This window comes from Gymnogyps californianus, chromosome 1, assembly GCF_018139145.2.
Source record: "Gymnogyps californianus isolate 813 chromosome 1, ASM1813914v2, whole genome shotgun sequence".
In the NCBI taxonomy this organism is placed as follows: domain Eukaryota; kingdom Metazoa; phylum Chordata; class Aves; order Accipitriformes; family Cathartidae; genus Gymnogyps; species Gymnogyps californianus.
Genome location: NC_059471.1, coordinates 93,929,930 through 93,984,348, shown reverse-complemented (window position 1 = coordinate 93,984,348; position 54,419 = coordinate 93,929,930). Strand labels below are relative to the sequence as shown.

The 54,419-nt window shown below is 43.1% G+C and overlaps 1 protein-coding gene across 1 annotated transcript; it reads left to right on the top strand.

Moving 5' to 3' along the window:
• The first annotated feature begins 4,330 nt into the window (after positions 1-4,330).
• On the top strand, positions 4,331-53,718 carry SRPX (sushi repeat containing protein X-linked). The gene is made up of 11 exons (XM_050905377.1): positions 4,331-4,411; position 5,116; positions 28,308-28,367; positions 34,859-35,050; positions 35,659-35,835; positions 41,910-42,036; positions 44,031-44,152; positions 48,512-48,691; positions 49,154-49,287; positions 50,656-50,777; positions 53,182-53,718. Exons 1-11 carry the CDS (start codon positions 4,331-4,333, stop codon positions 53,360-53,362), a joined length of 1,377 nt encoding a protein of 458 aa, XP_050761334.1. The 3' UTR covers positions 53,363-53,718.
• The last annotated feature ends 701 nt before the right edge of the window (positions 53,719-54,419 follow it).

The following is a 54,419-nucleotide window of genomic DNA, read 5'->3' as shown; positions in this document are numbered from 1 at the left end:
CTCATGATTTCTGAACATTTAAAGCTGGCCATCTGCAAATTGCTGAGCAACCAGAGCAGTTCATCTTGAAAAGTACAGTCCGTTTCCCTGCACAGCTGCCCGCAAAACTCTCCAGGCCTGCGCCGGCAGCCACTGCCACCCGGGATGGGATGCGAGCCGTGGGTGGCGCGCTTTCCCTGCGTGGTCCTACGTTGCCAGAGAAGGGACCGGAGCGAGCACAGCTCTTCCTCCCCATCACGCCCTCGGGAGTCCCAAGGCTGGCAGAGGCGAGAGGGCGCGGCCGGGGCTGGCTCCCTCCCAGCCTTGGAGGGGACACGGTGCCGGGCAGCTCGGTGCCCTGCTTGAGGTCGGGACGGCGCAGCAGGTCAGGGCACACACCAGGGCGAGGGAGCCCAGGCCACACACCTCTCGCCGGGCCCGGGCGCTACCGGGCGATTCCCGGAGGCCACGTCGGAGGGAAGCTGTGCCGCCGCCCGCGGGCGGGAGGCGGGAGGGAGGGAAGCAGGAGCCCCTCGGGGGGCAACCGCGGGGCAAACCGGCGCCGGAGCCCCGGGCATGGCGGGGGGACAGCACAGCCCTCCCAAGCGGCCGAGCTCCTTCCCACCCGCGGGAGAAGCCGCGGCCGCCGCCGGTCCCGGCGGGAGGCGAGGCGGGGCGGGCGGCCTGCCCCGGCGGCGGCGGGAGGAGGAGGAGGAGTCTCCGGCGGCGCCCGGGAGCCCGCTCGGAGAATGTCTCCGTCCCACTCCTCCTCCTCCGCCTGCCCCTTTGCCGCGCAGCCCTCAGCCGGGAAGGGCCGCCGCCGCGCAGCATGGGGAGCTGCTGGCTGCGCCTCGCCGCGCTGCTCGCCCTGGCCGCCTGCCCCAGCCTGGAGTACGAGGGTAGGGAAGGCAAGGGAAGGGAAGGAAGGGGGCGGTGGGGGCCGGGGAGCCCCCCGCGGCGGGGCAGCCGGCGGGGGGGAGCGGGGAGCGCGGCGGCGGAACCGTCTCCTCTCGCCGGGCAGGGGGGGCCCCCGGCGGCGGCCGCGCCTCGGCCCGGGGTGGCGGGGGAGCGCCGCGGTGGCTCCGGCGGCCCGGAGGGGCGGCCGCCCGGGGGGCCCTAGGGCCGGGGGGCCCTTGCTGCTCGCTCCCCGCCCGGAGCGCTTTGTCTCGTCCTCCGTCTTGTCCTTCCCTTGGCTCGTCCCGGGACGGCTTCGGCTCAAATGAAGCCTCATCCTCGGTTTAGAGTCCCGGGTTATTAGGCGCGATTAAAAATGTTATCTGTTTTGGGTTTAAACATGCGGAGTGCAGGCTGGTGGTAGCCCATCGCATTTTCACACGGGGCATCGCGTTTGCATCTCCGTGCCCTTATCCTGGCAGACTTACAGAGCACTGAGAAAGGAGAAGACACCCACTCAAAGTCGCTTAAGTAGGAGAGAGACTCTGTGTTGTCCTTAATTGTAAAGGGGGGGCGAGTATATGTCTGATCTGCGAGCCCTGACTCCAGGACCTTGGCACTTACAAGTCTTTGACCAGTTTTTGTTGCCTGTGTGTGACTGCGCACGCAGAAGGCTAATCTCAATTTTCATGTGTGAAAAATGAAAGGGTGAATCTGGCTGGGTTCTTAAGCTTCTAGTAATTAAAAAAAAGTATGCTTATGCTATTTCACTTCTAATTATTTGCATTTGCTTTAGCAAAATTTGAAATAAGCTCAAATTTAGGTCCAGTTCCATGGCAAAAGGAAATTGGCATGGAGGTCTGCCTGTTCTTTTAAAGCAGCTGCATCTTGTCACATTAAACATTGCTGACTTGGCGGACATTGCAAGCAAAGCCAGTGTAAACTGGCATGCAGTGGTGGTTTAACAGGTGTAGTCAATGAAAATTTGTGGTCAGAACACAGCCTTCAAAGTGAGAGGGTATTGCCTCAAATTGAGGTGCGTTACTGTGGGTTGACAGTGAAGGGAGGCAATGAACAGGTGAGAAAGGCGTCTAATACAATTCATAGTTGTGCATGTAGAGAAACTCTGTTTGTTGGTGATACCTATTTTTTGTATCCAGGAGCTATCCCTACTTAAGACATAGTTCTGCCCATGGAGGGGCATAAAATGGCATAATGATGGTATTTGTGAGTTGAAGTTAGCTTTATTATTTTTGTTGGCGTGCTTCAAATGGCTTCTTTCCAACATGAAAGATGCTGGAACACACGTTGATGCTTTTTCTTTACAAAATACTAAGGTATTGGACGCATCAGTTGCTAAATCAACAAAGACAACAGAAGTTTCTGTTCTGGCATTTCTCTGAGGACTATTGTACTGCCAAACTCTTTATTTTCTTAGGATGATGACTGAATGCTTTACTTTGCGGTTCATGTAAATGTTAGTCTTCAATTAGTTTGCAGAGGATGCTAATATCCTGTCCTTCTCTTTCTTCCTAAAAGGCCAAATGTAACTTTTCCAATCTCAAAAATCTAATTTTTGCATGTAATCTTCAAGCTGGCTGCACAATAGCCTGCTTGTTTCAGCTTTCACTCATTTGAAAGTCCAATTTTCCTCTTATGCTTAGTGTCAAAGGCTCCAAAGAGCTTGAATCATCAGCAGCTGTGTTTGTAAACCCTAATATAAAGTTAAGGTTTCACGTTCCATTTCTTTTGTTTGTTTGGTTTTTAATAGAGAAAATGTGATATTCTTTCAAGTCTTTATTCTCAATGTGAAATCTAGTGAAACTATAAATAGGTATTTTCTTTAATGGTACTGTGTTGGTATGTAACTGTGCACATTAGGTACAGAATGCCATTAAGTAAACTAAAATAGACCTCTTCAAAAAATCTCCATAGGATGCGTGTCTATGTGGCCCTCTTGAATACAGATTATACATGCACGTCCTTTAGTGAACTGTTACCAGGAAGTTGACACTTGACTATTTTGTAGACAAAGCCAAACAGTCTATTTTGGATTCATACAAAATGCTTATTTTCAGTAGTAGGTTGTTATCTAAACATCAGAAATAGTCTAATCAGCTCTTGAATTTGTAATTTGGTGACACTGAAGTTTTTAGTGTAGAACACTTGTGCTCCATAACCCAAAGACTATGGTGAACACCACACTAAATAGAAATAATATACATACCGTAAACAGAGTTCTGTGATCAATATTTGATGGTAGGCAGTAAAAATCAAGGCAGTATTCTGCCTGTGAATATGTCATTGAATTAACTATCTCCTTGGCATAAGGAAGGCAACTGAAAAATATCTGAATACTTAGAATTCTTACAATACTTAAAAGCATTTGAAGCAGCTGCTGTATTACCTGTAACTGTAGTTTCAGATCTTGAAAGGATGCCCGTGGTCTTTTTACATTGTTGCATTCAAAGCCCGCGATGCACTGACGAAATCTCTCTGATGGCACCACTCAGAGAAAAGTGGGTTTGATCTGCAAGAATGTTTGAGAGGTGCACGTTTTGGAAGTTAAAACAAGCTTAAAAAACAAGCTGAAAACCTTTTTCCTAAGGACTAAAGAGGGAGGTAGGATCTTTGAGCTCTTCAGTGACTCTTTCTCATCAGATTCTTCTGCTCTTCCCCAGAGCTCCTCCCATCTCTTCTGGTTTTCCAAGCTGTGAAAAACCAGTGTAGATCCTTACCCTGTTGGGCTCGGGCAGAGCACTGCTGACCGTCCAGTAGTGCTGGGTGAGGGTACAGCTGTACATACATACGTATATACGTATGGAAATCACTTGTTCAGCATTTTGGGTACATGGAGATGAAATCAAGTGGCACTGCACAGTGTAAGACTGTTGCACTCGTGTCTTTACACTTTTAGTAGACAGATGAAAGGAAGAGCTAATCTATGATAAAATTGATGGGACGTTGTTATACTGCACTAAAAAAGAAACTGTGCATTGGACAGGATATTGGTGTGAAGGGACCGTGAACCTCGAGAGGGATGCCATTAAAATCACCTGAAGACCATGTAATATTATGGAACTGTTTTCAGAAGCTGTATGAGATTTAATTCAATGAAAAACAATATATATGGGTGGTATGCTTGTAACGTTTATATTTGGATTGAATGTGAGTAGATGGAAGTCTGGTTGTGGAAAGGGTAGCTCTTGTCAAAGTTGCATTGTAGAGCAAGGGGTGCATCTGTGGGTGAGAATTCCAAGTGCTGCAGCCGTTCAGAGAGAGGCAGTCGTTGCCCAATTGAGTTTATACTGTAAATAAACAAAGGATAGGAGGACAAAACTGAAGGAAGTAAATATTTGAGATTGCTTCGAGTCATACGGCAGGCTTAAAAAAAATCTGGCATAATTAATAACTTGATTCCCACTTGTAGCTCCTGTCCATCAGACCAAGCTGCAAAATGGTCAAGAAACAGTCTCCAGGCCCCGAAGCAGCTGGTGTTCTGCATTGCCAAGGGTGGGGCCCGTTGTGTCAGCTGAGGGTTTGTTTTCTTTTGTTTTGTTTTTTAAATACAGCTTGCTGACTGCCTGTTAATCTTAGGTGACAATTTGTGTAGAAGTACATGCAGGATCCACTTGTGTGCTTAGTTCTGTGCGCGCTGGTCCCCTGAAGCTGAGGGCACTGATAGTGAGCTCGTGGTGGACACAGACCTAGGTGTTGTGCATGCCGGCTAAGCACAGAACAGAAAGGCAGTGGCTGCCCTCGAATCGCTTGCAGTCCAAGTACGAGAAAAAAAACAGCACATGAATACAAGCAGATAAGTATGCTCTAAGGCACAGCTTTATCCAAAGACTTCTGCTTTGGACAGGTTGGCTCCCTCTAAGTAAGCTCCAGTTAGCTGAGTGGTTGCGTATGCACGAGTAAGACTTCCAGCAGCAGAGAAGCCTAATAGATATGACATTCACAAGTGACCTCAAATGCAACAGATATGTCATGTTTATATCAATAATGTTAACTCATCCCCTGACGCTCCTTTCATATTTTCTCCTGTGAAGTAGGCCATCTTCATGAGCTGTAGTAATTCCCTGCTGAAACCTCCTGATGGCTTTAAGCGTTATCAAAGCACTACATTTCTTTCTGAGTGGTCCTTAAGTAATCAGGTCATCGCATCCTCCGTGCTAGGCCTGCTCAGACTGCTTACTCTTCAGCAACACCTGGGGGCTTCGGTGCAACTGAAATCTCCAGGGTGAGATCACGTAAACAAAGAGTGAAATTAAGAAAATTTTCTGAGAGGTGCTTTTGATGAGTTACTCAGCTGTCCTCCTTCTCACAGTGAGATACACCTTGCGAAAGAGCACAGGCAAGCTAACTGCATATAACGGCTTGGGTAGTTCAGTCTAGGCAAGCATTGGAGGTGGTACAGGAGGTGCAATAGAACAATCAGTGGCAGTTATTCTTCATGTCTGCAAGCTGGTGTATCTCTTTTATTGTTGGTCCACTGCAGTAGTAAATGCTAGCAGACATGACAGGCTTTGCGAACATCTGGAGTGTATAAACGCAGCGTTTATAAAAACTTGCAGTTGAGATTGCCATCAGTACAGGTGAGGTTCTTGTCTGTGAAAAGTATGAATAAGCTTATAACTTGGATTATCAAAAACATTGGTTCTAAAAACAATTTGGAAATGTTGATGTTGAGGTGTATTTTGCTGTAGTCTCCTCATCTCTCAGACAGTTGAAACCAGTAGTCGTAACTTGACATTACTGAAATACATTTTTTTTTTTTCTCTTAGTTTAGAGATGTGAATGGGATGTGTATCAATTGGGTCAAATTTGTGGCTGATGAAGGTGCAGGGAACAAGATTTGGCATGCTGTTGTGTTGGTGTTCAGTTGAATAAGCCACTGGGTTGAAAATTCAGACTCCTTACATATTTGATATATAACCTTAGGTAAGTTGCTTAGACTTACTTGCTCTTCCTTGCTTTTCCCCGTTGGAGATGCCTGTGTAAAAAGTCTACTACTTAGACACTGCTGCGTACTGATTTACAGGAAGAATCGAGTTTGGAGATGGGCATGGAGTTCAGCCCACACTGTCAGATGTCTTCATGCACAGTTGATAAACCGTAATTGACTGAAGGCCAGAGAGTGTGTGAGGAGCACCATTTGCATGGATGTGCTGTAAAGACACAAATGATGAATCATGTATGAAAATATACTGATGTGTAAAAATATACTTAAATTTTTAGGTACTAATGCAATAGTCTTAACTCTTGAGCCCTGTACTGTGCTGCCATACATGAGATTAGCTAGTGTAAGTGTCCCAGGAGCATCTTCGTTGGGAGAGACTATTTCTGAGGGATGGCTCCGCAGCCCACTAGTGTGATTGTTTGGAGTGGAGAGCAATGAAGAGGCAAACACCAACACTCCCATCCCTCCCTACCTCCACCCCAATCACACTACTAATTTTTTGTCCAAAAAGCCTATCAGTAATCTAATACTTCATGAAAATGTAATGTATACTGTATTGTAATATCGACTATAATTTAATATTGTCAGTCTTTGTGTCTTTCATGGTACTTCTTTGAAACTTCTGAAAGCACACGTTTTTTCCCCAACTGGGGCAACAAATTACATGTTCCTCTAAATAGTTGGCTAATTTTTCTGCTTCTGAAGTGACTGTGTTTGTTGTTTGTTTTTTTTAATTTGCTGTTTCAAGTTATGTTATATGTTGAAAATTACAGTGTACTGGGGATCGTCCGTTTCACAAGGCATTCACTTAAATTTTTTTAGCGTGGTAAATGAACAGCTCAGCATACAGGACATGGCTGGCTGGCACTTCTCTGCCACTGTTTCTAACTATTGATTGTATTTAAAGGGCACCGTTAAGGTTGTTCAAACTGAAAATTTATGCTGCAGTACCTTGAAAGTGGCTCCAAATTATAGGTTTTAACTTCAACGATTCTGATCTTTCCTGTAACTTGAAATAGCCACTTAAGAGCTCTGCCAGAGTTTGAAACCACTTCAACTTGTCATTTAGCATATCTTTACATGAAGAGAGAAAGGATTTTTATGTTTCTTGAGAGACCCATGGAAATAAATTAAATTTCCCCAAGTTAATACATACAGGAAGCTCAGCTTTGCCAATATCTTCCTTTGGTTTGCCTGAACAGTCTTGACAAGGTTTTGTTGTGCATGAGGAAATAAATGGTGTCCTTGCTGTGTACATAACACACAGAAATGTGGAAGGAGTAGTTATGTGGAGAGTAAAGCTCTGTCAAGTGCAACATCAGGATGGTAAGAAATCCTTCCCCCACCCACCATTATCTCTAACTAGTGTTTCTTGGCAGCTGCAGGGATTTTCCCTGAGAGAAGTGTCTAAAATTACATCCCCCTCTTCAGTTCTGTGAAGATGGAAGGAGAATGCGTTTAGCATGGGAGCATGTTAAGAGCCTGCTACCAGCATGCTGAAGTAAGTCTGTCAAAATACCTTGGTGCTGGACTACTGTTAAAATGAAGCTTTTCTGCTGAAAGGCTTATTTGAGGAGAAAGCATTGCTCATGGGTTTTTGCTTGTTTCCTAAACAGAAGTTACTGGACTGGCTGTGCTGCAGTTCCCCAGTTTGGCTGGCTGGCCTTCATCACCAACTCCTGATTTTTATTTTTAGTGCTATTTTTGTGCTTTCTTCTCTGGCACTTAGCAGATGCTACCTTGCAAAAGCACCTACTTCGTGTTCCTTCATATCCTTCTCAACAGCATCTCTTTTTTTTGTTACTTTTGGGAGTTGTGCTTTCCCTCCAGGAAACATTAGACAACTGTGGCCTGTTTTTGCCAGTCAGGGTGGACTCCTTGTTCTCTCCCTGGCTGTGCTGGGCTTCCTCCTACCCATCCCTGCTGCCTGACTCCTGGCGTGCAAGACCTTGGGCAGGATCTTTCGCCTCGACCCCTGTTTGTTCAGGTGCTAATGCAGTAGGGCCCAGGTCTGGGCCCTGGCCGGGGCTCCCGGGCATGTCTGCAGTATAGGAGAGACTTCCAAAATGGCTTTCTCCCAAACCTGCTCTTGTTCCTGTCTTGCACTGCTGGAAATGTCCCCTCTTCTCTCACCCAGGTGGCAGTTTTCAACTCTGTTCTACTCTCCTGCTTGCGTTTTTTAACTTACATCTTGACTTTGAGGCGGGCTGCCCAGCTTTCTCAGCTGCCCCCAGGTGTGAGTAACGTGGTGGCTTCACATGTGGTCTCTGCAGCGAATTGCTGCAAGCCTCCAGGGAGAGGGAAGCCCGCTGGTGAGGCCAAATCGGGACGTGGCTCACATAAATTTATCCAGGATGTCTTCCTTTACCCTCTCATGCTATTTGGTGCGAAATAAGCAACGAGAGTGGGACCCATTTTATTGCTTTGGATGGTGCTGTCTCTTTCGGCTGGCCTTCTGTGGGTCTTTACTGCCCTGGTTTCAGCTGTCGAATGTTAGCTCAGTAGTTGGGAGAGCTGCTGTCCCCTCCCGGCAGTGTTCAGGGCAAATTACAGGCTGGAAGAGGGAAACATCCCCAGCCGTGCCGGCGTGCTGAGCCTCTGCCAGCCTGTGCAACTCAAGCTGGGGGCGGTCAGGCGTGTTTGGCAAAGGTTTTTGCCATTTGAGCAGATACAGTTTGTATAACTTCACGCTCTTTGCTTACTCAATGAAACTGTGTCTTCATCTGAGAACAGATGGCATCAGTAGGGTTTAGGTTAGCTGCTCTGAGAGACCAAGTTTTGCTCAGTGCATAGAGCTCAAAAAGAAATGAGAATGCTTGAAATGATGCATGTTGTGGGTTGCTTTTGTGAGACGGGTCATTATGAGCTATTTTCAAGGGGGAACCCCCCCCCCCCAACCAAAACGTGCAAGGCGCGTGTCATAAAGATTGTTGATTGCATTGATTTGTTTGAAACTGAGTAAATATCTACATATGTGTATATATGTCTTTGAATTGTGACATGCAGCTGTGTCCTTCAGGGAGGCACAGAAGAAACTTCTGCAGCTTTGCAGGAAAATATATAACATTAAATTTTATGTTACTGCTATCATTTGCTCCAGATCTTGCAATGGATAAAAATATACAAGTGTGAGAATACTCCACATATGCAATTTGGATGCTTTAGAAGTTTGTGTTATAAGGAAAGTTTGTTTCAAAGATTCTGAAATTACTGTGGTGTTGTTACAGAAGGAAACCCTTTTTTTCCAGTCATGTAAAATTTAAAATTTGTCACAACTCTGAATAGACAGGTTTTCTTACAATTTGAGCAGTGTGATTGAAGAAATCTGATTTTATTCTTCCCTACTTCTCGCCCTCTTCTTGTTCTTTTCAGGAAATGCCATTGCTGTTTAGGGTACTGGATTTAGATGTGTTGTACATATATCCACTAAGAATAGCATTGCAGTTTGAAAGTAGTTGTGTATTCAGGCTTCTCCAGCAGTGCCTTGTCATGCTGCGTGATTTACCCGAAGCCTACGCTTAACCAATGTGGGCTGGCAACATGAGTCACTTAGCAAAGTCTGTCTCCTTTTAGGCTGTACCGTGAGAGTGTTTTAACCTGCTAGGGTCTGTGGTCCATCCTGGTGTCCCTCAGAGGTCTTTTGTCAGGCTTCCTGTCACCGACTGGCCAGATGGACGGAGATGCTGCTTCCAACTCCTGCCCCAGAGTTAAGTTATGAGCCTATGCCAATTACACTTTTCTTTAGAGTTGTCAACTTTAGGGCAATGCACTTAAAAATAATTACCTGATTCGAATCTGCCTGTCTTGAGTCCATCCATTGTGGCTCTCTAGTTATACTGTGTCACTCGTAAGTAAAACAGGCCAAAATTAACATGCCTCTATCCAGCTATTCTTGAAGATTAAAAACATGTTGGTTCGCAGACGTTCACTGTTCTAAGCTGCCCAGAGGCAGATACCAGAAACAATATGTCTGGCGCTGAGTTACAGTGGCAGTGAAATGTTTAAATAAAAAACCCAACCCGACAAATAATAAAAAGGTCTTCCCCATGCTTTGCTTTTCTGGGAAAGGAATGGATGCGAGTGTCCTGTGCTGAAAGGGAGTACCTTTCTTATTACTGTAGTAAGGAAAAAAGGAATGACTTGCTGAAGGTGTTTTTTGTGAAGGCATCTGACTGGTAGTTTGCTTCAGCTTTGTACCACTGATTTCTTTTTGTGACATTAAGGCAGCTGGTTAGCCTGTGTCTGCATCCCCTTTGTAATATGGTTTGTCTGGAGAGCTTTAACTGAAAACATTCATATAAGGAGCAAGTACTATTATTGCTATTGCATGCGCAGTGCATCATATTAAGTAAAACAGTGTGGGTGTGTTTAGTTATGGAACTGCTACAGGTTGCTCTTGGGTCTCTTTAAAGCTGAAAAGGGGTGACCTGTGCCTGGTTGTGGTTCTGGGCATACCTGTGTGCTCTTCTGGCTAGTCTTTCCATTGCCCTCGTTACTGCTTCAGTTATAGCTTCTGGCTGTGTTTTCATTTCGGTAGGTATCAGGAACCACATTTTGAGTTTCTCATTGGTACTTGGCATTTATCATAATGAGATAGGAAATAAGTGTCTGGGAGAAACGGGAGATAACCGTAACTGTAAACTTGCTTTGACTTTGAGTTTAAGGAAATTTCCAGTTAAATGCATCAAATGCTGAGTAGTTCTGTAGTAAGGGAAGGCAACTTTTGTATAAATGCCAGCCGTGCTGTTGGTATCACCAATACCTTTTTGTCCTTTCCACCAGCACACTAGAAGCTTGCAGTGGTTAATTGGCTGACAACTTGGCATCTTTTCAGAACATACGAACACCTGAATTGTTTTTTGGCTCTGTTTTTAAGAGAAGTGCTTCCGATTGGGGATTCTGTGCCTCTCTCCAACTGAATGTCAAAACCAAGAATATTAAACTGTATCTTTAGATGGCTCCAAGGCATTTCAGACCTCCTAGATACCAGTAACAGCGCAGAACGTGCACTGCAGCCCTGGAAGTTCTTTTGTTTTATTCTTGTCCAAAATCATCCTTTTGCAATATTTTTGTCTGCTGGTTTGTAGGGAGATCTTTAATATGTGGCATACTTATAGCTAAAATGTCTGACTCATTTTATAACATACATTAAAAACACATATATTGTGTGTGCAATAAAAGACTGTGTAACTCATCAGAAAGATAATATGATTGATTTATAGCTGATTTCCCTGTTGGAAGAGTAAACTGGTTTGCCAAAACAGATCAGTACAAAGGAATTGAAAATAAGTCCTCCATTTGAGTTATGAAATATTTCCATGTTTGTAAGCCCCTCACAATGAAAATGGGGTTTGATTTATTCGCAGTGGGTCATCTCTAAAGCACAACCGTGGTCTCTCTTTACTCTTCTGCCTTTAACAAAGCTATTCTTTATTGCACGAAGACCATGAGAAGGTGGGGCGGGGAACAGAAAAAAATCATATTGTAGTACGTGACACATGAGAGTAAATTCATGTATTATTAATGGTTTTTGTGGTGTAGAGCCTGATGGCTCTCAAGGTTCCAGTTCACAGGAAGCCGTGCCCTCCAAAATGTTCTCGGTCTTTCTTGGATGAAGACACTGTGGTAAGTGGGACTGACAGATGGCAACAGAAGTGTGCGAAGGGAAGACATAAATAAGACCTCATGGCTGCATAGATTAGTTATTGCACAATTTAAATAAACTTCAACTGGAAAGCCTCGCGCACCAGTACTGTTCAGCTAACTGCAGGCTCTTCTCCTCATCACCCTCCTCCTAAGCCCTTGTGAGAGCTGATGCAGCAATTTATGTTTTGGATTATGTTTGCTCAAACAGTTCTTTTAAAACTGTCCTATTTAATTCTTAGTCACTTAGTCACTTCTAGTTTCCACTGTGGAAGGAGCTATGAGGAATCCCTGCCATCGCAGTGAGATACTCTGTGTGTGTGTGTGTGTGTGTGTGTGTGTGTGTGAGCCGGGGAGGAGGAAGGCTTGGCAGGCTCCACGGCATACAGAAGCTTACAAGTTCGTACAGGATTGCATCTCTTCTGGGCTTTTAGTTGTCAGCCACCTGCAATGAGAGTGCTCCAGCCCTGTAACAAGCTCCTGAAAATTTCTGAAGGCTGGAGCAAGCTTTACATTAGGGAGCTGGCTGACGGACTGGTCCTGCTAACAGCTTCTTGCCGAGGCGGCGGGTTGTCAAGGGAGGGTTGAAATGACCTGTAATATAGCTGCTTTTTCCCAGAAAACGATTTCTGTTCTTAGTGAGCTGGGTGAGGGAGTTGGAATCAGGGAGCTTATTGTGAGGTCTTGGTGGAGGTTGCCCTTGGCCTGATTTCTTACTGGCAGATGTTGACTTGTCTCAGGCTGCTGTTGAACTGGTGCCTTTGCAAATAAGAGGTGCCGAAGAGCCTGACCGTTGCAGAGGGGCAGAGTGGTGAGAGGCAAATGACTGGATAGCTGCCGTGTACAGCTTGTGTAACCCCTTGCCTGCTGCTAGGAGTTTATGCTGAATGTAACAAACCCGGTACAGGACTATATATGAACAGTGGGGGAGTAATGCTGATTGTCTTTTGCACAGGAGACACACCGCACTGTGAAACTGACTGTACAGTATGTTTCCAATTTTGCATATCATAGTAAAATTTCCTAAGAAAGAAGGGAAACTTTAAATCATGAAAAGAAATCAACAAAACTCAAACGCACGTTTGTGGATAGGCAAGTATGTGGATCCTTTGGTTATTATTTGGTCTATCTGCAGTGGAAATCCATGTCAAATCTTTCACCGTTTTTAGTGACACAGGGTCAGATTTGCAAATGGAAGGTGAGAGCACTAAATCAAGGAACCTGAGCATTTAATTTTATGTTTGTGTCTGGGTGGTCCAAATCATTAAGGCTTTTCCCGAAAGCTATGCAGGCTCTCCAGCTGAAGAGATTATATTTTTTTTCTGTGAAACATCGTGCCTGGTTGAGATACCTAGAAAACTGTGGAACTGATATTTTTCGATTATTTAAAAAGAAGAAGGAGGGAGGGGGTCTTTCAGATTTCTCATTTCTGCGTAGAAGACTTCAGGGTTAGGGCTGTCCTGGTGCTGTGAGGGCTGGCAGCGGGACAGGGACCTCCCCCAGCAGCCCGGAGGCAGCGAGCAGAGCTGGGATGGGGACCAGCTCCCACTGCAGGGACAGGGTGGCTCCGAGGCCAAGCCAGGGGCCCCGACGGGCGAGGGGCTGGCAGGGTTGGAGCTGCTGTGAGCGTTACGAGGAGTGATATGTCTCACGTGTTTGACCTCCAGCTGGATTTTGGGTTAAATTCTGCATTATTTACAATGTATTAGTTCTTAGTAATGATTTAGGCAATGGTTTCATTTTTCTGTGAGAATTATTACTAGCTTAGTACTTTTTGTGTGGATTATTAATTTTTTTTTTTCTTCCCAGTGTGTTTGACATGCTCCCTTTTTATGTCCAAATCTTCAGTCTGTATGACAAACTTGCAGGTTGTCAGTCTGCCTTAAATGGCAAGCCCTGAAATCTCATGAGAATATGATGGCATCCCTATCCTGTCTTTACGAGACAAAACAACAGATCTTTGCCGCCTGTCCCCAGTTTCTTTGAATAGCATAATATTTTGACACTCAGAAGAAACTTGGTGTGACAAGAATACAAACAAATCCATAAATCTGTTATTTAAAAATGTCTGTTCTGCTATGAGTTTGGGTTGTTCTTTCTGAGAGCCTCTAGTTGCCATCTCCAGGACGTTTATGAAACGTGAGCAATTTTTCAGTACTAAACTGCCTTTGTGGACAACTAAAATTCATAGAACTGGCCATTAAAGGATTATATCCTAATTATGTTAAGTGAACCTTGACCTTGGTAATTTGAAGCTGTTTGCCAGCTTGCTTGCTCGAGCTGGTCATTCCTGCCAGATGTTCATCAATGCTAGGCGTCAGCCTCCCCTTAACAAAAGGGACCCAAAACGTGGCCATCCTTAGGTAACGTAGCTGCACCAAATACAGCACGACTTCCTATTTCCCTGCTTAGCCCTTCTGCTTCCCAGCATGCTCTGTCCTGATGCCAGCAGGCTGGGGCTGGACCTGCCGCTGCATTTCCAGGAGCTGAAGGAGACAGGGTATCATCCTTCTTGCTGAGGACCATGGTGGTGGCCACAGCCTCTCAGTATCTGCTCTTGGCCTCGCAGGATGGGAGGGATGGGGAGAAGGAAAGTGGTGCTGCTGGATATTTGGTAATGATGTGGTGCAGGTGGGAGGAGGAGAGAGGTAGATGCGTATGGTCACTGTCTCTGTTGCCCTGCACTAGCTGGGGATGCACTTCTGGTTTCTGCTTTCCCGGGTTGCTCGCTGCCTGGCTGAGTGGTGCGGAGGCTCTGCTGAAGCTGGGACTGGGTTACCAAGGGGGAAGGAGAAGCCCTGCAAGGACTAGGAAAAATCATGTTTCCATTCTGTCTTCATAGAATCATTTAGGTTGGAAAAGACCTTTAAGGTCATCGAGTCCAACCATTAACCTAACAAACACTGCCAAGTCCACCACTAAACCATGTCCCTAAGCACCACATCTGCACGTCTTTTGAATACCTCCAGGGATGTGACTCACCCACTTCCCTGGGCAGCTTCAAGCTCATACCTTTTGAAAAACCTACAGGTTGGCCATGTACACATTCTTCTCTCCAAAAAGGTTTCTTTTAGGGTCCCATTTTAGGTGCTCCAGTCACCTCTGCTGTTTCTGGTAGTGGCAGTGGATTTTCACTGCCCTTTTCCCTCTCCTGAAGGAGCAGGGTGTAATTCTGAAAATGTGACTTCAGTGTGTTGGGGTCATTAATTTTGTTTAAGTTACTATATTGGTATTGCCAAGTTTCTCTTTGCCTTAAACCAGCAGTTAGGGTTCCAATGACTGAGGAAATTTAATTTTATGTTGATTTCTTTTTATTTACTTTCTAGTTTGGGGCATTTGAAGTTTCTGAGCATTGTCTTTAGCAGTATGGCACACTCTCTATTTTTTTAATATAAAGCTAATGCTTCTCACGAATCATGTAATTTCAGCAGATATAATTTAAAAGAATCACCAAAAGATCAAAGTCTATTGTATCAAAAGCCATCAATACAGTGTATTTTTTTTTTTAATACTTCTGTGATATGCATGTATCATTAGTGAAACTGGAGCGTCTAAGCCAATATCCTTACAAATGACCTTGGTAACCACTCTTTCAGAAGGAAACTTGTTTACCCTCTTGTTTTCAATGCAAGTGAGAACTCGGAGAATATCCTTCCAATTGGGAGTTGCCACTGACGTGAATATTAATGAAAAATGCGCAAGAGTTTGGAGGGAGTATCTCAAATGTTCCTTTAAAATCTAATCAGCATTATTTTATGCTTGCTGTAGCAAAAGAACTTTTGAATCTACCTTAGGATACTATTAACATTTATTATTTTCAACAAAATGAGCAAGCCAATTCTCGTCAGTTGGTTTATACAACTTCTGTGCTTTTGGCTGTGAACTCCATATTAAATACTGTTTGTTTTGAGGCTGTTTTTAATACTAGTCTTCAGAAATAAATTAAATTCCTACCTCCTGAGTCTTGACAGCAGTTGTTTACGTCTTCCTTCAATTGATTAGTTTGCTATTAAATTTTAAGTTCCTCTGCACCTCTTTTTTTTTTTTTTTTTTTTTTAAGTTCCAGCTGTTTTTCTGTTGTCTTTGCTCAGTTTTTGACCTGCTAACTGCCCTACATGGCTCTGAGTTGGTCCTTCAGCTCTTCCTCCCTAGTGTTGTGCCTGCTTTTTCTCCTTCATGCTACCCTTGCAAAGCACTAGTAAAGCGTGAGTAGTCGTAGAGTCCTTAGAAGTCTCTATTTTTCTTCCAAGAAGGGCCTCCAGTATTAATACCAGCAGCCCTTAATGTTTTCATCTGATTTCAGGGTGTTTGCAGGTGTCATGGATAAAATAACAAATTTTCTGGAGCAGGGACTTTGTAAACCAATGTTTATGCTTCTGGTTTCTCTGAAAGGAAGCTGCTCACATGGAAGTGAGACATCAAGTATGCTGTGACAGACTTCCCCTGGACTGCAGTGATGTTTATGCATAAGAAGATAACTAGTGAGCAAATGCAGGCTGGCAAGTTGAAGCTAACTTGGAGAGAAGTCCTGCTTGAGCCAGTTGAGGATAATGAGCCACAACAGAAGATACTTTTTTTTTTTTTTTTTTTTAAGTGGTGACTTAAGCAGAGAAGGTAAAGAAAAGTTGCGCAGGGGAAAAGTCCACAGGGGAGAAATCCTCAGGGGAGCTCGCTGCCAGCATAGGGTTTACAGTTGTTCTGTTGCTTCTGACACTGTGTGACCCTGCTTACTAAAGAGCAAGAGGAGATCACAGTCACTAACTTCACATTTTTCCGCTCCCCTTCTGTTTTCTAGGAACTTGTTGGAGAGTTTCCTATGGATTACAGGCAGCTCCTGATGCTAGTTTTCAAGTGTTGGTGTCGTGTCTGATACTTAAAGCTGAGATTTTTTTCCTAGGGAGCCTTTCTTTTAGTCTTCTCATAAAATCTGAAAAATATTTTTTACATGGCAGAGCTTCAGAAATAACTCAAGGATAAAGAGAAGAGAGGAAAGCAGTGTATCTGGTGCTGTAGCATTAGAAGTTAGATACTGAGATGTGCCAGTTTCCAGTGTCAGCATTTAAAAAAAAAAAAAAGATTTCTTCCATCTGTCACTGATTCAGAATAGATCAGGATTAGTTTTCAGTCTCTTCCTTTGGAAAGTTATCCCAAAGTCCACTGGAACTTGTCATTAAGGAGACTTTCAGCTTAAGTGTTCTTTACTTAATTAAGCAGTTACTAGTGGTTCTACCTCTTTTTAGTTACCAGTATTAATACCTCTTTTCAGTCCCTTATTGGCCTTCTATAGGTGGCCTCCTGTTTTTCTGCCTTTTCAATCTGTTCGTAAAACGTAGGCCTACATTAAAGACCCTATAATATCTTAATATAGGGGGAAAAAAGCATATTGAAGTATGTTCACAGGAATTATTTCTCTGGATATTGAAAGGTAACAATCTTACCTATAAGTGGTAGCATTTGTTTGCCTCTTCAGAGTCTCAGTTTGCTTTTCCATCTTGCAGCCTTCTAGTGCATCTAATGGTGCGCCTGCCCACAATGTACCCTGTCCTCTCATCTTTTCCCCGTTGAAGAAGCCTCTGAAGCATCTTGTTTATGTAGGGCTTTATGTGTAATTCAGGCTTGATTTGTTATAAACTCAGTTTCATAAATTTCATGAGAAAAGTCTAAAAAAAAAAAAAAAAAACCCAATTGCTTCTGGTTAGCGTAGAAGGTAGCAATGGCCTGTGAGAGCCCTTTGTGCTAGAAGAGTTCGTGCCACAGGCGAGGGCTCGTCCTCAGATCTGCTGTCCTGATGGAGGTGTCCCCTGCCATCAGGGATGGAAACCACGGCGGCATCAAAGTGTGTTCATCTGAACAGGGTTTCATCCCAACAGCTGAGGTAGTCTTTCACCCTTTCAGGTAGCCTGGAGGCAGACTAGTCAGTGCAACTGTTGCGTGAGGGTGGCTGTTGACTTGACCGGTATGCAGCTTATCTGGTTTCCTGGAGGGCTCCAGCCATCCCAGCTCTTAGGAAACTCTGATGAGACCAGGTATGCATAGCTGAACGATGCTGTCAACAGACCTGTGTTGCTCGCTTCCAGTGAGGTGAAAGCTCTGAAGGTCCCTGCCAGCCCATCATTTCCTCATGACTCCAAATTAACACATCAGTTTGATTTTTAGGATGTGTAAGTAAGACCATTAGCAAAGCAGCTTTGGAAAGAGAGTGCCTCTGGGTGCTGGTCACACATTTCTCTAGAGGGTCACGCAGTCTCCAGAAGTCCTGGCAGAAGAGGAGGAGTTGCTAGCAGGATGCAGATGGGCAATTCTCAGCTCAGGCTGCTGAACAACTGTGGAGAAAAGGGCCAAACGTACATCAGCAGTAGAAGTGCTGGGAGAAGCTAGCCGAGAAAACAGAGGGCAGGCGGACACGTGCTGCAGGGTTATAAAATAGCTGGAATTTCTTTATTGCCTGGAACTTCGTGCTTAGGTAGATTAGGCTATTGTAGTCCATTTGACAGGTGACAAAGCTGTGAATAATTGAGATGAGCTGGTGTCTGACAGGATGGGACAAAGTCCGGTTTTAGCTGTAGACAAGTATTACTGGTGGACGATGCTGTGTGAGAGCAGCAAAGAAACCAGTAATGCCTAGAGATGTCCAGACCACGGGCAACGTGTGGACAGCCTTTGCAGAGCCTCTTGTAGTTTGTCAGACACAGAGTGCAAATTCTTTTATATCAAGAGCCGTCTATATTTTCCATGCACAGCCCCATAGCTGCTGTAAATAACGAAGGCTTTGTTTTCCTGATATGCTTAACCTCTGGCTTAGACCACATATGTGCTCAGAATAGCAAACATATTGTTATGCATTATGCAGCTATGGTAGCTCCATTTTATGTAGATGTAATGCAGTGTGTTTACTCTCCTTAAACCTGTTGATTAAAGAATGTACATTTTGTTCAGCTGAATTGATTTACATTTTAGTATTGATAATGCTTTTCGTCCTTTCTTTGGTAACAGTGTGTGGTACTGTGACTGTTCCGGATCATAAAGAGAGATACTGCCATTAGGTTTTTTAGCATTATTTATTGAAGAGTTCCTTAAGCAAAAACAAAACTTTCAGTTCCTCATGGCCTGAACAAATGAAACATTTTTCTCCAATGTCCTCCCTGTTGGTCTCCTGCTGACATAACTAGCTGCCATTCCAAATATTCAGGGACTTCTTTCATTTGCCTGTCTTTTGGGGGTTTTTATTTTGTTTTGCTGGATTTCAGTTTATTGCAAGATCCTTATCAGGTCAAGCACTTTAAAAGGGAGGGCGGATGCTCTTGGGCCTTCTCTTGAGAGCTTAAAAAATCACGGAGGCTAACTTCTTCCTCTTTCTCTGCACCTAGTTGTTTAAATGTTTGATTTGGCAATGAGTCCAAAAAAAAAAAAAAAAAAACCCCATCACTGGTCATGCTGAAAATCAGCATTTCACAAGAGCACTGTTCATGTACGTAATGTTCAGATTTTTCCCTTTGAGCCAAGCTCCCAGCTTGACCTCCACAGCCCATCTACTTGATATTTTACAACTCTGAAATTGCATTTTAAGCAAGACTTGATGAAATCCTCACTTTCCATTTGAAACACTCAAAATGTCACGTCACAAGAGCAATCCAGAGCAAACCAGAATTTCCAGAATTAGGATTCTGGAAATGCCTCACTTGTTTTCATTGAATATAAGGACACAATTTTCATGAAGGATTTTTTTTTTTTTTAATAGCTTCAGGTGAATAGTATTTAAAAAACAATTACCCAAGGCCTTTGGTCATTTTATGTGTGTAACCTTCAGGCAGTATTTGAATACAGTGCTCACCCTTACACTAAACACATGATTATAGTAAAAGCAAATGCATTTGCAATGGAGCAAGATACCTGGGATCAGCCTGCGACTGCATTAAGGTTCCTGGACCATACGCGTGTGTTGGCAAAGGTGTTTGTAGCCTCTCCTTAAGTCTGCCAGCTTTTCCCTTGACTGCTGCTGGGTTGCAGGACTTCTGCCTGGGTTGAGTCAGAGCCACCTGAACAACTTCCACTTCTATTGCCAGTCTGGAGAGGGAAAACTAAACCAAAATCAGTGGTGGAAAGTGTTTTGCTTTGGATTTGCTGTATCTAAGATATCTACATGTATACATAAAAGGCAGCAGAGCTGAATTGTACTTTACAGAGCTTTTCTGGACTAACACGAACTTCTGCGTCCATGCAGTTTCCATCCCACCACTGATTTTTGTGAGAGTAAACTGCATGGGCATGGCTGCCTACTGCTGGATAGGTGACTTCATTGAAATGAATGAGACACCTTATGCCAGCAGTAGTGTTTTCTTTGTCACACAGTATTTGCCAGCACATGAAATGAGTTTTATTTTGTTAGCTGACTTCTATGTAAAGCGATAGTTTTCTCAACATGTGTAATTAATCTGTTTTGAAACACCTTCATGGCTTGGTGTCAGCTGCAGAGTTTCTTCATGGTCACATTGGGTCACAGTGGCAAGGGAGGAGGGAAGAGATTATCTTTTGGGAAAAGTACCTGTGCCTGCATTTTCCTAATCAGATCCGTGATTTCTGTGTAATTGGACGTTTTTATTTCACAAAGCATAAGCTACTGCTGGCATGCAAACTTCAAACATCTCTGACCTCTTTTGAACTTGCTGACTCTGAAGGTTTCTGTTCTGCATTTCAGTTGTGCTTTGATTGTGACGACTTCCAAAGAATGTTCTTTGATGGAATCTTGTATGAGGCATCTCTCTTGAAGCAAGTTAAAACCTGTGCTTTAAAACATGGTGTTTGCATCTTAATCAATACTGAGACACAGTGAATTAATCTGTGTATAGCCCTGAGGGATCTTCTTGGTATGGGATTACTTTCTGTGCCTGAAAGACCTTACACCTGCAAGGAATAGAAGCACAACAGTGGCGTGGAGCTTGTGGGTGTGCATGGAAGCTCAAATCTGTGCTATCCACGTGTGTATTTCCATAAATACAGGCAGGGAAATTTCTAAACATCTCTGGAAGTTAATCATCTGGGCTACTAAACTGCACATAGGATTATTAACTTGGTCTGGATGAGTGAGCTGCATTTGGATTCAGGAACATACCATGACTGTCTCGATATCCTCTACTTCTCAGTTCAGCACAACTCTTGCTGAATACAAGATTGTCGGGTTTCTGTGCTTTAACTTGCTTTCCCATGCATTGCAAAGACAGTTGGGACTACCGATTGAGTCAAGCAGGGGACTGAAAAGTGGTGTGGCCAGTGGGAACATCCTTTGAGGAAAGAGGAGGGCAAATGATATCTTTTGAGTTACTCTGTGTGTTGAAGACCTGCTTAATATGAGCAGTTGCCATTAGATTCTCTACATTTAAACATGTTCATTAATATCAGTTGCATTTCTATATCAACCCACCTGTAGGAAGGTTCAAGGCAAATCACTATCTCTGGCTATTTATTAATTGATTTTGCTGACTCTTCCTCTGCTATTTGTTCTGCTTTGATTTCTGTAACAAAATAAATTTTATATATATATATTTTTTTTTTTTTTTTTTAAGCCTTACAGACCAGATGCAACGAAACACCTGAGTGTGCAGGCAGTTTTCAAACAAATACTGAAGTCCCACCGAAGCCAATGGCGTTTAAGCATGAGCTTTGCAGAACTGGGGTGTAATGTTCAACCAGTAAAGAATGAGATGAAAAACCTGGCTTTCCATTTTTACTACCATCGTAAAATGAGTGCAAGTATTTTTATACACAAAATAAAGTCCTCTAATGTGAAGGTCGTGACCATTTTTGGTGCTTCTTCTGCCTCCTCATGTACATCTTCCAGACTTCTGAGGTCTTAGTGTGACCTAGCCCTGCCATACTGCAAGAAGCTCTACAGTCTGCTGCACGTAAAGCAAAGTTTTTATATTCATGTTTTTGATACAGCTTCAGGTACTGTGGAACATCAAACTCTGAGGCAAAACATTGGAGGAACTAAATCCAGATGTTACAGACTTATTGGTGGAAACTGGTCATCCTCTTCTTACGCATGCTTAAACTGATTAGCTGTTTGAATATGGAAGGAATTCCCAAGCTCTCTCCTCTGTTTTGAAGGATAGATTGCATGTGGAATGAGCCTTTCATTTCCTCTCAGTATCAAGAGTAGCCAGTGCCTGCAGACCAGAGAAGATGCCATCTAAGCTCGTTTAACTCACGTTGTTTCTCTGCGCTCAACACAGAGTGTCATTACAATTGTTTTTTGGTTTTGTTCTTTTTTCCACTTTGTTTTCCTTTTGGTTATTCTCTAAAATTTGCCATGCAGCTGAAATTGGAGATTATCACTGTATTTTTAGGGTTGTTTTTTTCTGGTCTCCATTTCCCAGCAATGTCCAAAAAGTTGGAAATGCAGTGATCTTTTCTGAAATACATATTTAAGTAAAATCATAGAATCGTTTAGGTTGGAAAAGACCTTTAAGATCATCGAGTCCAACCGTTAACCTAGCACTGCCAAGTCCACCACTAAACCATGTCCCTAAGCGCCACATCTACCTGTCTTTTAAATACCTCCAGGGATGGTGACTCAACCACTTCTCGGGGCAGCCTGTTCCAATGCTTGACAACCCTTTCGGTGAAGAAATTTTTCCTAATATCCAATCTCAACCTCCCCTGGCACAACTTGAGGCCATTTCCTCTTGTCCTATTGCTTGTTATTTGGGAGAAGAGACGAACACCCACCTCGCTACAACCTCCTTTCAGGTAGTGGTAGAGAGCGATAAGGTCTCCCCTCAGCCTCCTTTTCTCCAGGCTGAACAACCCCAGTTCCCTCAGCTGCTCCTCATAAGACTTGTGCTCTAGACCCTTCCCCAGCTTCGTTGCCCTTCTTTGGACACACTGCAGCACCTCAATGTCTTTCTTGTAGTGAGGGGCCCAAAAGTGAATACAGTATTGAAATGTGACCTCACCAGTGCTGAGTACAGGGGGACGATCACTTCCCTAGTCCTGCTGGCCACACTATTTCTGATACAAGCCAGGATGCTGTTGGCCTTCTTGGCCACGTGGGCACACTGCCGGCTCACATTCAACCAGCTGTCGACCAAATTGGCGCTGTATTTGAGACTTCAAGCTTCAGTAGAGCATTAAACTGGAACATTGACTTGTGCTGCTGATTTTTACAGTATGTACCTCAATTTTAGGTAATCCTTATAAACCCTGAGCAAAAGAGCATGAGAAAGGAAAAAAAGGCTTAAGAAACTCAGTGGTGTAAATTGACAAAATAGTATCGCCTAAAAAATCTGAGCTTTTATTAATGTATTCTGCAGGACTGTCAGTACAGTAGATATGAAATTCTTCAGTCTGTCTGGTGCTAAACTAGGGAGGAGAGCACTGCTGTTCAGAAAAAAACCCTTATTGCAGGCTAAGTGCTGTAGCCTCTTGTACTTAAGTGCCTGAACTTGTCCTGTCTCAGGGCAGTAAACTGTAAAAAGTTTCTGATTGGTTTAATGAACTATACTGTTGTTGTCTATAGCTTATTTTCAGTTGATCCAACTCAAAAAGAGTTAAGAAATTCCCGTCAGTCCTGGGAAAAACAAGTTTGCATAGCTATTCTGCCTCTTATAGCCCACATTCCTTTTTCTCAATTATAAAGGATTTATAGCACAATAGCATGTTAAATATTTTTCATGTACACACCTGCGTATGCAGTGCCCACCTTGGCATTATGTTCTTGTGCCCTGATTCTGCCAGCAGACCTGCATGGGTGAACCTTTGCAATGGGGAGAAGAGTCCTGTGTGCATGACCCTCAATTTGCCCATGTACAATCACTCACATTACCAGGGGCATCAGACAGTGGAGCACCAGAGTCCTCATTCCCTTTGTCCATGCAGGTTATCCCAGCGACCCTGGTGAAGATCTTACAGTGAATAACTCTGCTAAGGTTTATATGTGGTTGCAGGCTTTAATGTTGTGTTTATCACTTATTGGTGCTTTGTTTTTCCTTTTAACTTGTTTTTTAAAGAAACCTTTAAGTCTTCTACTGGTATTGATTTTTCTTTTGTGCGTTTCTATTATTATTTTAAGCCTTGCCGTGCTGCTGCTTGTCAGAATTAAATGATCCAGTGAGAAAATGCCTGGTTTCAGGTTGGAGAATGTGCAAAGTTTTTTGTTGTTTGTAGGATCGAGATGGCTAAGCAATTATTGATAGTTCTTCCAGTTCTGGAGATCTTTGAGGTGGTAAGGCAGAATGGAAAGATTGTTTTCCAATTATAGGTTAATACCATGTAATATCTGAAAGGTTTTGTTGTGGAGGTTACCTACCCATTAGAGAGGTTTTGCCTGCCATGGCCTGAATTGGTGTGCCTGACAAGTGTGGTGAAGTTTGGGATCTTTTTGTCTGGAATAGTGTCTTTCTGTCTGCTCAGGGATCTGCGGTGCACAAAGGAGTAATGTAGTTAAGAAAGTCAGGTTTTGAGCAAAACTGAGGCACAGCAGAAGTCGTCTTAAAACTTCCTCTGCAATCTGATAGCATTTGTCTTCCTTCTCTGGCTCAGCAAACACCGACAAATTGATTGTTGCTCTTGTGTAGCAATGGAAGTACTCTCAAAGCTTTTGCAGACTTATTAACAGGCAAAGGGGAGGATGATCAGATCCTAGAAATATAGAAAGTATCTTGCTCAATGCCTGTTTGGCTGTGTCTGTTTAATTTATCTATCTTGTATTGTGTGCAAATGTGAACGTCATTGTAATCTGTGCTCATTCATGAATGCAGCTATATGCTCCGCTTCCTTCCCTTTCTTTTCAGCTGACCAAGGCCCCTGGCCAGGAGAGCAAATGGTGGGCTATAAGTGTGGAAATGGAGCTGTCACGAGAAACTGAGAATAGCAGCCTCCACTGGGTGTAGATTGTGGTAGTAAAGCAGCGGAGTACTTCATCAGATGCTTGATGTTGAACATAAACATCTGTAATCAATTTTGAGTGGGTTTAGGGTTAAACAGGTGGCCTCCTTGGGGCTGGTGAGTCCATTTCAGGAGATACTTAAGTGTTTTGCTGAATGAGAATTGGTTTGAAGGCTGGCATCGGGACACTTGGAGTGGATTTGGCAACCACAAAACACAGGCAAAACTGATCCCGAAATGGTCTGATTTAAGTTTTGCACAAATGGGTAACTGTTGTGTGTCTGAGTGTCCCATTAGCTTACCAGTTTGAACACTAAAAGTAAATGTGTTCTCTTAATAATGAATTCTTCTTGTACGAGGATTTTTCCTTCGTCAGAAGGCTTACCGGCTTACTGTTGTAGCTCCTCCTGCCCTGTCTGGCAGTCGTATCCCTGGATTTATTCATTCGGCACAGACTATTGGGTTCATGGTGATAGACACTGCTACATGTTTTCTACTATGTTGCATGTAGTTTCATTAAAACTCTATGCCCTAATAAAATGTATGTAAAAAGAAAGCTTTCCTATGCATCCCCCGGTTATAAAAACATAGTGGTTATTTTGTGAATGAAGAAATGTTTTTTCCTAACATAAACAGAATCGTCTAAGTCCATAGATTAATCTCATAATAGATTAATCTTAAAATGGAAGTGTTTTTTCGTGCATTTTGCTTGTCGTCTGCCAGAACAAAATCCATAGCTGGTTTTTGCAGGAACCTGCTATACCCTGAACCATGATGTGGGACATCTGTAAAGCAGCTTGTTATTCTTGTCATTCTTCCTCAAATACCCAGTTTTTATACTGTGATAATTTTAGCACTTCGAACACAGAACAATGCTTTGTCCTTACGTGGCTTGGTAGCTAATTTTGAACGTATGTGAAGCAGAAATACTTTGTTTTGTGGCTGAGAAAATGAAGATGAAATGGCGATTTGCTCAGGGTTGCTCATGGGGTGGCACCAGTGGGGAATGAGGCGCCAGGTCAGGCCTCATGGCTGCCGGGACAGAAGCCATCTGCTGAAGCGGGACAGCTTTGCTGGCGGGCTGCTGCCTAACATGGCCGTACGTGCCTGGTGCGGTAAGGACAGGTCTGTCAGAGCAATGCGGGTGGGTGAATATGGAGAGGGGTAGGGGAGAGTACCAGGTCCAGGCACGTGTGAAGAAGGGCATGTGGAGACAGGAGAACATCCAGCACCTCTGGGTGAGGTGGTGCTGCAGTGCCCGGGGCAGTGGCACGGTGCTGTAGATAACATCATCCCAGAGCTAGCCCAGCTCTTCAGGGACAAGCCCTCTGGATTAGGTTGGTTCTCCGTGGCGTGGCCGGGGCTGGTGGGTGATGCCCAAACTGCCCTTGGTGGCCCCAGCTTGCGGAGGCTCTGCCGGCCCCGCTGAGACCGGCGCCGGCCAGTGGGCTCTCTGTGAGAAGAGGCCACCGGAAAGTGGGAGCGAGACCCTCCCAGGGTAGCGTGAGGACGAACCCTCCCGTGGTTCCCCAAGCCAGGCCTGTTGTGGTTATTACCAGTAACAAAATGGTGCTTGTTAGGAAGGAAACCTGACTTGCTTCTCATTTCGAGCTAGAAAATGAGCTGGAAATGGGAGATGTCAAACTCCATGAGCAGAGCCTCTTTTCAGGGCAAGAGTAGTGAATAACTCTTTCAGGCCAATTTTTGTTAGAAGACTTTCAAAAGCATTTAATTATTTCTTGTCTAAGGAAAGGTAAATACATAAGAGCTCACGTAGCTCTAACATTTACTGATTTTAAATGCTAAAGTCACTGCACACTAAAATTTGGACAATTGAGTGATAACACTGAGATAACAGTTTTATAACCCTCAAACTGAGTAATTAGCTAAGAGTATCCCCATTTCTGACAGAATAATTGATGCTTAGAGAGGTGTTCATTTACATATCAAGTTCTTCACGAAGCCCTCAGGGATCACAGCTTGCTCTTTATGTTACACAGTCAGACTTGCAAGTGCAACAAAGTTTAACGTTTCTATGTTGAGAAGTTTCTCAGATGTCAGTGTTTAGGCATCAAAAATTCAACCACAACAATAAATATAAAAAAATCCAGAGAAATGGCTCCTAAGTGATAGGAAGCCTGTGCTATATATAAAGCCCTCTGTTTCAGGGGAGAAGCTGTTTGGAAGTGTACTTCATCAGATCCCAGCTCAAAGGCTTCTGAAAATTGGTGGAAGGATTCCCAGTGATAACAGCAAGCTTTGAATTGGGCCCAAGGTGAATTGTGGATTTTTGCTATTTTTATGGTATGTGTGAACACAACTCTCTTGATTTTTCACATGCAGGAGCCTAAATGGTTCACATAGCTGCAGTATTGGTTCAAGATTTTGGTGTGACGTGGAGCGCATGCATCTGCCACTTCCCTGCGGTTCCCAGAAGGAGCTGCTGAGTGCTCCAGGCTGGTTGCGGGTCCTGGGCGCTAGCGCCCAACGTGCAAGTAATGCGGTGGGAAGGGTCATGGGAGATGCAAAGAGTCTCATCTCCGGGCGGTCCGAGCCCTTGTGAGCGGTGCTGTGGCTGATGCAGTGGAGGGCACTGCCCTTCTGTAGATGGACCCTATGCGCTAAAGCTACTCCCATGGAGCAACTGTGGATACGTGGGCTGGGTTTCTCTCCTGGGTTTTCCTGAGGCTGGTAGAGTAAGAAGTAAAGTTTCACTGGTTTCTGGGCAGTTTATTTGGGTTTTTATAAGAAGTGGAATCTGTTGACAGATGCTGGCAGTAATGTTAGGGAGTCAAATGTTGTTTTGGTAGCTCTTTTACCCTTATGCTAAATCATCCTAGCCATTAACATCTCTTGGGTTTGATTTCTGCAGAAAATTTGTGTGCTTTGCACGTGAAATTAGTAGCTTATTGAGGTGCCTGAATTATTTAATTTAGCCTAACTTTAAGCAGCAGCTTGTACAGACCATGGTCTCAGACCTCAACAAATGGTGGTGAAATATCCCCATAGCTGTAATTTGAGATACCATGTGTGAGAAGTTCCTGTAGCATAGTGCTGAGCCTCCTTAGTACCTGCCTATTGCATGCAAGGTTTTTAGAAAGATTTCTCAGAGGGGAAATTTGCGTGAGCCCTTCTTCTTGAAGAAGACTTATCTAGAATTTAGACTAGACTTCATGCTCTGAAGCCATTGATTTTAAATAAATGTCACTTAAGGATATTTTGAAGGCTTTCTTGCTGACTGTTTTATTGATTAATTACTTGAATGGTGGTGCTCCAAATGGTTTCTGGTTTTTATAAAGAAGTTTCTACCTTTATTTTAAGCTTTTAACTGTTGCACGGGTTTTTAAAAGTACAAAACTATACTGTCTTTTTATTTTGAACAACCCCAGAAGACTGCTTGATACCAGACTGTGTTTTTGATTTGAGTGTAACTTGTGTTTGCAGGCAGTGTACCTCAGTGTTGTGTTCTTGGTATGAAGATCATACAGGTTGTAAAAGAGGGCTGTTCTTGAGTTATGCACATTTTACTTCTGCTGTTTGGCCTGATGGCTGTTAACAGCCACTGATGCTATGGAACCACTTTATAGTGAAACCTTTGATGTGCCCCTTCATCTGTTCTCTCTGCTCAGTAGATCAACTTCATGGTAGGTGGGCTTCCCATCACAGAGGAGCTGTGACTTGACATGTGCAACGTGGCATTGCACAACATGGTTCTAGGAGCTGTGAGAGAGATTTACTATTTCACTTGATTATCAAATCAATTTGCCCCTTCCAAATTCACTATAAACTGGGTCTGCTGTGAATCTGAGCTTCAGAGAAGCCCGTGCTGATGGCATTGCATAGATTATTGCATCCTAATCTTGCATGTCTTTTCGCAAAGCTTTCTTTTATTCTTAATTTATATTTCCTTTCTTGCTGCAGTTTTTTTCTCTATTTTGTATTGTAGGATCGGGATATTCACCCCTTGAAGATGACGAAGATGTGTATGCACGCAATAGATATAAAGGTGAATGCTTTGCTTATGTGCTAAAGAGGATCAGCTGATTGCTGAGAGAAAGCTTCGTTCTTTTTGTTTTCATGGATTATAAAATCTTGGTGATCCAGCTCCATGGTTTTTCTCATGGATTTTTAGATCAAGATTTAATTTCTACTTTTTTTAACAATGGAAATTAGACCAAGTACTGATCACCACTCTTTTATGCACCTGAGTAAGTAACTTTTGCACTGCCTTTGCTCTTGGAAGATCAGGTGGTTAAGTCATGAAAGTCTAGGAAGAGCTTCTCTTTCTTCTTCATACATCCTAACAAAACCATCAATGATAAGCTGACTCAAAACCTGCGCCTACTGATGGTAATGTATAGAAGTACATGCAAGAGAACTTGATTTTCATGACTTTTTTTTTCCGCCATAAAATTGTTCGCGTTTCAGGTTAACCTGCTACCTGAAATGCCAAGTGAAGTGTGTTTAACAAATGAACGTGTACATTCCAGAAACAAATTATGTAGCTGGATGAATGAGTGAATGGACTTTATAAAGCAAATTCAGGTTTTCTTCCCTATTTTAGGAGATTTTGCCATTCAGCAAGGTTAAGTTTTTTTGCCACTACCAGTAAATCTTCCATTTACTATGTTTGTTTTCTTAAAAGTCTGCTTCTGTCTCAATACACCTCTCCTGCCAAAATCCCTCAGAAGCCTAGACAGTAAAGAAACTTAGCATTTAATTTGTCACTTTAAATGGTAGCTGTGTTTCTTTTTAGTAAACTAATCTATGGACGTGCTAGAATTGTAATGTAATCATTTTGGTTACTTGAAAATACTGGGCATTGGTGTCTTGTACGTTATTGATTCTCTGCAAAGAATCAATGGGCCTTATAAGAGGTAAGTCATAAAGTAATTCAGACATTTATGAAGAACAAAGAGGATAGCACAGATGCTATAGCTATGTTGCTGTTTTCATAAATGTCTTATGTTCCTCCCAGTAAAATACCTCCGTATAAAATTTTGCTTTCAAACACATGCAGAAATATTTCTCTAAAGCTTTATTTAGGTAAGCTCATTTTTCTTTGCCTTTTAAAATGTAACCCTCTGCAGACACATAGAAAAAGAATTCCAGAGATCATGAAGATAACAATGCCAATTCATGCCAGGGCAGGCAAGTAGTTAAAATATGGATTCTGTATAAATTTATTTTATATGGTGATCCAAAATGGATTATACTCATGTCAGCCAAAATGTCACCAGGGTAAGTGAAACATAATGACTCATTCACACAGATATTAAAAACTGCCCTGAGTTTGGAAGCGCTACTGCCAAATGTTGAAGATCAGACAATGTGAATCTAAGAGTATAAAGCGTTGGAGTAGAAAAGGCTCGCTCTTCATTAGCATACTTATTTAAGTTGGTATTGGGGGGAAGGGGGTAGAAAAAGACAAAGCAAGGAAAAATGGGCTGAGTAGCTATGTTCAGAGCTTCTCCTTATATGTGCAGTCCAGCATTTTGGGTATGGCCCATTGCTCGGCAAATAAAACTTCCCAGTGACAAATAAATAAATGAATTTTCTTAACGGATGTTAACATACGTAAGCAGCATTGTTTTTTCTTTGCACACATACTCACTAAACAGTGCAAGCGAACACATAAATTCATCCTCTTTGGCATCTGCAAACAAAACGTTGCAGTTTGGGGGGGGGTGCGGGTGGGGGGGAATCGACCTCCTGCCAAACCCTTTTGTCTTCATCTGAATGTTTTTCAACTTGCTCAGCTTTCCAGAGAAACATCACTGAGACTTTCTGTGGCCACAGCATTTTTACAGAGTTTTTCCCTTCCTCCCTGGTGAATCCTCAGCTCTGTTGGCTGGTGTACCAGCAAGCAACAGTACAGCCGGTCACTTTGCATGCTGCTTGTGAAGGAAATGCTCAGCCGAGGCTGGTGTTTAAACAGGACTGAGGGGTTGAGGGAAACGATGCTCTAGAAAATGCTTTCCTTCCTGCCACTTGGCATGGCTGTCTCAGATCATATCTGATGAGGAAGGGCTTCCCAAATACAGCAATTCCTGTGTTCATCACAGCTGTAGTGTCACTTCTCCGATGATTGTCATTCCTAATATGTTTTCTCAAATACTGTAATGATCAAACGGTAGCCCTAGCTGTAGAGGCAACATTGTGGCTTCAACCATTTCTGTGTGCTGCCTGTTTTCCAGTGGTTTCAAACACAGGATTGAGTCTCTGAAATGTTTTACTACTAAGTGATAATGCAGGCTATTGTACCGCTGAGGACTGGTGCAAACTTTCTATTAAACAAAAAACCACTGCGTAGGTCCTGGTACCTAAAAACTCAAATTTCAGTTAGGTGAACAGAGCCTAGTACAGATGGTGAAGCTCCAGAACAGGTGCCTGGGAAACCTGTAGCTTTTCTTATTCCCAAAGCCTTCAGGAACACGGCTGATCTTGTCTTGAGGCAGGGAACAGCTTGTGTGACCTCTCGGGGCCCCATCCAGCCCTAATATTCCATAAATACTCCATGTAGCTGCTTAGCCTTTGAAAACCAATATGTGCCTTCACTTAAAAATAAACAAACTTTGATCTAAAACTTTATTGTATTGTTTGATGTGCTTTCATGCACATAAGCTTTTCAAGTTAGCTGGGGTTTTTTTCAGTGATATCAGGTGGTCTAAACCCAGAGATTTGCCCCCTTATAAACCCTGCCTCACCCACTTTCTTCTAATCACGTTCAGTTCTAGACTAAGCATAATAATGTTTTAGATTAAACAGATGTTCCTCCTAAGCTCTTCAAGTCATCTGCATCGAAAAGCATGTCTGTTTTTGTTTTTCTTTCTGACGGTATCATTTGGTCTAGTAAAAGGTGTTACCCCTCCCTAGGAGCCTTGCTTTGTTTCTCTCTGTAGACCACCGTAGCTGCAATGACACTACAGGAAGGGCTTTTTCAGTATTCCATTTGTGCGTTAAACTGCATTTGTTAGCTGTTAGCCACTTTTTAAAAAAATATATGCGCAGCTGTTTACTCAAGACAAGCATGTTTGTAAAGCCACAAAAATTTGCAGAAAAACTCAGGCAATTTGCAATACCTGAAACAGCTGCTTTGCCTTTTTTTTTTTTTTTTTTAAATTAGCCTCTTGATCATGTTGCAAAGTGTATTTGTCTTAACACCCTTTACAAAGGAAATCAGCTGTGTGTGTTTGCACGTTATGTATGTGGAAAACCTGAGGCATAAATACTTTGAACTGATCTGCTGAAGGATTACCTAGCTGGCTGGGGTAAAAACTCAGCCTACCTGAGTCTTCATCCCCCCTGTTGTGCTCCTTCAGTCAGTGTTCTCCTAGTAACTTCAGGTTTAAACCCTTCTGCAGAAAAACTGAGGCCTCCTCCTTAGTTAAGGAGATCCTAGAGCAAGTGGGAAAAGCTTTTTTTTTTTTTTAATTTAAAAAAAAAATTTGAAGTTTAGGGTCTCAGGGCATAAGAAGAACAAGTGGAACAGAAAAGTTGGAAATTTTGGGGATGAGACCACTGAAGGGGAGATTATGGAAAAGCTGTTGTTAGCTCAGAAGGAGGAGGATTTCTCGAGGAGGTGAATGAGACAGAGGCTGACTCTGTGAATCCAACATGCGTGGCTTCCACCAGAGAGTGGTCGGAGGTGATGCTTGTGACTGCACCAGTGGCAGTGGGGTAGGCAGCTAAGGAGGCTGCAGAGATGGGTGCTGTCATCACTCATTACTTCAGCAGTACCTGATGGACTTCTATTCCTGTTAGCTCACACTCCTCACGTGCTCTCCCAGTTTTGATTTGGCTCACAGCAAGCATGAAAAACGTGAGCCACTGTGATATAGCCTGTCAACAGAGTGGCCCAAGACAGTTGATGGGCTTTTTTTTTAATGTCTTTTGGTAACTATGGGATAGAGATTAGGGTGAAGGACAGGAAATAGTTCTAAAAAAAAAACCCAACAAAAACCACTCTCCACCAAACTACTTTGCATAATTGTAAGGTAAATAGTGGAGGATGTATTTGACAGTCAGTACTTTTGGAAAACAGGACCATAGGTGGAAAAAAACAGAGATGGGATGATTGTGTGGCTGAGCCAAAATGCTGAACTGCACTCTGCCCCTAACCTGCTGTGTGCTGTTAGACTGGTCTGCTCTTTTCCCGTGCCTCAGTTACTGCATATTTGGTGACACTGGGAATAATGCCACTTACACATCTTTGTAAAGGGTTTTCACATGTATTGGTGAAATACAAAAATAAGCATGTCACAGTACCATACGACTGCTTCAGAAACGGATTAGTCTGGAGGAACGTGCTCTTGGTCTAGTCAAAAGCTTGACAAATTAGTCTCTGATTTTAGTCCTCGGATGCTATTTGTGTTAATTCAGGACCAGCACAGCAAAATGTAGGTGCAAAATGTAGTTTCCATTGGGAAAGTGTAAATATGTCCTAGAGACATTGTATACTGAATATAAATATCCCATGTATGAGAACTAAAACAGGCTGTATTGATTTTTGTTTATGTGTGGAGCTGATCCAAATCGTGTAGAAAAATGTATGTAATAACTACAGGAATTAAGAGCTAGAAGTGAACATCTGCCAAAGATGATCTAGAAATTATTTTTAAATGTCTCCTGTGACTTTGTAAGGATGAAGGCTAAAACTCTTTGTGTTTTGTTTGTTTGGGTTTTTTTTCCATCTTTCTTGCAGACTTCAAAAGTTTTGTCATGTACCTCCTGCATGTCACACATTGTCACACAGGATTTCAGGACCTGTCATCTTTCTCTTTTTGCCTTGCAATCCCTCCCTCCCTCCCTCCCTCCCTCTCTCCCTCTCAATATGTCCTTTTCAAATCTTGGAGCTGAGAAGGGGTAGGCTTAGTCACTCCTCGCGTAGGAAACTCTTACTGAGAAGCTGCCCGCTGCAGAAGAAGCACGGCTTTCTTGGTGCACCCTGTTGTCAAAGCTAAACAAAGATTTTGAAGCTTTGGCTGGGAAGGAGAAGTCTGTATTTGATACTGCATCCATCAGTATCACAGTATGGTGTTAAATCCTCACAAGAAGACGGTACCCATATCCTGAGTATTTTAAAGTGTAGCCCTGACCAGTTATTAAAGGTTCAGTTTTACGTACATGTGTTTCCCTTTTTCCCGTGAGTTCGGTAGGAGCATTAGCCATGAAGTCCCAGCCAAATTCCAGCTTTCCTCTGACTTGGCAGATCCATCCATGTCACTGTCCTGCATCCAGGAGCAACTAGAAGGTGGTTCTCGTACTTTAGGCTACATTTCCATGATATTAGGGAAAGGTAGTCCTCCACCCATCTTTTGAGGTAAAGAGTACCACACATGAAGTCCAGACCTTTGAGAACATTTAGAACTGGATTTAAATGTCTGCAGCTTGAGTGCCCTTTTCTGAATATGTGCTAAGTATATAGTATGCTCGTGAATGAACATTGACACCCTCTGAAGGATTTGACAGTAGGAAGTGCAGGCGTTTGTGCTGTCAAATATGTGCATTGTGCCTGAATGCATGTTGCCCTTGGAAGCTACAAATTCCTCCAAAAAGAGAGGAATAAGGTCAGATCTTTCTCTTTTAAAAGCTCTTCACTTTTAGTCTGTTGGATTGGACACTTGCCTTCAGATTTAATCATGGCAATGGTATTGTCCCATTTGCTGGTAGAAGACTATGTCACTGGCGGTATAAAGAGTATTTGATTGTTTCAGCATGGCACCGCAGAACTGCCAAACAGCGAGGGAGCTGCTGTTCTTGCACACTTCACAAGTTCCAGTTCAGGCTTAATCCTGGGTGCTGACTTGGAAAGTGACATTGCAAAACGGGAGCCGTACTTAAACCCTGAATGGTTGTTCTGACACGTGGAGGATGTGTACAGACAGGCTTGACATGTTGGCAACGTGATTTATGTAAGTCACATCCGTTCTAACTGTGGGAGAGCTTGAACTATCAGAGTTCAGCCAAGGTAATGTCCTTTACTGCACAAATTATTATTGAAGATTTTTTTATTTTAAATGGGCACTGAGAGAGCTAAATGTTGTAAGGATTACAACTACAGCTAGACCAAAGGTGTTCCTAACGCACACTTTTGTTACCAAAGAGAAGGTAGATGTATCCATTTAAAAAACTGAAGAGGGAAAAAAGGTCCGGTTGTCATCAAACTGTCCACGTGGTGGCACACTTATTCCATGGACAAAAAACCTATCATAGGACTTCCCCCCCCCCCCCCCCCCAATCTAATGGCTACAATCTTTAATGTTTGTAATAAAAAAGAGCTGCCAGTCTTTGAAGGGCTGACCTTCTGGTGTATAAGACTTGCTGCACCTTGCTGCACTGTTACTTCTCCACTTTGAGGATTGGTGGCTTTTTAAATAAGACTCTTTTTTTCCATTTCTTCTCTGTGACCTTGAATAAAGAAAGTAATTTTATGTTTGTGTCTGACCTCTTACATTTTGCGAAGTACTATGAGTGTTTTTTTGTTCTCTGTGCTAGAAACACCATGGTGCTCCCCCATTAAGGTGAAACATGGTTATGCAAACTGCAGGACACCTCAAGGGGAATATTACAAGAACGTATTGGGGACAAGATGTGATATTCGCTGTCAAAAAGGCTACGAACTGCATGGCCCTCAGCAGCTAATTTGTCAGTCAAGCAAACGCTGGTCTGGGAAAGTGCTGTGCAAACGTAAGTAGCTATAAAATCTGTGCGTGTGGCTTGCACCTCAGATTCAGCAGACAATAAACTTTACTTGCCTTTGAAACAGTGACCTTGGGATTGTTCCTTGATTTTAAACATTGACAGTATACTTGGATATCTATATTGGCTTGTTGCTGAGGATCTTAGAGTGGTACATGGCATGATAAGTATCGTGAGTGGTACAGATACTCTTGGCAGAGAACAAAGACTGGGAACATTTTATGAGTGCGGGATTTTGATTTGTGGGAATAATTTTATAACAGCCATAAAGCTGCTTTAAGTTATTGCCCATCTTGGATTTTGTAAGCTGACATAATTTGTATCAGGTGTCTAAGTGGGCTCTTGCAGTAAAACATTTTCTAAGAGAGGAATAGGTACTTATCTTTTTCTCATATAAATATTGCATTAGGCCACTGTGTATGTAAAGTTAAATTTGAAATGCAGCTAATAAGAACAGTGTGAAAAGCCTCATGTGGAACATGACTTTCTCCCACTTGTCGTTTGCTAGCTGCATCCTTATTTCTGTGGAATGCCCCACATTCACATTACTCTGAAGGGGTCAACAGGTTTCCAGAAATCTTTGTTTTCTATTCCAGAAAAGCGCTGCCCCACCCTGTCCATGCCAACCAACGGCGGCTTCAAGTGTTTAGATGGTGCCTACTTTGGCTCAAGGTGCGAGTACTACTGTTCACCAGGATACCAGCTGAAAGGCGACCGTATAGTAACGTGCATGGACAACAAAGTTTGGAGTGGCCGGCCAGCGTCCTGCGTTGGTAAGTAGGATGGTTAGTCTGCATCCTGGAAAGTCTACATCTTGAGGTACCTGCTGGTGCCTGAGTCCTCCAAATGAATTCCAGAATGCTCTTTTATCCAGTTCCTGGGGGGAAAAAAGCAACTGTCCCTTTTGAGGAAGCAGAGAACAGTTTTCCAAGGGATACAGAGTGCTCTCTGTCACTTAGTACTTTCAATCCCAAGTGACCGTCTTCCTTACACAGACGCTATCAGGTCCAAGTGTTATCACTTTAATAAAGATGAGGCTGGTGTAAATGGTTAGTGCTTTACAATGCTTATAACAGCCTTCACTGATCTCCTGGGTGACTCACTGGTAGTCTGTAATTACTGTGCTGCTCTTCTAGCATGTTCTCTGTGCTGGAGTCTGTCCTGCTCTCTGCAACTGAATGATAAAACAGGTTTGAAACTACACCCTTTGTCTGACCTCCTCTGTTGTTTTTCTTTCTTGGGATCATGGTTTCCAAATATATCCAGGGAATATGAATGGATTGTAGTTACCAGCACGGTTGCAGTGAGCTAAACTAAATTTCAGCCTAGTTCACGTTAGTTATGCTAGCAATTTTCATTACATCATAGTCAGCGGTCTCCCGGGAGCCTCGGCTGGAATAATTGTTTTTATATACATAAATCAAAAGAGAGAGAAACAAATATTGAGATTTAACTTTCCTTCCTACTAATGAGATTTCAGCAGGTAGTGAAGTCTCAGCTGCTGCTCTTGTTTCTGGGAAGTCTCTGATAACAGGTTCAGCAGCCACCCACAAAGGAAAGTATTTTTTGGCCATTGAATTGGCTACCAGTAATTTAAGCTTGTGGGTGGTAGAGTATTTGTGCTCAGTGTTTTCTGTGTATGATAACTTGGTTTCCCTCAGAATGCCTGTGGCTCAGTCTAGGTTAGCAAATGGCTTTGGAGTCTCTCCACTGTGGCCTGATGTTCGTAGAATTTTGTTCAGGTTTCCTGTTACTTGGTGTTGTACAAATGTAGAAATGAGCCTGCTGCTTAGGTCTAGACTGTTTGTGGTGTCTCTTGTTTTTATTTACAAAAACAAGCCTTGTCCTTCTCAATGGTGTGGGCAGAGGAAGAAAAACAAACCCTTTTAAGTTTGGGAATGATAAAATGTTGTCCTCTGTATTTCCTGGCACTTTCAGAACCTCATCTGTTTGCAGCGACGGGGTGCTTATTACAGAGGATGCTGTCTTGCAGAGTAGAGTAAGCAAGTATGTCTTAAGCAAAAAAAGAAGCTAAGTTAGCACTAACACTTCTTTTTGATTCCAAAAATGCAGGATAGTTGTTGCATAGGGTATGATTGCAAGTCCCAAGTAACCCAGTAAAAGTAACACTATTATTTAAGTTCTGGTAATACCACATAGTATGGAGAAGACCCCTTCAAACCTTATGTGCACACAGTTCCTATATGCAAATAGTGAGTTATGCAGTTAGCAAACTGTTTAATAACTTTACCTTTTGACCTCTTGATAGGTAGGATAGAGATTTTTTTGTGACCAGACATGACCCTAACAGTATAGTGCAGTTTGCAATTGAACACATATCCCTTACTGTAATTCAGTAGTTAAAGAAAAGTCATCAGTGAACGGCAGCCTACAAAAGCTTACCAGTGGCCAGGAGAGAACTGGCTGAACAGCTTACTTTCAGCTAAGGAGTAAAATTAAGGTGGGGGGAGCAATGAAATACAAAGGCAAAGAGGCTGGTTTATTTCTTTAACATATAAGCAATTAGTTGCACTGTGCACAGTAGGGATGTTAGGTGTGATCATAGGCATGGGCTGGTAAAGTTCATGTCATTGCGAATAAGTAGGGAGGTGGCCTGGGGACACCACAGCTATTGGCATCAAGTATGGCAAAATTACTGCAGACCTGAATTTATAATGCTCTTGAAAACAAGGGGCTTTCCCCTTTTGTACTGCAGTTGCACTGCTTAGCATTTTTGCACAAAACTATGTGGGATTCACAGTGTCCATATAGGAAAGGCATAAAGCTAACATCATTGCTGAAACAGGTATTCATTAAAAGGGGGAAAAAGATTTATTTTTTTTTTAAATTAAAGAAAATTAGGTATGTTTTAGCAGTCACTTACAGAAGCACTTACAGACAGTGAGTATTCTGTCCTAACAAAGCAGACTGACTGTCCCCTGTCCCCCTCCTGTAAGAGGAAGGATATCCTTCATGTTGCTGAAATAACTTTGATTAAAAAAGATCAATGTACAGCTGCTTCTGGTTATCAGTTAGCTAAAAATGCCAATACTCACTTGAATAATATTTCCATTATATCCTTAATGCACTGTAACACAGATTGAAATAGGTATTTTCCTCTAGAAGATTGAAAAATGTCACTGTCTTTTCTTCTATAAAGGTTTCATTTTCCTGCTGATTGATTGTATAACAGAGGTTGTGGTAAATGGCTGTCACCGTGCTAAGTCGTTCTTTTGTCACATCCTAAGACTGTATTGATAGGTAGTTAACTAACAGCTTGGAAGTAAGGATGTCTGAAACAAGCTTTGCACTCTGAGTCATTAATTATATAGGCCCTGGTAATGGATGTTTTGAAATCCAGAGCAATGCCTTGGGGAGGAGGGTGGGGAGAGCAGGACAATGTTTTTTGTTCCCCCTTTTATGATTTCCAGTCTCTTCATCTCTTTATGCTTTTGACACAGACTAATGTTTTGAATTAACTTCCAGCCATCGTTTAATGTCATCAGCAATCAGTAATAACAGCGTGTTTATGTAGCAGCAGACCGTTTACCTATCCCATATGGACTCTTGAATAAGCAAGCAGTGGGCATTCAGTACCATCCCTCTGTTTCTTTCCTCTTCTCATCCCAAATTCACAAGCAAATAAACATAAACCTTTAATAAAGTGTGAGAAAGGCAGTTAACAAGCTTTTTAAATTTTGTTGAAATTGTTAATATGGCCAGTCCCAGAAGTATGTTTAAAAAAAATTAATTCTAAAACCTATTTGAAAACTTAGCATTTTTCTCCACAAAGTTCAAAAGGCTGCTTTAAAATTCGATATTCCACTGCTGACCTCCTGATGCCATGTCTGCAATGCCACCTCCCCGCGTGGAGCCAGAGTACCAGTTGCTGCTGCCAGGTAGCCAAGAAAAGCGACAACTTACAAGAATGTGGCTGAACAGCACCAAAATTTTAATGAAAACTCAATTTCCCTGCCCATGATTTAAACCTTGCAGGCAAGGTTCACCCGTTTAATACACAGCCCTGCTAAACAGCTTAAATAAATACCCTTGGCTTTTCATTGGTCTTTCAGCAGTGACACTGTAGTAAAAGTGTAAGACTAGCTGTTCGGGGTCAGACACCTTGCAGCGTGTCCTGGCTCCAGCTCTGCCCAGGAATACTTATTACGTGCGCGAGTCTGACGATCTGGCACTTACAGGATGATTTTTCCCTCTGCTAAAACCTCCCCAGCAGTCAGCAATGTTGTGGGTTCCTCTGCTGGGGTGTGTTTTGGAACCAGTTTAGTTTTCTGACCTGTAGGTGAGCATCTTTCTTGTGTCATACGTTTTATTGAAGGTTTTTTGGGGGGGTTGTGTTTCAGTTTTGTCACTTCTTGGCATTTGCCTGGATGTTCTCTGGTCACCTTCTCTGCACTTAAATGGGTTGGTTTTTTTAGACCTGTCTTCCTTCTGCCAAGCTGTGGCCAAGGTGCTTAATATGCTGTAGATTGGCTGCAACTTTGTACAAGGGCACGGGGAAAAAGACCTGAGCATTGTTTGGTTTAACACATTCCAGTGGCCACTACAGTTAAAGAGCCTCTTTGGTAGACAGCTGCTTTCTCTGGGTCCGTTTCAAAGCAGAGTTATTCTGGTGGGGTTCATTTAGTGCCTGTTGAATGCTAAGAGGCAGCTGAAATGACCAAAGAAAATAGCCTTTCCAGGAATTTTTAAGTCCAGCTAAAAAGGCTGCCTGGCCCCTGGGTGCTTGGTGAGTTGGTTCCCACAGTAACGATATTGTTTGTCTTTATGATGTGGAAGTCCAAGCTGGTCCTTACCAAGCAGTCTTATCCGCACTAAATGGCGTAATGAGCTTTCTAATTAATTAAGTGCTTAAAACACTGGGTCCTTAAATGCCGTTCTGTCTCTTATTCCAGCATTACATTTTTTTAATGTGTGCTGTCCATAGCATAGTGGTGAGCTGTCGCCACAGTAAACTAACCAGAGCTAGAAGCAGCCTTGGTGAGACTGGGTTATTTCCTACCCTAATTCAGCTACACTGGGGGGTTATTGAGAGCAATGGAGTTTTGTACAGGAGGGCAGAGCTCTCGCTGGCTGCAGTGTGAGCAGGTTTCCACACATAATGGGAAGGTGCTCTAAAAATAAGGGAGTGAATAAGAAACATGGGGAAAGGAGACAAAGTGCTCCCTACAGCCGGAGTGGGTGCTTGAAAATCCTGCTCATTTGCATGCTGTAGCAGATGAAGGAAGGAAGGAGTGAATGAACTCACAAAGTGAAAAAGTTAAAGAATCCGTAAAGAAGAACTGACTTATGTATCTTTAGTGAAGGGTGTTCTTGTACAGTACAGGAAGCTTCAAAAGCTGTTTAGAGGATTCTGCTGTTCATTTTTGATTGCTCCACTCCGTGTAGTGGGAACCCACTCTTGCTAGCTTCACCTTCTAGTAGGTTCTACAAAGAAATCCACGGTTATCCTTCCAATACTATAGGAGGAGATATATGTATTTTCATTGTTTATTTACCAAAAAAATCCCACAAGAATTAGCATTTGTGTAAGGTAATTTGCAATATTCCTGATGTTTTCTGAATAACTTTGGTATGACACTTACTTGCCTGTGCCTCCTCCACTCCTTCCTGTGCAAAATTACGACAGGAGCTCTTCCTATGGAAGTGCCTCACAAAGCTGCGATGTTTGGGGTTAGAGGAAAACTCTTACAGAAGAAATAGAGAAGCTAGTTTTTGAGGGTCCCAAGTTCTTGGAATACCATTAAAAGTTTGAGGGGGCTATAGCAGGGCTGCACTTGCCCTAGTTAAACTGGTAGAAAACATTGTGTGTTGCTTGTAGAATATGAAGGTCTATGAAATTGTTTTGTATATTTGATACTTTATAAAGACCTAAATGTTTTCTCATTGTTATTTTTTTGAAAGCAAGCCAGATTGTGCTTTATATCTGCCCTGCAAATGAAAAGACAAGGCCTACCACCCTTTACATTTAAGCAGCATTTTAGGGATTGCTTTCTATTTGCAGGTAAAGAGCAGTCCTCTCTCTTTGTTCATTTCTAAAGCTGGTATGTGACTCCATGGATTTAGACTTCATTTTGGACATAACCCAAGACATGGTCAAAAACCTGAGACTAAGCTATTAAAGGTAGATTTTTTAATTAATGATTGTGATGGTGTTTGGGCTTGGTTTGCCCATGCATTTCTGCTATGCTGGCAGGATTGGCAATGAATGTGCCTGAAGAGGAGTAGCTGTGCATCACCTTTATCCTCCATCAGGGTCTTCTGTCATCACCACTGTTCCTTTACTCCTGAATAATAGTCACAGTGTTCTGGTAGCAGTTAAACAAGCTTTCAAAACGTACCTGGTGTACTTTTTGGTTTGTATTACCTGTAACATGCAAATTTATCACGCAGAGAGAGATTTATGTTCAGTGTGCTTTACAAATGTTCTTAATCACAATATCTACTGCACAGATGAACAAAGAGAGGAAGAGCAGATAAACAGAATGTCCAGGCTCCTTGGGTACAATCTTGGGCATCCCTCCTTAGAGTTCAAAGCTAAATATATGTCCATTTGTTGACATTGCTTTTTAACTGGGGACTATGTAAAGAAATCTACAATAACTACTTTTAATTAATTTTTACATTGCAAGGGGTTGATCATTGCCATCTCTTACTCTTCTTACAAAAAGGTGAGTAGTACAGGCTCCACATGCCTTGGCTGGGATGGTTCCAGTGTTGAGGAGGCCAGCTGAAGGTGGTCCCGGGTTATGCTGACAGCAGGGCAAGAGCTGTGAAGAAAATGCCTAGCTGTAACAGGTGCCCATTTCTGTGACATTTATTTCAACAGATACTGAACCTCCAAGAATCCAGTGCCCGAGCGTGAAGGAGAAAACCGCAGAGCCCAACAAGTTGACGGCCAGAGTGTTCTGGGACACCCCGGAGGGACGGGACACTGCTGACGGGATTCTGACAGAGTAGGTGCAAATCTGTAGATGTTTGCATTTTCTCCTTTTTATTCCTGGCGTCCTTGGTTAGCAGTTCAGCTGATGAGGGTGGCCAGGTACCCTTTCTCCTTAATTCATCCAAGATGCTTATTTATAGCTGTTGCATGTCACTGGCCTGTAAAGAATTGCAGGTTTAACTGAAAAAGTTGACAGCTTGGAGGTGAATCGTTCAGGAACTGGCTTCTACATGAAAGGTAGCAGATTATTGTGGTTATTTTAGAGCTGATGGAATAAACAACAATAGCATTTTGACTGCACCTGTGAAATTTTCCAGAGCTTCTTTGTGGGTCTCATAGTCAACAAGTTTTCTTACAGCAACTTACCTTTTATACATAACAATGAAAAGAGAATAGCGCATTGGAAGTAGCAGCAGAGGCAATTCTGACTGTCTTAAAAATCCCAAGGTGAATTCTCACAAAACAATATCTGCAATCATCTTTAGGCTTCTTTCTGAAGTAGCGCTGGTACTGATGTCCCAGCATTCTGTAGTTAAAGTAATGCTTCTCGTTTGAAACTTTGGTAGCTTTAAACACTGGATTTAAACTTAACACTTTCTTCAAAATTCCCTTGTCAATTTTTATAGTTTCACAGTCACATTTTCCAGAAGAGAAAGGGGTACTTGTGATGGTACCACTGTCTCTGATTTTCCCATCTTTATCATGCAGGATTTATGTCAGTCTATCTAGATTACTGTAATGGTAATAGTATAGAATAGAAAATCTGCTTCTTTCAGTAAGCAAGTTACGTCTTCTAACAGTATATTAGTGGACTGGTTAAGCTTAAAAGCTCGAAGCTGTAAACTTAAAGATGTTTACAGTTTTATGTGAATACAAAAAAGCTGTTGAAAGACACAATGACATTGCCTTTTTATTGCTATAATTTAAATAATATCAGAAAGAAGAATTCATTGCACAATTAAAAACAATATTGCTGTTAAGGTCTGATGTAATAATTCTATGGCAATTAATAGCATTAAAAAAATTAAGCCTGGTAAAATAAAAACTTTGAGAAGTGTCAGAATAAAGAAATTCCAAAGTCTTTTTGATGAAGTAATGTCTGGCAGGCAACAAAAATGGGGAACATCCCATGTAGACTTTGTCATATGAGTAACTGTTCCCAGCCTAAAAGAGGCTGTTGAATCTGTGGAAGCTTTTCCATAAATCACATCTCTATTTTTATAAAATCTTGCTAAACTGTGATGTTTCATAGAGTATGCAGTGCTTTCTTTAAATACACTGGGTCCTGCAGTCCCGTGAGTAATAAGCTTTTCCATTACGTGGAACACTGCTCAACCTCGCTGCTTCAATACTAAGGATACGTTTAATACGTCCGAATTCTCCTGCCGTGTTTGCAGGATAGGAACAAGTTCCAGGTGAAAATGCTGCTGTGGATCACCACACCCTTCTGCTGTGACAATAAATCTCACTTTCTACTCCATTTCTGTACATATGAACAGTCACAAGTGAAAATCATAGGAGCAGTACAGAGCAGCCGGATGGGATACGTCCCCATTGTAAGAGGCTGCAAGTTTTCCTACACTCCACTGACTCTGGGTTACGCTGCAGCCCTGACAGTGGATTATTCACGAAACAAAATGAGGGAGGATCAATCTCCATTTTCCTTATGTAAGGAAAGGGAAGCTCGAGTTCCTTTGGGCATGATGTGATGCTTGGCTACACTATGGATTGTCTTATAGGAAGCGAGCAGGCCCTGCCCGCTCTGCCTCCCTTGTGTCAGCAGGGTGGGACCCTTTTGTATGACTCCAGGGTGGGCTGTTGGTAGCAAGTTTACTGTGGTCTCTGCTGCCCAGCTTCTTCCTTTGCTTACTCTCAGTCTTGGTCATGTAGTGCAGCCAGACAATCTTAGCATGCCACAATCTTCACTCTTCAGGCTTTTACAGCATTGTCAGTAGGAAAATAGTGGTGAATTTATGAATACCTGTTCCATTTTATCTCTTTTTTTAGTGTTATTTTGAAAGGCCTGCCACCAGGGTCACATTTTCCAGAAGGCGACCACAAAATCCAATATACTGTGTATGACAGAGCTGAAAACAAAGGCACTTGCAAATTTCTTGTTAAAGTCAGAGGTAAGAATGATGTTTTACCCTATATAAATAGAGTCACTGATTTGCATCTGGTTGACAAGGCAGTTTGAGAAATGTCCTCATTTCTATATTTGTCTGCATATATATGTGTATATAAACTGTATGTTGATGCTGAAAGGGAGAACGCCATCTTGCTCATGACCCTGGGGCCAGGCCTGCAGCAGGGTGGACAGCCTGCGCTCTGCACATCAGGGAAGAGCTTCATTGATCTGTCCTGACTCCATCTCTGCACCCCTTCCCTGCTGCTGGCTTCTCCCTGACACTTAGCTTGTAAGCTGCTGAAATAAGTATGCAAAGGAGTTTTTTCAGCTGTGACTTGCATCTGTCAAGCAGGGCTGCCCTTTCACAAGTCCAGATCTTGAAATCTAGATTTGAATATAGAGGTGAAAGCTGTAGGTTGCAGCTTCAGCTCTGTGCTCCATGACGTTCTGTCACCATGATACCACAATCACATGCATACACCTATACATCTGTATCATAGAATGGTTTGGGTTGGAAGGGACCTTAAAGATCATCTAGTTCCAACCCCCCTGCCATGGGCAGGGACACCTGCCACTAGACCAGGTTGCTCAAAGCCCCATCCAACCTGGCCTTGAACAATTCCAGGGATGGGGAACCTCTCTGGGCAACCTGTTCCAGTGCCTCACCACCCTCACAGTGAAGAACTTCTTCCTTACATCTAATCTAAATCTACCCTCCTTCAGTTTAAAGCCATTACCCCTTGTCCTATCCCTACATGCCCTCATAAAAAGTCCCTCTCCAGCTTTCTTGTAGGCCCCCTTTAGGTACTGGAAGGCTGCTATAAGATCTCCCCAGAGCCTTCTCTTCTCCAGGCTGAACAACCCCAACTCTCTCAGCCTGTCTTCACAGGAGAGGTGATCCAGCCCTCTGATCCTTTTTGTGGCCCTCCTCTGGACTCGCTCCAACAGGTCCATGTCCTTCTTAGGTTGGGGGCCCCAGAGCTGAACGCAGTACTCCAGGTGGGGTCTCACAAGAGCATAGTAGAGGGGGAGAATCACCTCCCTCGACCTGCTGGGATGCAGCCCAGGATACGGTTGGCTTTCTGGGCTGCAAACTCACATTGCTGGGTCATATTGAGCTTCTCGTCAACCAACACCCCCAAGTCCTTCTCCTCGAGGCTGCTCTCAATCCACTCATCGCCCAGCCTGTATTTGTGCTTGGGATTGCCTCGACCCATGTGCAGGACCTTGCACTTGGCCTTGTTGAACTTCATGAGGTTCTCACGGGCCCACCTCTCAAGCCTGTCAAGGTCCCTCTGGATGGCATCCCTTCCCTCCAGAGTGTTGACTGCACCACACAGCTTTGCTGAGCGTGCACTCAATCCCACTATCCATGTCACAGACAAAGACGTTAAACAGCGCCGGTCCCAATACCAGCCCCTGAGGAATGCCACTCGTCACTGGCCTGCACTTGGACATTGAGCCGTTGACCACAACTCTTTGAGTGCGACCATCCAGCCAATTCCTTATCCACTGAGTGGTCCATCCATCAGATCCATGTCTCTCCAATTTAGAGACAAGGATGTTGTGCGGGACAGCGTCAAATGCTTTGCACAAGTCCAGGTAGACGACGTCTGTTGCTCCTCCCTTCTCCACCAATGCTGTGGCTTTGGCTTTCCTAACCTGATCCCTGGCTACTCAGACAATTTCTCTGTATTCCTCCCAGGCTACCTGTCCTTGCTTCCACCCTCTGTAGGCTTCCTTTTTGTGTTTGAGTTTGTCCAGAAGCTCCTTGTTCATCCACGCAGGCCTCCTGGCATTTTTGCCTGACTTCCTCTTTGTTGGGATGCGTCACTCCTCAGCTTAGAGGAGACCTTGAATATTAAGCAGCTTCATTTATTAACCAGTATCATTTTAGTTTATGTATAGAATAATAGAATCATTTAGGTTGGATAAGACCTTTAAGATAATTGAGTCCAACCGTAAACCTAGCACTGCCAAGTCCACTACTAAACCATGTCCCTAAGCACCATGTCTACACATCTTTTAAATACCTCCAGGGATGGTGACTCAACCACTTCCTGGGCAGCCTGTTCCAATGCTTGACAACCCTTTCGGTGAAGAAACTTTTCCTAATACCCAATCTCAACCTCCCCTGGCACAACTTGAGGCCATTTCCTCTTGTCCTATCACTTGTTACTTGGGAGAAGAGATGGACACCCACCTTGCTACAACCTCCTTTCAGGTAGTTGTAGAGAGCGATAAGGTCTCCCCTGAGCCTCCTTTTCTCCTTTTACTCTTCTGATTCTCTCCCCCATCCCACCGGGTGGGGAGTGAGCAAGAAGGGTAAAAGAAAACTTGTGGGTTGAGATGAAGACAGTTTAATAAGTAAAGGAAAAGCCCCGTGCGCAAGCAAAGCAAAACAAGAAATTCATTCGCCACTTCCCATTGACAGGCAGGTGTTCAGCCAGCTCCATCATGCATAACAGTTACTTGGCAAGACAAGCGCCATCACTCCAAACGTCCCCCCCTTCCTTCTTCCTCCCCCAGCTTTATATGCTGAGCATGATGTCTTATGCTCCTTTTGGTCAGCTGGGGTCAGATGTCCTGGCTGTGTCCCCTCCCAGCTTCTTGTGCACCCCCAGCCTCCTCGCTGGTGGGGTGGTGTGAGAAGCAGAAAAGGCCTTGACTCTGTGTAAGCACTGCTCAGCAATAATGAAAACATCCCTGTGTTATCAACACTGTTTTCAGCACAAATCCAAAACATAGCCCCATACTAGCTCCTATGAAGAAAATTAACTCTACCCCAGCCAAAACTAGCACAGCCTTCTTGGCCACCTGGGCACACTGCCAGCTCATATTCAGCTGGCTGTCGACCAACACCCCCAGGTCCTTTTCCACCAGGCAGCTTTCCAGACACTCTTCCCCAAGCCTGCAGCGTTGCATGGGGTTGTTGTGACCCAAGTGCAGGACCTGGCACTTAGCCTTGTTGACCCTCATACAATTGGCCTCGGCCCATCGATCCAGCCTGTCCAGATCCCTCTGTAGGGCCTTCCTACCCTCAAGCAGATCAACACTCCCACCCAACTTGGTGTCATCTGCAAACTTACTGAGGGTGCACTCGATCCCCTCGTCCAGATCACTGATAAAGATACTAAACAGAACTGGCCCCAGTACTGAGCCCTGGGGAACACCACTTGTGACCGGCCGCCAACTGGATTCAACTCCATTCACCACAGCTCTTTAGGCTCGGCCATCCAGCCAGTTTTTTACCCAGCGAACTGTACGCCCATCCAAGCCGTGAGCAGCCAGTTTCTCCAGGAGAATGCTGTGGGAAATGGTGTCAAAGGCTTTACTAAAGTCTAGGTAGACAATGTCCACAGCCTTTCCCTCATCCACTAAGCGGGTCAAGTCAAGGTGAGTCAAGCAGGAGCTGCCTTTCATAAACCCATGCTGGCTGGGCCTGATCACCTGGTTGTCCTGTGCGTGCCACATGATGGCACTCAAGATGATCTGCTCCATAACCTTCCCCAGCACCAAAGTCAGGCTGACAGGCCTGTAGTTCCCTGGATCCTCCTTCCAGCCCTTCTTGTAGATGGGTGTCACATTTGCTGACCTCCCCGGTTAGCCAGGACTGCTGGTAAATGATGGAAAGTGGCTTGGTGAGCACTTCTGCCAGCTCCCTCAGTACCCTTGGGTGGATCCCATCCGGCCCCATAGACTTGTGTGTGTCTAAGTGGTGTAGCAGGTCACTGACCATTTCCCCTTGGATTATGGGGTCTTCATTCTGCTCCGCGTCCCTGTCTTCCAGCTCAGGGGGCTGGGTACCCAGAGGACAACTGGTCTTACTATTAAAGACTGAGGCAAAGAAAGCATTAAGTACCTCAGCCTTTTCCTCATCCTTTGTCACTGTGTTTCCCTCCACATCCAGTACAGGATGGAGATTCTCCTTAGCCCTCCTTTTGTTGCTAACATATTTATAGAAACATTTTTTATTGTCTTTTACGGCAGTAGCCAGATTAAGTTCTAGTTGGGCTTTGGCCCTTCTAATTTTCTCCCTGCATAACCTCATGACATCCTTGCAGTCCTCCTGAGTTGCCTGCCCTTTCTTCCAAAGGTCATAAACTCTCTTTTTTTTTCCTGAGTTCCAGCCAAAGCTCTCTGTTCAGCCAGGCTGGTCTCCTTCCCCACCGGCTCGTATGAGTTAAGAGGGGGTTTTTTTGTTCGTTGGTTCAGGTTTTTAAGTACATGACTCTAATAACATAGAAAGCAAACAGAAAAATGTCTTCTATATTGGTATTCCACTGGCCATGCTACCCTGTAACAAACAGGGTGATTCATACCTTGTCTTTATTTTTTTTTTTTTGCCTCTTGCTTAAAGTCAGGCGCTGTGTGAAATTAAATGCCCCAGATAATGGCTACATCAAGTGTTCAGGTGATGGAAATAACTATGGTGCTACATGTGAATTCTCCTGCATTGGTGGCTACGAGCTGCAAGGAAGCCCAGCTAGAGTATGCCAGTACAATTTGGGGTGGTCAGGAGTGGAGCCAACCTGTGCACGTAAGTGAGTATTTCACCACTTTACTGGAAAGGCTGCCAGAGCAATGGTTCTCATGGCAGTGAGAATTTGGGAAGGGGGTGTGGGGTGAAATACAGCTGCAAACTTTAATTCCCTAGAGGTAAGAAACCTAACATCTTTGTCTCCTCCGCCAATTTGCACTTTCAGCTGAAGTCTTTGCCACTTTTGGCTACTCTTTCCTAGGAAGATGATGGTACCTCACAACTGATAGTGTGTTTTAGCCCAAAGCTCTCTACAAAACTTCACGTTCTGGAGTCAATCTATTTTGCAAGTCAGAACAGCTTAAGATAAAATTGTTGGCTTCAGTGACACCAGTATTTCCACCCATATCTTCCTTATTATTATTCCTTTGTTCCTGTACTTCTGCTATCTAACAGTTTTGCTTTTAGAAATAGATCTGTTTTCAGTATGCTCTATAACTTTTGTTTTAAATTTAATTCTAGCCATGAATATTAATGTGAATGTGAGGACTGCAGCTGCACTTCTGGATCAATTTTATGAGAAGCGGAGACTGCTAATTATTTCAACTCCTACTGCAGCCAACTTCTTCTACAGGATGCAGTTAGGAATGCTGCAGGTAAAACACAGTTCAGAGCAGGGGAGTGCAACTATTTTTTTGTTTTTTCTTTAAAGACAGACACAAGAGGACAAGCTCTGCTGTTTGATATAAATCCGCAAACTTCAGCTGTTACATTGCAGCCACTGGAGGATCTGGCTGAAGCAGTAGTGGTTCTAGATTAATCCTTTTTACATGGGTTTCAGTTTAAACATCTCCCCAGTCTCTAATTCAGCTCCATTCTGGATTGTACTGCCTCTGACTGACCAGTTGCTGAATCCCAGGCAGTTCTGGCCCTCTTCCATCCTTCCCAAATTAATTTAATATTAACTTGTGAAAAATCATTCCCTAACTCAGCTCGTACAGAAGTTGAAAAAAACCCCAAACCATCCAGCACTTCAGTGGTTGCAGTTCATGCAGACCAGGCTTACAGACTTTGTAACTACAATGCAAGGAAGTGTGAATAGCTTCAGAAATAACCAGTGCACAAGCAAACAAAGGACTGGAGACCCAGCATAGAAATCATCCAGAGTGCTGGAGATAGCACTGGGGTATTTTGTTCCAAAAAAAAAAAAAAAACCAAAAACAAAAACAAAAAACAACAACACTTTGGGTAATTGTCCTTATGTGTTGTAAATGTGATGCTCTTTTTGGGTTCTTGCTAGACTTACGGATGTATCTCAGAAATGTATCTGTGTCCTCAGGGAAAGGAGCCAGTCCTGTATTCTTTCACAGCAGCGAGTGCTTCTGTCTTGTTTCTTTTCTCACAACTGTAACAAAATTCAGTATGAATAGTCATTGGGTTATGAACATGATGATGTTTTTAACCGCTGGCTTAAGTTACAATTGTATTCAAAAAAAAAAAAAGAAATGTTTTTCTTTTTCCCCGTTAGATTAACTTGGCAAGAAAATTCAATATATTGATCAAAATGAAATAGTTTAAAATACTAAATTTAATGGCTACAATACTTTTCCTACTGCTTGACAGTGGTCAGACAAGTTGGCATGAAAGAAAACTTTCTGCAGCTGACTTCCATTTCACATACCTTGCTTTGATTGCCAAATTAGATTAGTGGCGCAACGCTTAATACCCTGGCATCTTTTCATGTCATTACAAAGACAAGTTTATATTTCTCCTAGGCGGTCCCTGTGTGTTGTTTTTCTTAGAGTAGTTAAGAATCCATCATTTAACATCCCCTGGAGTCATGAGGCTGTAGTTCTTCACAGTGAGAATTAGAGACTTTTCAAAGTATGCTCTCATTTCAGTTTAAACCATCTCACTAACATAAGATGATCAGACTCTTTATAAACACTTGCTGCACACTCAAAACAACCCCCTGTTCTCTCACTGACAGCTAACACACCCCTTTCTTCTTTTAACCCTTCCAGCCTGCACAGTGTGGTTTAGACCTCCGACATGTTACCGTAGTTGAATTGGTTGGTGTCTTCCCAGCACAGATAGGAAGAATAGGTGTAAAGCTGCTGCCCCCGTCACTTGCCCTGCAACTCAGGTAAAGTAACCTCTCACTACTGTTGTGTTTGCACCTTAGCATATATGACGTATTGCTTTTGATTCCCTGCATCTTACTCTCTAAATAGACATATTCTACTCTAATGTACATAGTTAGACACTGGAACGTAGATGTTGATGAGTAAGTTTTAGGATTAATTTGCTCTCTAGCTGTTTAATAGCTACTGCAAATTCATGGGCATTTGGTATTTATGAAATTAAGAGCATAGACTTCAGCTTGTTTCACATTTAAATGGGCTGTGACCATTTAAATGTGAAACAAGCTGAAGTCTATGCCACTCTCAAGTGCCATGTCTTCCTTGACCCTTTGCTCAAACGGAGTGAATTTCTGAATTCATGTGAACTCCCTCTGTATCCCTTTGATCATGTTATAGGTCTATATTTTTGGGTGCTGCCACTGAAAACACTTCAAGTACATCTGCATTTGTGCTGGAGTTGGTCTGACACAGTCGTGACAGGCCGCAGTCACTTTGCAAGGACAGCCTTGGAGCAGCTGCCAGTGCAGCCCCAAATGGCAGCGACAGCTCATCTTCTCTGCACTGCTGCTGGTGGCTGGGGCCAGGCCAGAAGGGGAAGCAGTGGTTGCTCTTTGAAGTCCCACATGTAGAAATGATATGGGCAGTATTTCAAAGGGGAAATTATCTCAGCCTCCCCAGCCTGACTACAACATTCAGCAGTTTTACTGAGCTGCCTAAACTGTTTTGACTTGGTTTTAGACTGGCAGGGGGTTGGTTTTCACTTGAAAGGGAGACTTCAAGTGCCAGTATTTCCTAGGGATAGGAGGACTACAAGAGCCAAAAGTGAAGGCCTCATTGGCAGGGAAAGTAGTAGCTATTTAGGAAAAAAGTCCAGGAGCATTTTAGGCAACATCTTCTGTGATATGCCTGAAGAAATGGAGTGAGTTTTAACTGAGGACAATAAAAAATGCTGACAAGTCAGAGAGATTTTTTTGGATTGCAAAAAATAAAAGCATTTGTTCTCTATAAAAGGAAAAAGAGAATACAAAGAGCTTCTCTTTTATTCAGAAAAGTAAAAGTACTGTTACTAAAGTTGAAATGGTTTTCCTGTGGCTCTGTAGAAAATAATCATCTCTGGTAACACCTCATTCCCTGCCCCTGCCTCCCCCCTCTCCCAACTTTTAATGGAGCTACATTTTGGAAATTGGTATGGTATGACCTGCCCTGCACTCAGTGAAAGTTAGCTTTCCATCTGATTTTTTTTCTCTGTTGTTACTGCAGTGTGTGAATTATAGTATTCCAGTTCTGGAAGGCACTTAAATCAAAATGAAACGCACCCTTAACTATCTTGAATAAAGATGCTGTCCAGAATTGGCATTCAGTAAACTAATGAGCACAGGTACCCTAGTTAAAACTTTGGAAACCTCAGAAGGTTAGCATTTGGATTTGTAGAACGTAAGCGTTTTTCTTAGGTAAGATGAGGCACAAGAGAAATGTAGTTTCCTATCACCATAGCTTAGCTTCAAACTTTATTTTAGTTTGAATTTAATAGCCAAGCTCCCTAATTGCGACAAGACGATGCCTAGAGTGCTCAAACTTGTTAGAATGCTGAGGTAGGTCAATTTTGATGCTTCACACCTTAGCAACATCCCCCCTAGACCCTCTTCTTCATGACAGCTTTCCTGTCCTGACACCATTCTGTCACAGCTGCCTGAATTTATTTTCCCCACACCAATGATGTTGACTGACTGCATGTCTAAGGATCTTCTAGTTCATTAACTCCTTCAAGCAAAAGATGAAAAGAACACCAAGGATATACTTTTGTTACTGTCGCACCTCCAGAGGAGCTCGAATGACCCCTTTTACCACTTGGAAGGAAAAGACTCTGCCATGGTTAGCAGCGGCTTTTGTTCTCCTAAATTGGAGTTGCCACCAGATAGATGGTTATTATTAGGAAGCAATAAAAACTGACTCCAATAATTTTTTCCTGCTTTTTCTCATTGTGGTTTTATACCATGTGGCAGCCAAGAAAGGGAATAGTCTACTTGTAACTCTAGCTCCATCGCAATGGTTTTCTTTAGGCAATGCATATAGTACTTTTCTTTTTATGTTTTTTTCTCTTGTGATAGCAACAGGTAATGGCATGCATGTGCTATACTAACAGTCAGAGGTCTGAGAAGAAAACAGAGCTGAGTGCGGTTACCTTGACCCTTCCCTAATGCAGAGGTACAGCCTGCAGCACATGCAGGCACCCGCTCTCTGACTCCTTGTTCTTACAGCTGAAACAAAGCAGACCCTGTATAGCCCCCTCTGACCATCCCCGCCTTCCTCTGCTCAGACCCAACAGGCTGGTTCTGCCATTTATTAGTTTGAAGTGCCCAAGTGGTAGGTGACGGGCTTCAACAAAACGAGTTCCTTATTTTGCAGGCTGCTGCTGAGGATCCCCCATTACAATTTCAACATCGTGGTGATGGACAAGCACGGAATGGACAAGGAACGCTATCCTTTCCCAGCCACACCAGCTGAGCTCTTTGCACTTATTGACAATTTTCCCTTGAGAAAAGAAGAGATGAAACTGCAAGCAGAAATTGGCCAGTCATGTCCCTAATTCAGGATTGCAGGGCTTGCAGTTGTCAGTGAATTTTTTTTTAATCCACGTAATTCTCCCCTTGGTGCTACACAAAGCATGGCTTTTTAATCACTGATGTACAGATTTTTTGTGTGTATTGTTAAGTCTGTCCGGCTGTGTAGCTGCTCTGCATAGAAGTATGCATGATGCTTTTTTGTACTTTCAGCCATCTTTAGATAAATGTGTACGTAGGATTACTACCCAATGGAATTTCTTGTACAGAGAGTGAAGAACTGAGGCATGTTTCTGGGAGTTTATTTTGGATTTTTCATTCAGTGTAAAATTGGGGTTTCTTTCTTACTGTTTATAAGTCTTTTTATTAATAAAATATTGTTTTGCAAACAGATAGTTGTCTAAAATTCCTCTTGGAGATGAAAGTTGATTGATTAATTCAGAAGTCGGATCAAAATACCTCTCTGCAAACCATTATAACAGGGATATTAGCCTCAGATTTGAAAGCGTACAAGCAACCCAGAGGTGTCTTTCAGTTCCGCTAATAATATGGTCAATGACAGACACAAAGTATAAGCCGAAGGCAATGCAAGTACCTGTTTTCAGCAGCAGCAAGGAGAAAATAGCTGATAGCAGGAGTATGGAAGTCATTGCCAGAAGGAATATGATAAAGAACAGCGAGCAGTGTAGAAGATGGGCAGTAATTACTAAAGGCCACATACTGCAATGCTTGATAGAAAAATATGCTCTTACCTGGTATGCTCCTGCTTCTGGCTCTTCATGTCCAACGGACTTGGAGTAGCAGATTTCTTTCCCCTCTTCATCTTGGAGACAGACCAGGCTGTTGATTTGATGGCAGGGAAACATTACCCCCAGGGAACCTTCATCAAGGATTTGTCATTTCCAGATCTGTGAGAATTTTGTTTGCAAGTCATCACTTACAAATCAACAAAAAAGTTCCCTGCTTAATAAAAAGTGTTAGGAGGCAATCAAAAAAGGAAAGAGTTTTCTACTGTTTTATTATAGCCCACAGTCTTGCCAATCCACTGCAAAGAATATACATCGTGCATGAAGAATATAAGCA

Coding starts and splice junctions, on each gene's coding strand:
- SRPX (XM_050905377.1), top strand. CDS start 4,331: ATGGTCAAGAAACAGTCTCCAGGCCCCGAAGCAGCTGGTGTTCTGCAT. Junction 28,368..34,858: donor TGCACGCAATAGATATAAAG/GTGAATGCTTTG, acceptor TCTCTGTGCTAG/AAACACCATGGTGCTCCCCC. Junction 48,692..49,153: donor AGTGGAGCCAACCTGTGCAC/GTAAGTGAGTAT, acceptor ATTTAATTCTAG/CCATGAATATTAATGTGAAT.